Genomic DNA, 72,089 nt, shown 5'->3' with positions numbered 1-72,089 from the left:
ATGAACATAGTGGAGCACGTGTCTTTTTTATATGTTGGGGCATCTTTTGGGTATATGCCCAAAAGAGGTATACCTGGATCCTGAGGCAGTTCAACGTCCAATTTTCTGAGGAACCTCCAGACTGATTTCCAGAATGGTTGTACCAGTCTGCAATCCCACCAACAATGGAGGAGTGTTCCTCTTTCACCACATCCTCGCCAGCATTTGCTGCCACCTGAGTTTTTGACCTTAGCCATTCTCACTGGTGTGAGGTGAAATCTCAGGGTTGTTTTGATTTGCATTTCCCCTAGGACTAAAGATGTTGAACATTTCTTTAGGTGTTTCTCAGCCATTCGTCATTCCTCAGCTGTGAATTCTTTGTTTAGCTCTGAACCCCATTTTTTAATAGGGTTATTTGTCTCCCTGCGGTCTAACTTCTTGAGTTCTTTGTATATTTTGGATATAAGGCCTCTATCTGTTGTAGGATTGGTAAAGATCTTTTCACAATCTGTTGGTTGCTGTTTTGTCCTAACCACAGTGTCCTTTGCCTTACAGAACCTTTGCAGTTTTATGAGATCCCATTTGTCGACTCTCGATCTTAGAGCATAAGCCACTGGTGTTTTGTTCAGGAAATTTTTTCCAGTGCCCATGTGTTCCAGATGCTTCCCTAGTTTTTCTTCTATTAGTTTGAGTGTATGTGGTTTGATGCGGAGGTCCTTTATCCACTTGGACTTAAGCTTTGTACAGGGTGATAAGCATGGATTGATCTGCATTCTTCTACATGTTGACCTACAGTTGAACCAGCACCATTTGATGAAAATGCTATCTTTTTTCCATTGGATGGTTTTGGCTCCTTTGTCAAGAATCAAGTGTCCATAGGTGTGTGGGTTCATTTCTGGGTCTTCAATTCTGTTCCATTGGTCTATCTATCTGTCTCTGTACCAATACCATGCAGTTTTTATCACTATTGCTCTGTAATACTGCTTGAGTTCAGGGATAGTGATTCCCCCTGAAGTCCTTTTATTGCTGAGGATAATTTTAGCTATCTTGAGTTTTTTGTTATTCCAGATGAATTTGCAAATTGTTCTGTCTAACTCTTTGAAGAATTGGATTGCTATTTTGATGGGAATTGCATTGAATCTGTAGATCGCTTTTGGTAGAATGGCCATTTTTACTATATTAATCTTGCCAATCCATGAGCATGGGAGATCTTTCCATCTTCTGAGGTCTTCTTCAATTTCTTTCTTCAGAGTCTTGAAGTTCTTATTGTACAGATCTTTTACTTGCTTGGTTAAAGTCACACCGAGGTACTTTATATTATTTGGTTCTATTATGAAGGGTGTTGTTTCCCTAATTTCTTTCTCAGCTTGTTTCTCTTTTGTGTAGAGGAAGGCTACTGATTTATTTGAGTTAATTTTATACCCAGCCACTGTACTGAAGTTGTTTATCAACTTTAATAGTTCTCTGGTGGAACTTTTGGGATCACTTAAATATGCTATCATATCATCTGCAAATAGTGATATTTTGACTTCTTCTATTCTGATCTGTATCCCCTTGACCTCCTTTTGTTGTCTGATTGCTCTGGCTAGAACTTCAAGAACTATATTGAATAAGTAGGTAGAGAGTGGGCAGCCTGGTCTGTTCCTTATTTTAGTGGGATTGATTCAAGTTTCTCTCCATTTAGTTTAATGTTAGCAACTGGTTTACTGTATATGGCTTTTACTATGTTTAGGTATGGGCCTTGAATTCCTATTCTTTCCAGGACTTTTATCATGAAGGGGTGTTGAATTTTGTCAAATGCTTTCTCAGCATCTAATGAAATGATCATGTGGATCTGTTCTTTGAGTTTGTTTATATAATGGATCACGTTGATGGTTTTCCGTATATTAAACCATCCCTGCATGCCTGGGATGAAGCCTACTTGATCATAGTGGATGATTGTTTTGATGTGCTCTTGGATTCGGTTTGCCAGGATTTTATTGAGTATTTTTGCATCGATATTCATAAGGGAAATTGGTCTGAAGTTCTCTTTCTTTGTTGGGTCTTTGTGTGGTTTAGGTATAAGAGTAATTGTGGCTTCATAGAGGAATTCGGTAGTGCTCTATCTGTTTCAATTTTGTGGAATAGTTTGGATAATATTGGTATGAGGTCTTCTATGAAGGTCTGATAGAATTCTGCACTAAACCCGTCTGGACCTGGGCTCTTTTTGGTTGGGAGACCTTTAATGACTGCTTCTATTTCCTTCGGAGTTATGGGGTTGTTTAACTGGTTTATCTGTTCCTGATTTAACTTCGGTACCTGGTATCTGTCTAGGAAATTGTCCATTTCCTGAAGATTTTCAGGTTTTGTTGAATATAGGCTTTCATAGTAAGATCTGATGATTTTTTTGAATTTCCTCTGAATCTGTAGTCATGTTTCCCTTTTCATTTCTGATTTTGTTAATTTGGACACACACTCTACGTCCTCTCTTTAGTCTGGCTAATGGTTTATCTATCTTGTTGATTTTCTCAAAGAGCCAACTTTTGGTTCTGTTGATTCTTTCTATGGTCCTTTTTGTTTCTACTTGGTTGATTTCAGCTCTGAGTTTGATTATTTCCTGCCTTCTACTCCTCCTGGGTGTATTTGCTTCTTTTTCTTCTAGAGCTTTTAGGTGTGTTGTCAAGCTGGTGACATATGCTCTTTCCTGTTTCTTTCTGCTGGCACTCAGCGCTATGAGTTTTCCTCTTAGCACAGCTTTCATTGTGTCCCATAAGTTTGGGTATGCTGTATCTTCATTTTCATTAAATTCTAAAAAGTTTTTAATTTCTTTCTTTATTTCTTCCTTGACCAGGTTATCATTGAGTAGAGCACTGTTCAATTTCCACGTATATGTGTGCATTCTTCCCTTATTTTTTTATTGAAGACCAGCTTAAGGCCGTGGTGGTCTGATAGCACGCATGAGATTATTTCTATCTTTCTGTACCTGTTGAGGCCTGTTTTTTGACCAATTATATGGTCAATTTTGGAGAAAGTACCATGAGGAGCTGAGAAGAAGGTATATCCTTTTGCTTTAGGATAGAATGTTCTATAAATATCTGTTAAGTCCATTTGGCTCATGACTTCTCTTAGTCTGTCTACATCTCTGTTTAATTTCTGTTTCCATGATCTGTCCATTGATGAGAGGGGGTGTTGAAGTCTCCTACTATTATTGTGTGAGGTGCAATGTGTGTTTTGAGCTTTAGTAAGGTTTTCTTTTTATGTGTAGGTGCCCTTGTATTTGGGGCATAGATATTTAGGATTGAGAGTTCATCTTGGTGGATTTTTCCTTTGATGAATATGAAGTGTCCTTCCTTATTTTTTGATGAATTTTAGTTGAAAATTGATTTTATTTGATATTAGAATGGCTACTCCAGCTTGCTTCTTCCGACCATTTGCTTGGAAAGTTGTTTTCCAGTCTTTCACTCTGAGGTAGTGTCTGTCTTTGTCTCTGAGATGTGTTTCCTGTAGGCAGCAGAATGCAGGGTCCTCGTTGCGTATCCAGTTTGCTAATCTATGTCTTTTTATTGGGGAGTTGAGGCCATTGATGTTGAGAGATATTAAGGAATAGTGATTATTGCTTCCTGTTATATTCATATTTGGATATGAGGTATGTTTGTGTGCTTTTCTTTGTTTTGTTGCCAAGACGATTAGTTTCTTGCTTCTTCTAGGGTACAGCTTGCCTCCTTATGTTGGGCTTTACGATTTATTATCCTTTGTAGTGCTGGATTTGTAGACAGATATTGTGTAAATTTGGTTTTGTCATGGAATATCTTGGTTTCTCCATCTATGTTAATTGAGAGTTTTGCAGGATACAGTAACCTGGGCTGGCATTTGTGTTCTCTTAGGGTCTGTATTACATCTGTCCAGGATCTTCTGGCCTTCATAGTTTCTGGCGAAAAGTCTGGTGTGATTCTGATAGGTCTGCCTTTATATGTTACTTGACCATTTTCCCTTACTGCTTTTAATATTCTTTCTTTATTTTGTGCGTTTGGTGTTTTGATTATTATGTGACGGGATGTGTTTCTTTTCTGGTCCAATCTATTTGGAGTTCTGTAGGCTTCTTGTATGCTTATGGGTATCTCTTTCTTTAGGTTAGGGAAGTTTTCTTCTATGATTTTGTTGAAGATATTTACTGGTCCTTTGAGCTGGGAGTCTTCACTCTCTTCTATACCTATTATCTAGGTTTGATCTTCTCATTGAGTCCTGGATTTCCTCTATGTTTTGGACCAGTAGCTTTTTCCGCTTTACATTATCTTTGACAGTTGTGTCGATGATTTCTATGGAATCTTCTGCTCCTGAGATTCTCTCTTCCATCTCTTGTATTCTGTTGGTGAAGCTCGTATCTACAGCTCCTTCTCTCTTCTTTTGGTTTTCTATATCCAGGGTTGTTTCCATATGTTCTTTCTTGATTGCTTCTATTTCCATTTTTAATTCCTTCAACTGTTTGATTGTGTTTTCCTGGAATTTTTCAGGGATTTTTGTAACTTTTCTCTATGGGCTTCTACTTGTTTATTTATGTTTTCCTGGAATTCTTTTAGGGATTTTTGTGATTCCTCTCTGTAGGCTTCTACTTGTTCTCTAAGGGAGTTATTCACGTCTTTCTTGAAGTCCTCCAGCATCATGATCAAATATGATTTTGAAACTAGATCTTGCTTTTCTGGTGTGTTTGGATATTCTGTGTTTGCTTTGGTGGGAGAATTGGGTCTGATGATGCCATGTAGTCTTGGTTTCTGTTGCTTGGGTTCCTGGCGCTTGCCTCTACCATCAGATTATCTCTAGTGTTACTTTTGTTCTGCTATTTCTGACAGTGGCTAGACTGTCCTATAAGCCTGTGTTTCAGGAGTGCTGTAGACCTGTTTTCCTGTTTTCTTTCAGCCAGTTATGGGGACAGAGTGTTCTGCTTTCGGGCGTGTAGTTTTTCCTCTCTACAGGCCTTCAGCTCTTCCTGTGGGCCTGTGTCTTGAGTTCACAGGCAGGTCACTTGCAGCTGAAAAGTTGGTCTTACCTGTGGTCCCGAGGCTCAAGTTTGCTCGTGGGGTGTTGCTTTTGTGCTCTCCGTGAGGGCGGTAAACAGGAGGGCGGTAAACAGGAGGGCCTGTGCTGCCTTTTCCTAGGGCCCCTGTGCCCCAGGGTTCCAGATGGTGTTTGGTGTTTTCCTCTGTAATCAGTAATGTGTGCAGCGTGCAGTCTCTTCTGGTTTCCCAGGCGTGTCTGCCTCTCTGAAGGTTTTGCTCTCCCTCCCACAGGATTTGGGTGCAGAGAACTGTTTATCTGGTTGGTCCCTTCAAGTTCCGGCGGTGTCTCAGATGCAGTGGACCTGCTGCTCCTGGGCCCTCCTCTGCGGGAATCCAGAGGCCGTATACAGTTTCTTTTTGTGCCAGGGATGTGGGCAGCGGTGGGCAGTGTTGGTGGTTTCTTCCGCTCTGCAGCCTTAGGAGTACCCACCTGACCAGGAGGTGAGGGCTCTCTCCCACGGGGTTTGGGAGCAGAGAGCTGCTGCGGGCAGGGATCCACCAATTTGGGACTCCCACTAAATACTGGAAGTGTCCGGACCTAGAGGAATTTTGCCTCTGTGTATTCTGAGTTCACCAGGCAGGTCGCTTGCAGCAGAAAAGTTGGTCTTACCTGTGGTCCCGAGGCTCAAGTTTGCTCGTGGGGTGTTCCTTATGAGCTCTCAGCTGCGGCAGCAACCAGGAAGATCTGCGCCACTGTTTCCGGGAGCTTCCATGCACCAGGGTTCCAGATGGCGTTTGGTGTTTTCCTCTGGCGTCCGAGATGTGTGCAGAGTGCAGTCTCTTCTGGTTTCCCAGGCGTGTCTGCCTCTCTGAAGGTTTAGCTCTCCCTCCCACGGGATTTGGGTGCAGAGAACTGTTTATCCGGTAGATCCCTTCAGGTTCTGGCAGTGTCTCAGTCGCAGCGGTCCTGCTGCTCTTGGGCCCTCCTCCACAGGAGCCCAGAGGCCTTATACAGTTTCCTCTTGGGCCAGGGATGTGGGCAGGGGTGGGCAGTGTTGGTGGTCTCTTCTGCTCTGCAGCCTCAGGAGTGCCCACCTGACCAGGCGGTGAGGGCTTTCTCCCATGGGGTTTGAGAGCAGAAGCTGCTGCGGGCAGGGATCCGCCGGTTTGGGACTCCCGCTAAATACCCACTTCCTGATATTTTTGATAGATTTGAAATTATGCTTGTGTACTTCTCTTCCTTTGGACTTTTTGTGAGAAGATTAGTTTCTTGCTTTTCTTGGGCAATGTTTCCCTCCCTGTGTTGGAGTTTTCATTCTATTATCCTCTGTTGGGCTGTACTGTTGGAAAGATATCATCTTCATGGAATACCTTGGTTTATCCTTCTATGATAATTGCTGGTTTTGCTGGGTATAGTGGCCTGGACTGTCATTTTTGGTCTCCTAGTGTGTTATGACAACTGCCCAAGATCTTCTGGCTTTTAAAATCTCTGTTGAGAAGTCTGGTTTAATTCTGATTGGTCCACTTTATAAGTTACTTGACCTTTCCCTTTACTACTTTCTATATTCTTTTTTGCTCTGTGAATTTACTGTTTTTATTATCATGTGACTGGAGGAGTTTGTTTTCTAGCCCCATGTGTTAGGTGCTCTGTAGGATTCTTGCATGTTTATGAGCTTCTCTTTCTTTAGGTAAGGAAAGTTTTCTTCTATAATTTTTTTGAAGTTGTTTGCTGGCCCTTTGATTTGGGGATCTTTACTCTCTTCTATACCTATTATACTTAGGTTCCATCTTTTTATTGTGTCCTGGATTTCTTGAATGTTTTCAGTTGGTAGCTTTTTGCTTTTTGTATTTTCTTTAACTCTTGTGTCATTGTCTTCTATGGTATCTTCTACACCTGACATTCTCTCTTCTATCTCTTCTATCCTTTTGCTGATGCTTGTATTTCTGACTCCTGATCTCTTTCCTAAGTTTTCCACCTCCAGTGTTTCCTCTATTTGTGTTTAAATTAATGTTTCAATTTCCATTTTTAGATCCTAGATGGTTTTGTTCAATTCCTTCATCTGTTTGACTATGTTTTCCTATATTTCTTCAAGAGATTTATGTGTTTCCTCTTCAAGTACTTATACATTTTACCTGTGTTCTTCTGTTTTTCTTTTTCTTTTTCTCCTGTTTTTCTTCAAGGAAGTTATTTGTGTCCTTCTTAAAGTCTTCTATCATATTCATGAGATGAGATTTTTTTATCTGAATCTTAATTTGAGTATTCAGGGCTTGGTTTCATGGGAGAATTAGGTTCTGATATTTTCAAGCAGCATTGGTTTCTGTTGCTTATGATCTTGCACTTGCGTCTCCTTCTCCCCACTTCCACATGCCCATGGCCAGCCACCTTTCCGATCTTCTACTCTTCTCTCACTAAACTTCTCCATGTGGAACCATGGTGTCTGGGTGTGTTCTCTCTGGGCACTTCCAAGATTTAAAACCTAACAAGAGGCAGCAAGAAAAGTTAGCACTAGAAAAGGAGAAAGGGACAAGAGCAGCCAAGAACAAAGAGCTAGAGGGGGTAAGAGAGGGTAAGAGGAAGAGAAGGGGGTAAGCAGCCCCTTATATAGTCAGGCACAGCTGGCTGTTGCCAGGCAACTGTGGGGCAGAGTATATCTGGCTATTCCTAGGTATCTGTGGGGATGGAGCTTAGACTGAATACCAACACCTCTGAATGTAACCTGCCCCTCCTGTGAGCCTAGTTGTGTCAGAAATCCTGGGAGTCCAGCTGTCTCTGTAATTCTGTGGTTCTGGGATATCGTGAGCCTGAGATCCTGTGTGTAGCAGAGCTCCTGGGACTCAAGCTGTCTCTGGGATCTTATATCCTTTTGTGTCAGAGCTCCAGGGAGTCAAGCTTTTTCCAGGTGGTGCAGGAGTGGGTGGGGAGCCAGAGTCCTGAGTCCAATCCAAGCACAGGTGCAAGCTAGAAGAAATGTATGGCTGAGAGTTATGCCAGTGTTGGAGCAGATGGTGTGGCCTCAACTGTGATCTTGTGTGTGTCAGAGCTCCTGGGAGTCAAGCTTCCTCTGAGTGTTGTAGGATTCTTTAAATTTGTTGGGGAGACAACATCCTAGTCTTCTCTGGGCACAGGTACAAACAGGGAAGAACCTGTGTCTCTGGCTGGGCAGAAGTCCCTGAGTCCCTGAGTCCTTGACCTGGGGCTCCAGGTCAAGCTGAGTGTTAGGGCAGATGTTGTAGCCTCACCTGTGATTCTGGGTGTGTCAGAGGTCCTGAGAGTGGAGCTTACTCTGGGTGTTGTGGGAGTGGGTGGGAAGAGCATGACCAGGTCCACTCCAGGCTTCATTTGTTTCTTAAATAAGAAGTGCTAAGAGTCAGTGAATGTGGAACAGAAATATAAGTACACCAAGCCAACAAAGCTCATCAACAGAGTAAGAAGATGTAGAAAGGGGATAATATCATAGAGAAGAACAGGCCTTGTGTAAATGCTTCACCCTTATGAAGGCATCTCTGCAAGCATTTTGGCAGGCATTAATAAATGTGAGAGTTTATTGTAGAAAGAAATTGCTCATGGGCCATAGGCAAATGGAGAAAAAAAGCTATGAGTCCCAGAAACATCACTGACTCCTCTGTTGCAGGTAATGTAGACAGGCTATACCCACATGACTAAAAGATAAAATGGGCTGAATTAGCAAGTTGCCTCAGAGGGAAGATGGAAGGGATAGAATGCTTATGGTTTCAAGATTTTCCCAGAGAATATTTGGTTCTTCCGAATTTTGGGTTAAAATTACTGTAGATCAATTTCTACTCTTGTGAGTATCCTGAAGGACAATTGTGTGTGTGTGTGTGTGTGTGTGTGTGTGTGTGTGTGTGTGTGTGTGTCTAGCATAGCCATTCATAAAACCAAACTTTAAGACATGTGGGACCAAGAACAGTATTTTGTGCAGGATTTTAAAAAATGTGCTTTCTCTCATGTCCGGTGTTGATTTTTGTCTGGGAGTTCATCTTGGAGCTTATCTGTAAACATTCACTTCATTGACTTCTATATCTGTAGATGAAACCCATTCTATATTTCCTGATGTCTCAGTCTTTCCCTCCCACCCAGGTTTCAGTTCTGGAATTAGATGTTATATTAATCCTTTTATGGATAAAAGAGGATATGAGAATTCAGTGACTACAATTGACCACTGGGTCACACCCATACTAACTGACTACATGGTATATATTCACTCAGTGGATTCAACAAAAAGCCTGTCCAAGTCTTGATTTATTCTGGATCTTACGTTCCTCTGTACTTTCAAGATCTATTCTTATATTTTGAAATTATTCCTACATTTTATTTTTAAGTGAAAAATTAATAATATTTTCTGGGATACAGAGTTGTTGTATTACAGATATATATTGTGCAATGAATAATTCAAGATAATTAATATTTTTCTCAACACATATAAATCATTACTGAGAGCTAAGAACAGTGTTCCTGTTAAAGGAGTTAAAGAAAGGTTTGAAGGTGCTGAAGGGGCTTTCAACCCCATAAGAACAACAACAACCAACTAGAGCTCCCAGGGACTAAACTACTACCCAAAGACTGCACATGGACAGACCCATGGCTCCAGCTGCATATGTAGCAAAGGATGATCTTGTTGGGCATCAGTGGAAGGAGAAGCTCTTGGTTCTGCCAAGGCTGGACGCCCCCCCCCGGTGTAGGAGAATGTCAGGGTGGGAAGATGTGGGTGGTTGGGGAGGGGGAATACCCTCATAGAAGAAGGGGGAGGTGGGGTGAGATAGGGGGTTTATGGACTGGAAACTGAGAAAGGGAATAACATTTGAAATATAAATAAAAAATATCAAATAAAAATTATATTTCTGTCTGGGAGTTTATCTTGGAGCTCATCTGTAAACATTCACTTCATTGACTTCTATGTATGTAGATGAAACCCATTCTATATTTCCTGGTGTCTTAGTTTCTCCTACCCACCCAGGTTTCAGTTATGGAATTAGATGTTTTATTAATCCTTTTATGCATATATATATTAGCATAGAGGACTGCTTTTATTAAGATTTAAAGCACCACCAAGCCTCTGGAAAATTAAGCTCCAAATGAGTCACAACCCAACATACGTATTTGTATACAAAGAGGAGCCAATGAAACATATGCAAAATGTACATAGGGAACAGACTGAAACTATGATTCAAGTGAACAGGCAATGCCAAATATAAATTATACCACAAAAGTCACTGTATGACATTGTTTCAGTCAAAGAGAGACATGACAGTCATCCATCATTCCAAATTTTTATTTTTATGATTTTAGTTCCAAAGAGCTAAAATCCATAGGAAATACTATGAATAAATAATTCCCAAATTCATAGAGAAAGGATGACTGTACAGATATTACCAAAACAAGAAAGTGCCTTTTAGAAAGCCTCAGTGAAATATGTGACCATTGCTAAGACATTTATGCTACAACAAATGGCCACATGCTCATGCCCATATGAACAGCACTCACAGACCTTACTGGGTGATGAAAAAATAGGTGAAGTTGCAAATGGACTTGGTGTTGTACAGCACTGACCTCTCAGGCATCATTAGTCACCTACATCCATTCATCTGTGTCTTTCTGTAAAAAGCATATATTACCTACATTTGTTGACTATTGATATTCCCTCATACAAGGAAATGGTGGGCAACTTGTGTGCCTATACATTCACTCTTCTCAGCCACTTGTACAAAATTCTGCCTTAAATGTAGGTGTCCATGGGGTATCTAGAGGACTGGGTGCAGATGTTGGGAAAATTGGGAAAGTTGGAAAAGACTAGAAAGAGGGACTTCCCTCTGAGTGACCACAGAAAAGCCTTCCTCAATGAAAGATCACAACTTTCCTGTGAGGATGCTTTTGGGTGACCATGTCTTTTGTTGGCAAACCCTTACCAGGTCACTGTATGCAAACTCAATAAATTCATGGATTTTTCAGGGGCAATTTTGATGGGATTAAGCCTTGGTTTGTTGAATCCAAAAAGACTTCTCAGTGGTTAAGGGCACCAGCTACTGTTTCAGAGGACTTGGTTTCAATACCCAGATCCACATAACATCTCATACCATCTATGACTCTAACCCAGAAGATATTATTCTCCTTTTTATTCTGTGTTGATAATTAACCCATATGGTACAGAGACATTCATTCAGGCAAATACACATAGACATAAGATAAAAATAAAACAAAATGTCAAGGATCAGTGTTGTTTGTTTGCTACAGAGGACTGGTAGATATTGCTTAGCTCCACCTAACCTAGGGGAAATTCTTGCAAAAGGGTAACATAAATAAGTGACTTTGAAGGGGGAAATTAGATATCATTCTATTTTTATAAATGTGTGTGAAATTTTCAAGAATACACTTAAGTTGAAGAAAAGGCCTCTGTGAGCAGAATATGATAGGGGAAGAAAAATACAGTTTTCAATTACAAATCTGAAAAAGATAAGGGGACAAATGTAACACATTTGTGACTATTGAAATGTGTATGTGAAAACTGAGCACAAGTGCAATATTGACTCTTTCTAAAAGTATCTGAACAAAACTCAATGGTTGATATCTGTAGAATGTCATACAGGTGAAGGCAGGTACAAGATAGAATGAGGCCTGTTATTGGACAAAAAGAAGGATGGATGGGACACAAGTTTGAGGGAAGAGGAGGAGACTGGAACAGAAGGAGACTGGGGAGGAGAAGCCGCTGAGAGAACATGGAGGCTGATGTTAAGTGTATACTCTACACTTTTACAGGATGCTATGAATGTTCTTAAGGGATGAATGTGTATGGGGCTTTGTATGTTTAGGTGGGCAATTATATCTCATCAATTGGATCAGAGGTTGTTGTGTTGTGTGTTCATTCATGTGGCAATTTAGTTTAAGAGAATATGTGGTGGCTGGGACACTAAGCTGCCACAGAATTGGGATGTGTATTTACTAAGTGCTATGTTTAACTGTTAAAGTGTTGGACTGGGGGTTAGATATATTTTATGTTTTTAATACTTCTGGCATAGTGGCAGCCTGCCTTGGGAACTTGATGGGTAGAGAGATTGTTCCTAGGCTCAGAGAGAGGCCATCAGCAGTGTGATATGGGATGGAGCAAAGCAGATGAGAGGCTTTGCTTTCTGAAATTAAGATATCTATCCGATATCTTTGGGCACTGCAGTGCCTGGATCTAATTGGGTTAAATTACAGCATGTTTTTCTATAATTTTACAACAGTAGATGGCGAACCAACATGATGGGCAAGAATCCACTAGTAATCCTAACAGTTGAGAGAAAGGGGTTTTTTTTGTTTGTTTGTTTTTTCCATTTTTCGGAGCTGGGGACCAAACCCAGGGCCTTGTGTTTGCTAGGCAAGCACTCTACCACTGAGCTAAATCCCCAACCCGAAAGTTTATTTTTTTAAGTAAGAGGGGGCTAGGGCCATGTTGAATCACATAATGGCCCAAACACGGGAGCCTTAAACAAGGGCTTGCAGGCTATATGTCCCCTACTGTGTGTTAAGTAGTATCAGCTCAGAGAGTTAGAGACTAAAGCTGATTTTAAAGAAAGTTATGTAAAAGTATTTCAGGATATTCATATTCCTTCTAATGTGGGCTCCATGGGAATTTTGGATTGAAATCCTAGTTAGACAAGTTATTTCTTAATGACAGGTATTATTAGAAAGTGATTTAAATTTGTTTTTAAGAAAAGAGATGGTCCTTCTGTGGGTATTGACAGTCGGCCTGTTTACAAACCCAGACCCTTAGGTCGGCTGTTGGACCATCACACATTGTGGAGCTGCAGGACAGAGCGTTGGTTATGAGAGTGGAATTCTGTTCAAGGGTTATTAAGATGTTGCTCTTTTGTTAGGAGCTTTGCGGAATCTGTACCGAGTCACGTTTGGCTTCAATCCTTACTTAGATAGGGACTGTAGTTTAAGGTCTCTGGAGACCAAGCACTGAATGCTGTGGTGTGTCAACATTTTGGCCTCTTCCTATGTAGGGCTTAGTGATTGTGAGTTGGTAGATGTTAGCACAGGGAGTATAGGGTTCTATTTTTGCCTTCTGCTTAACCTACAAATGAAGTTATGAGGGTTTTACCAGCATGCGTGGTACTGGCTTTGGAATCGGTGTAGAGCTGGTGTCTGGTGCTGCTGTGCATGTGAGTGGCAAATGTGGAGTTCCAAAGTTTGGAATTAGCCCTGTAAACCAAATTGGCAAAGAGCTCACTGTGGTCTTCTCTTCGTGTGCCATATAACCAAGGTCAAGAGATATCAGGCGAAACAAGAAAAAAGAGATTCTGCATATACTCTTGACTTGATTAGTGCTGATACAGAGGTCACAAAGACAGAAAAGTTCAGTAAATGTTCATCAGCAATTTCAGAAAAATATGATGCAGGCCCAGTACAGACACCGTCTGGACCTGAAGGGACCGGGTCAACAGTTTTCTGAACCCAAATCCCGTGGGAGAGAGAGCTAAACCTTCAGAAGGACAGACACGCCTGTAAAGCCAGAAAAGACTACACTCGGCCCACATTTCTCACTCCAGAGGAAAACACCTAACACCATCTGGGACCCCAGTGCACAGGGGCTCTGGGGCAAAAGCAGCGCAGGCCCTCCTGGTTGCTGCCCGCACAGAGAGCTCAAAAGAAGCTGCCCACAAGAAACTTGAGCCACGGGACCACAGATAAGACAAATTTTCTGCTCCAAGCCACCTGCCTGGTGGACTCAGGACACACAGAGGCAAAATTCCTCTGGGACCGGACACTTCCGGTTTTTAGCTGGAGCCCCAAACTCTCTAATCCCGGCCCACAGCTCACTGCTCCCAAACCCCTTGGGAGAAAGAGCTCACCTCCAAGACAGGTGGGCACTCCTGAGACTGCAGAGAGGGAGAGACCACCAATACTGCCCACCCCTGCCCACAACCCTGGCACAAGAGGAAACTGTATAGGGCCTCTGGGAACAGGAAGATAGGGGCACTGGAGCGGCAAGTCCCCTGCAGTCCAGACACTGCCCGGACCTGAAGGGACCCGGTCAACAGATCCCTGCACCCAAATCTGGTCGGGGGGAGAGCTAAACCTTCAGAAGGGCAGACATGCCTGGGAAGCCAGAAGAGACTACACTCTGCCCACATTTCTGAATCCAGAGGAAAACACCTAACACCATCTGGGACCCCGGTGCCTGGGGGCTCCGGAAAAGGCGGGTCAGGCCCTCCTGGTTGCCGCCCTCATGGAGAACTCAAAAGCAGCTCTCCACAAGCAACTTCAGCTGCAGGACCACAGGTAGGACCAACTTCTCTGCTACAAGCAACCTGCCTGGTGAACTCAGGACACACACCCACAGGAACAGCTGAAGACCTGTAGACAGGAAAGACTACACCTGAAAGCAGAACACTCTGTTCCCATAACTTGCTGAAAGAAAACAGGAAAACAGGTCTACAGCACTCCTGACACACAGGCCTATAGGATGGTCTAGCCACTGTCAGAAATAGCAGAACAAGTTAATACCAGAGACAACCTGATGGCAAGAGGCAAGCACAGGAACCCAAGCAACAGAAACCAAGATTACATGGCATCACCAGAGTCCAATTCTCCCACCAAACCAAACACACCAGAAAAGCAAGATCTAGATTTAAAAGCACATTTGATCATGATACTGGAGGGCTTCAAGAAAGACATGAAGAATTCCCTTAGAGAAAAGGAGGAAAACATAAATAAACGAGTAGAAGCCTATAGAGAGGAAATATAAAAATCCCTGAAAGAATTCCAGAAAAACACAATCAAACAGGTGAAGGAATTAAAAATGGAAATAGAAGCAATAAAGAAAGCACAAAGGGAAACAACCCTGGATATAGGAAACCAAAGGAAGAGACAAGGAGCTGTAGATACAAGCATCACCAACAGAATACAAGAGCTAGAAGAGAGACTCTCAGGAACAAAAGATTCCATAGACATCATTGACACAATGGTCAAAGATAATGTAAAATGCAAAAAGCTACTGATCGAAAACATACAGGAAATCCAGGACTCAATGAGAAGATCAAACACAAGGATAATAAGTATAGAAAACAGTGAAGACTCTCAGCTCAAAGTACCAGTAAATATCTTCAACAAAATCATAGAAGAAAACTTCCCTAACCTAAAGGAAGAGATGCCCATAAACATACAAGAAGTCTACAGAACTCCAAATAAATATGACCAGAAAAGAAAATCCTCCCATCACATAATAGTCAAAACACCAAATGCACAAAACAAAGAAAGGATATTAAAAGCAATAAGGGGAAAATGTCAAGTAACATATAAAGGCAGACCTACCAGAATCACACCAGATTTCTCACCAGAGACTATGAAGGCCAGAAGATCCTCAACAGTTGTCATATAGACCCTAAGAGAACACAAATGCCAGCCCAGGTTACTGTATCAAGCAAAACTCTCAGTTAACATAGATGGAGAAACCAAGATATTCCATGACAAAACCAAATTTACACAATATCTTTCTACAAATCCAGCACTACAAAGGATAATAAATGGTAAATCCCAACATAAGGAGGCAAGCTACACCCTAGGAAAAGCAAGAAACTAATCGTCTTGGCAACAAAACAAAGAGAAGAAAAGCACACAAACATAATCTCACATCCAAATATGAATATAACAGGAAGGAATAATCACTATTCCTTAATATCTCTCAATGTCAATGGTCTCAACTACCCAATAAAAAGACATAGATTAACAACCTGGATACACAATGAGCACCCTGCATTCTGCTGCCTAGAGGAAACACACCTCAGATACAAAGAGAGGCACTACCTCAGAGTGAAAGGCTGGAAAACAACTTTCCAAGCAAACGGTCGGAAGAAGCAAGCTGGAGTAGCCATTCTAATATTGAATAAAATCGATTTTCAACTGTCATCAAAAAAGATAAGGAAGGACAGTTAACATTCATCAAAGGAAAAATCCACCAAGATGAACTCTCAATCCTAAATATCTCAATGCTCCATATACAAGGGCACCTACATACATAAAAGAAACCTTACTAAAGCTCAAAGCACACATTGCACCTCACACAATAATAGTAGGAGATTTCAACACCCCACTCTCATCAATGGACAGATCATGGAAACAGAAATTAAACAGAGACATAGACAGACCAATAGAAGTCATGAACCAAATGGACTTAACAGATATTTATAGAGCATTCTATCCTAAAACAAAAGGATATACCTTTTTAGCACCACCTCATCATACTTTCTCCAAAATTGATCATATAATTGGTCATAAAACAGGCCTCAACAGACACAGAAAGATAGAAATAATCCCATGCGTCCTATCAGACCACCATGGGCTAAAGTTGGTCTTCAATAACAATAAGGGAAGAATGCCCACATATACATGGAAGTTGAACAATGCTCTACTCAATGATAACCTGGTCAAGGAAGAAATAAAGAAAAATATTAAAGACTTCTTAGAATTTAATGGAAATGAAGGTACAACATACCCAAACTTATGGGACACAATGAAAGCTCTGCTAAGAGGAAAACTCATAGCTCTGAGTGCCTGCAGAAAGAAACAAGAAAGAGCATATGTCACCAGCTTGACAACACACCTAAAAGTTCTAGAAGAAAAAGAAGCAAATACACCCAGGAGGAGTAGAAGGCAGGAAATAATCAAACTCAGAGCTGAAATCAACCAAGTAGAAAAAAAAGGACCATAGAAAGAATCAACAGAACCAAAAGTTGGTTCTTTGAGAAAATCAGCAAGATAGACAAACCCTTAGCCAGACTAATGAGAGGACACAGAGACTGTGTCCAAATTAACAAAAGCAGAAATGAAAAGGGAGACATAACTACAGAATCAGAGGAAATTCAAAAAATCATCACATCCTACTACAAAAGCCTATATTCAACAAAACTTGAAAATTTGCAGGAAATGGGCAATTTCCTAGACTGATACCAGGTACCAAAGTTAAATCAGGAACAGATAAACCATTTAAGCAACCCCATAACTCCTAGAAAATAGAAGCAGTCATTAAAGGTCTCACAACCAAAAAGAGCCCAGGTCCAGATGGGTTCAGTGCAGAATTCTATCAGACCTTCATAGAAGACTTCATACCAATACTATCCAAAATACTCCACAAAATTCAAACAGATGGTGTGCTACCGAATTCCTTCTATGAAGCCACATTTACTCTTATACCTAAACCACACAAAGACCCAACAAAGAAAGAGAACTTCAGACCAATTTCCCTTATAAATATCGACGCAAGAAAAGAGATGACCGGAATCACCTGGGGATTTTCACCCACAGTTTGGAACTTAGGGAGAATTAGCCACTGACTCCAAGTAGAGAATTGTGATATTTACAAGTTATTAAGGTTAACTAAAGATGTGAGGCTCCGTGTAGAGAGCTTGACAGAATAATATATTTGGGGCTAACGTCCTGCTTTGATATGTTGCTTATTGGTATTAGAATTAATAGAAGGTGTTTAATTTGTTTTATGAATTATCACACTAAAGGCCATATGACTCACTGATGCCAGCTACCGAGGGTTTGTGGTTACTTTTGTTATTTACCACAACAGGAAGCTCAGATTCTCTTAGTGTGGGCTCCACGGAAATTTTGGGTTAATTTCAAGATAGTAAGATAATTAACAGACAACAGTCCATATTACCTTATATAGGTAGATGGTTTTCAAAAATGTCAGAAATCCACAAAATATGAGATTTAAAGGTATTTATCTTTGGTTGAGACATATGCTCCTAACAGTTCCCCTTTGTCAGATTTAATGAAGAAAATGAGCATCTCTACCTCCAAGTGAGGCAATACTTCCTGGCTAGACAGCCGCTGGACAAAAACTGCCTGTTTCATCTGCAGACTAATACTCTTCAAAAAGGGACACCTTATGCAGAATAGTTGTTGATTGGTAATCTCTACCATGCCGGAATTATCAGTCCTTTGAGGTTTCTGCATTTCAAGAGTCTGTCAGTCGATTTTGAGCCAGAAGTCTGAAGACTTGGGCTCACATGTTGCTAACAGAGGACTGTGCTAGTGGAGACTTGTCTCTACAACCTCTCAGTTCTGGAAGCCGTGCTAGGCTTTATATGTTTATAGATAATCGTTCATTCTCAGATTTCTAATGAGGTTGAATGCTGATTATAGTCTCATAGCCAATCAGGCTGTTTACTCTAAAAATAGATATTTTATTAGACAGTTATCAGATAGTATACAAGCTAGTGAGGATATAACACAGACTTTAAGCCTTCCTTAAGCTGGAATGGATACCTAATTGTTATGTTTAACTGTTAAAGTGTGGGACGGGGATTAGATATATTTTATGCTTTTAATTACAAAATGATAATGCTTGTGTTCAGCCTATATTTGAGAGGAAAGTTTTTTTAATTAGACAAAAAAGGTGAAATATAGGAAGTCATGAAGGTGAAGGCACGTACAAGATAGAATGAGGCCTGTCATTGGATGAGAAAGAAGGATGGGTGGGACACAAGTTTGAGGGAAGAGGAGGAGACTGGAACAGGAGACTGGGGAGGAGAAGCCGGTGAGAGAACATACAGACTGATGTTAAGAAGCCACAATTACTCTTATACCTAAACTACACAAAGACACAACAAAGAAAGAGAACTTCAGACCACTTTCCCTTATGAATATCGACGCAAAAATACTCAATAAAATCCTGGCAAAGCGAATCCAAGAGCACATCAAAACAATCATCCACCATGATCAAGTAGGCTTCATCCCAGGCATGCAGGGATGGTTTAATATACGGAACACCATCAACGTGATCCATTATATAAACAAACTGAAAGAACAAAGCCACATGATCATTTCATTAGATGCTGAGAAAGCATTTGACAAAATTCAACACCCCTTCATGATAAAAGTCCTGGAAAGAATAGGAATTCAAGGCCCATACCTAAACATAGTAAAAGCCATATACAGCAAACCAGTTGCTAACATTAAACTAAATGGAGAGAAACTTGAATCAATCCCACTAAAATCAGGAACTAGACAAGGCTGCCCACTCTCTCCCTACTTATTCAATATAGTTCTTGAAGTTCTAGCCAGAGCAATCAGACAACAAAAGGAGGTCAAGGGGATACAGATCAGAAAAGAAGAAGTCAAAATATCACTATTTGCAGATGATATGATAGTATATTTAAGTGATCCCAAAAGTTCGACCAGAGAACTACGAAAGCTGATAGACAACTTCAGCAAAGTGGCTGGGTATAAAATTAACTCAAATAAATCAGTAGCCTTCATCTACACAAAAGAGAAACAAGCCGAGAAAGAAATTAGGGAAATAACACCCTTCATAATAGACCTAAACAATATAAAGTACCTCGGTGTGACTTTAACCAAGCAAGTAAAAGATTTGTACAATAAGAACTTCAAGACTCTGAAGAAAGAAATTGAAGAAGACCTCAGAAGACGGAAAGATCTCCCATGCTCATGGATTGGCAGGATTAATATAGTAAAAATGGCCATTTTACCAAAAGCGATCTACAGATTCAATGCAATCCCCATCAAAATAGCAATCCAATTCTTCAAAGAGTTAGACAGAACAATTTGCAAATTCATCTGGAATAACAAAAAACCCAGGATAGCTAAAACTATCCTCAACAATAAAAGGACTTCAGGGGGAATCACTATCCCTGAACTCAAGCAGTATTACAGAGCAATAGTGATAAAAACTGCATGGTATTGGCACAGAGACAGACAGATAGACCAATGGAACAGAACTGAAGACCCAGAAATGAACCCACACACCTATGGGCACTTGATTTTTGACAAAGGAGCCAAAACCATCCAATAGAAAAAAGATAGCATTTTCAGCAAATTGTGCTGGTTCAACTGGAGGTCAACATGTAGAAGAATGCACATCGATCCATGCTTATCACCCTGTACAAAGCTTAAGTCCAAGTGGATCGAGGACCTCCAGATCAAACCAGATACACTCAAAGTAATAGAAGAAAAACTAGGGCAGCATCTGGAACACATGGGCACTGGAAAAAATTTCCTGAACAAAACACCAATGGCTTATGCTCTAATATCAAGAATCGACAAATGGGATCTCATAAAACTGCAAAGCTTCAGGCAAAGGACACTGTGGTTAGGACAAAACGGCAACCAACAGACTGGGAAAAGATCTTTACCAATCCTACAACAGATAGAGGCCTTATATCCAAAATATACAAAGAACTCAAGAAGTTAGACCGCAGGGAGACAAATAAACCTATTAAAAAATGGGGTTCAGAACTAAACAAAGAATTCACAGCTGAGGAATGTCGTATGGCTGAGAAACACCTAAAGAAATGTTCAACATCTTTAGTCCTAGGGGAAATGCAAATCAAAACAACCCTGAGATTTCACCTCACACCAGTGAGAATGGCTAAGATAAAAAACTCAGGTGACAGCAGATGCTGGCGAGGATGCGGAGATAGAGGAACACTCCTCCATTGTTGGTGGGATTGCAGACTGGTACACCCATTCTGGAAATCAGTCTGGACATTCCTCAGAAAATTGGACATTGAACTACCTGAGGATCCAGCTATACCTCTCTTGGGCATATACCCAAAAGGTGCCCCAACTTATAAAAATTCATGTGCTCCACTATGTTCATAGCAGCCTTATTTATAATAGCCAGAAGCTGGAAAGAACCCAGATGCCCTTCAACAGAGGAATGGATACAGAAAATGTGGTACATCTACACAATGGAATGTTACTCAGCTATCAAAAATAATGAGTTTATAAAATTCGTAGGCAAATGGTTGGAACTGGAAAATATCATCCTGAGTGAGGTAACCCAATCACAGAAAAACACACGTGGTATGCACTCATTGATAAGTGGCTATTAGCCCAAATGCTTGAATTACCCTAGATGCCTCAGGACCACAGGTAAGACCTGTGGGGCTTTACCATTTATTATCCTTTGTAGTGCTGGATTTGTAGAAAGATATTGTGTAAATTTGGTTTTGTCATGGAATATCTTGGTTTCTCCATCTATGTTAATTGAGAGTTTTGCAGGATACAGTAACCTGGGCTGGCATTTGTGTTCTCTTTAGGGTCTGTATGACAGCAGTCCAGGATCTTCTGGCCTTCATAGTTTCTGGCTTAAAAGTCTGGTGTGATTCTGATAGGTCTGCCTTTATATGTTACTTGACCTTTTTCCTTACTGCTTTTAATATTCTTTTCTTTATTTTGTGCGTTGGTGTTTTGACTATTATGTGACGGAGGTGTTTCTTTTCTGGTCCAATCTATTTGGAGTTCTGTAGGCTTCTATGCCTATGGGCATCTCTTTTTTGGTTAGGTAGTTTTCTTCTATGATTTTGTTGAAGATATTTACTGGTCCTTTGAGCTGGGAGTCTTCACTCTCTTCTATACCTATTATCCTTAGGTTTGATCTTCTCATTGAATCCTGGATTTCCTGTATGTTTTGGACCAGTAGCTTTTTCTGCTTTACATTATCTTTGACAGTTGAGTCAATGGTTTCTATGGAATCTTCTGCTCCTGAGATTCTCTCTTCCATCTCTTGTATTCTGTTGGTGAAGCTTGTATCTACAGCTCCTTGTCTCTTCTTTTGGTTTTCTATATCCAGGGTTGTTTCCATGTGTTCTTTCTTGATTGCTTCTATTTCCATTTTTAATTCCTTCAACTGTTTGATTGTGTTTTCCTGGAATTCTTTCAGGGATTTTTTCGATTCCTCTCTGTAGCCTTCTACTTGTTTATTAATGTTTTCCTGTGTTTCTCTAAGGGAGTTCTTCACGTCTTTCTTGAAGTCCTCCAGCATCATGATCAAATATGATTTTGAAACTAGATCTTGCTTTTCTGGTGTGTTTAGATATTCCATGTTTGTTTTGGTGGGAGAATTGGGCTCCGATGATGCCATGTAGTCCTGGTTTCTGTTGCTTGGGTTCCTGTGCTTGCCTCTCGCCATCAGATTATCTCTAGTGTTACTTTATTCTGCTATTTCTGACAGTGGCTAGACTGTCCTATATGCCTGTGTGTCAGGAGTGCTGTAGACCTGTTTTCCTGTTTTCTTTCAGCCAGTTATGGGGACAGAGTGTTCTGCTTTCGGGCGTGTAGTTTTTCCTTTCTACAGGCCTTCAGCTGTTCCTGTGGGCCTGTGTCTTGAGTTCACCAGGCAGGTCGCTTGCAGCAGAAAAGTTGGTCTTACCTGTGGTCCCGAGGCTCAAGTTTGCTCGTGGGGCGTTGCTTATGAGCTCTCTGCGGCGGCAGCAACCAGGAAGATCTGCGCCACTGTTTCCGGGAGCTTCCATGCACCAGGGTTCCAGATGGCGTTTGGTGTTTTCCTCTGGCGTCCGAGATGTGTGCAGAGTGCAATCTCTTCTGGTTTCCCAGGCGTGTCTGCCTCTCTGAAGGTTTAGCTCTCCCTCCCACGGGATTTGGGTGCAGAGAACTGTTTATCCGGTAGATCCCTTCAGGTTCTGGCGGTGTCTCAGTCGCTGCGGTCCTGCTGCTCTTGGGCCCTCCTCCACGGGAGCCCAGAGGCCTTATACAGTTTCCTCTTGGGCCAGGGATGTGGGCAGGGGTGGGCAGTGTTGGTGGTCTCTTCTGCTCTGCAGCCTCAGGAGTGCCCACCTGACCAGGCGGTGAGGTCTCTCTCCCACGGGGTTTGGGAGCAGAGAGCTGCTGCAGGCCGGGATCCATGGGTTTGGGACTCCCGGTAAACACAGGAAGTGCCCGGTCCTAGAGGAATTCTGCCTCTGTGTGTCCCGAGTTCACCAGGCAGGTCGCTTGCAGCAGAAAAGTTGGTCTTACCTGTGGTCCCAAGGCTCAAGTTCGCTAGCGGGGTGCTGCCCACGAGCTCTCAGCGGCGGCAGCCTTCTTCAAGTTCTTAAATGCTGAGGCCCTCCAAATTCCAATTTTATGTCAAAAACACGTTGAATCTTCTGGTCTTTGAAACTTCTAGATTTTGAATAGAATTGGACCCTTCAGTGTCTTAACCTTCTTGAGTTCTGTAGTTTGTATCTTGGATATTCTGTACTTCTTTGGCTAACATCGACTTATTAGTGAGTATATATCATGCATGTCCTTTCCTTCTGAGTTCATGATCATTATGATCATTTCTAGTTCCATCCATTTGCCTTGGGAACTTTCCAGTGCTGCCCTGACTGCAAGAAGTTCTGATCTCAGGAGGTCTCTGTACGGGCCACCACTTGTCACACCCAACCTCGACCAGCAAGGAAGACACGACCAGCAAAGATCTTCTTCAAGCAGTTTTACTCAGGAACCTAGATACAATCTTCTGACCGACCATCAATTTGAAGTGAGATTTTCCTCTGCTTGTTAATGGATTTTTGGGTCTTTTGTTTGTTTTGTTGGGTTTTTTTTGGTTGTCTGTTTGTTTACAGAATACAAGTTTCTTGGAAATGAATTATTATTCCAGGAGAAATAATTCCATATTAATATCTGGATTATGAATATTCTTTAGGAAGATATAGCACTGTAAGCTTCCTTATTTCTTTAATCTTTATTGTGCTTTATACTCTTCCAGCCATTTAAATTTTCCTCACCCTCTTTTTATGCTTCCTCATGGCAGCTGTATCCTACTGTCTTGTCTAGAGTTTCACTGTTAAGGTTTGGTCTTTGTTGTAATTCTACATTCTGTCCTCAAGACTTGATTGTAACAGAAATAAGAGATTTCCCACATAATCTCAACAGATACTATGTGATCTTTCCCCCTAGTTAATTGTGATTGGTAAAGATGCAGATAGCCAATAATGATGCAGAAGGGATAATGTCAGGGTTTAGGGTTTTTGTGCTTGGGGATTCAGAGGAGAACCACAATGGAAAGAAGATGAGGAGGAGTAGAAAGTCCCCATGGCCTAGGAGTCAGAAAGCATGGCCCTGAGGAATGGATAATTGTATTTAGTAATACCCCAGAGAAAACATAGTAAGCAAAAACTTGGGGGTTATGGATAAGAAAGTAGATTATAATTGCATGGATTGTAGATATCTGCCCAGATCTTGTGCTGTTTAAGGCTTATTGGAAATATAAAGGTTCTTTTTGTCTTTTATCTGTAAACTAAATGGTCAAAGGCAAGGTAGAAATGCCAGATTGGCATTAAAAGTTTCACTAACACTCTACCAGTTTCCTCCCCAAGCTGCTTTTATCTTTTTCAGGCTACTTCAGTTCTGTGAAGATATATTCAAATCTAAAGCTAGATGTAGGGTTCACAAATAAGAAAGAATACAGGGCATTTGATTTTAGGAGACTTCATTAGTTCACTTACTATCATTTTCAACATTTAAGTCAGGAAACTGCAAATATCTGACATGTATGGTCATAAGCAGCAGCTATAATCATACACACTATTTTTGGAGTCATCTAACACCTCAATCTCTTATGACCATCCCTTCCCCACTTTCTGCAATGATTCTTATGACCTGTTAGAGGGACAGTGTGTCATAAGCCCCATTTAGTCCTGAGCATTTGATGGTGTCATAAGGCTTACATATTTGACCAGTTGTGAAATGGCTTTCATCTGCTCCGGACAGGTCTAATCAATTGCTGTAATGGTAAGTTATGGAAGATGGTTCATTACTGTGAGTATTTAGCAGAGTTATGGTACTATGTTTAATTCTATGGTGCATAATATGTCTAGTTACAAGTTCTTGACCCCAATACTGGTACCAGGTATGGATATAACTTGTTGAACGAGACTTATTGCCAAATGGATTGTGATTACTTGATGCCACATTATTTGTTTATTTTGTTTGTTATATTGTGCCAGTTGGTATGGATTTCCAGGCCAGGCATATCTTAGCTCTCAGTGTTCACAGGCAGCTAAAACAGATGATTGCTTTTTTTATCCATCTTTTCCTTTTAATACACTAAAAGCCAAGCAATAGAGATGAGGCTTTCCGAAGATATCCTGACTCTGGGACATTTATTTCTTATCCTGTGGTGTCTAGTATGGGGTTGTTACCCTTTAATGATAGCTCCAATTAAATGCTCAATAAATATCAATGTGTATATTTGAGGAAATTTGCATATGATAATTTTGAAATCCCTTTATGTCTACACACACACACACACACACACACACACACTTTTCCAAGTTCCACTCTATCTTTACACATACCCTGACATTAATCTTTGCTGTAACTTAATTTCTCTTCTTTCCATAGTGATAGTTTGTTGTATCCACCATCCCTTTAAGTTCTACTTGCATGACCCATGACTAATTACTAATCTCCATGGTTATTCTAAATGAAGTGTAAACATGATGTTTCAAGGCTAGTACCTGCAAATGAGAGAAAACATATGATTCTTTTACTTACGGGTATAGGTCTGGTCATTCAGAACAAGAATTTCAAGCTCCATCCATTTATCTATAAGGTATACCATTTTCTCCACTATTTTTTGATGAGATCAAATGGGAGAGAAGCTGGTGATTTTGTTTCAGCATTGAGAAAAATGCAAATTTTTCCTTTATGTCTGCAGAATTCCAAAAACATATTCTGAAATGTACTTACATAAATGCTGATGGACGTAGCTTATTTAATATATATAGAGAGAGACAGATTGTTTTGAGAACATAGTGTTTGATTGGATGCACAATTAGTTTGGGCAATTTCATTTGAGGACAAAACATTCTAATATCCCCCACACACACATAAGGCCATACTGGCAGAAACAAATAATTTTTTCCAAATGTGGTGTGGAGAACCAATGACTGTAATTGTGATTACACAACCAAAATATGTTTGGAAGGCTGCTTACATGAACTTGGGAAATTTTTTAAAACCTATGTCACCAAAACACCCTCTCACCCTTTTTCTTTCATCTTTCTGCTTCAAGAAAGAATAATAGCATAAGGACTAACATTGTCAAAAACCTCCCATCTCCCATAATAAAGTACTTATATGTCCAGTCCACGAAAAATATATGTTGACATTACAACTACTAAAATTAGAAAAGGGAAGCACCATTTTTCTTTCATGTCCTCCTCAAAGGTTAAATTTCCACAATGCATAGGCATGTGCAGGACATGGTTTTATTATTATGCCTCTGGCCTAATAGAAGCCAGTCACCAAATTTCAGGTAAAAGAATGGAAAATTTTCAGTACTAAACTGAATAATAAATTCAAAGGTGCCTTCATTTTCATACCCAGAATCTAAACTTAAACCTCTGGAACCTGAAAGTACTTAAGTTAAAGATCTTGGAGGACTTAAGCCTTGTGATCTCAACAGAATAAAAACATCTTGATGATGCAAACTTGTGGATAAAGGGGTGAAACAAGTGAAAAGTGAGAAGAGACTTTGGTAAAATAGTGGACCATGTGTGCAGTGGATCAGGTCCATTTGGTCAAAGTTGTAAACAACCACTGGAGCTTAGTCAGAAATGAGAAGAGACCTGCTATGAAACATACCTTATCTAACTTGACTCAGTTTGCCTCCTTGGGATTGTGTCCTCCAATTGAAAGAGCATGAGTGAGTCTTGACTTAGAACACTGTACAGGTTTTGACCAACATCACATTTCTTAACCTGGATCTACAATTTTTCTAGTTTAAAATAAAATACTATTACAAATGAATGTACTCTGGCTTGGAAAACAGAGGGATAGCTAAAAACCTGTGAGGAATAGAGAAAAACTTTCTCTAAAAGCAGTTCAGAGACCTGAGTATTTACATAGTCATCTGTACTGGGGAAAATACAGAAGTTTCCTTCCCATAATAGAAATGATGTAGAAAACCCATGACAGGAAGGACCTGCCCAGAATATGACAGATGCATATTGGCTGATGTTACAGAACATGGTCAGACTGTCCCAGGAACACAGCTACAAACATTACCAGGAGTCATCATGATCTCCATGCTCACCATGCTGCTGTACCTTGGTGAGATATGAAAAGGGGGGGGTGGACACTTAAATCTGTAAGGGAACCTACTCAATAGCCAATTTAATTTCACATGGACACCCCAGGGAATCCATTCTGGTTCTAAATGTGAAAAAGCTCTGAGGAAAACTTTTTTTCCAGGTCTCATTTTGGAACACAGGACTAAAATACAGGCAGGTAAGTGACTCCAGCCATCCCAGTATTTGATTCTTCGCTCTGAGGAGTAAACCTTTATTTCACTTTCTAATGAGTCAGTTCCTCACAATAGTAATAAAAAAGAAAATATTTAAGGGCTAATGTCTTGTTCCCTGGGAGTGTTCTGTGCAAAGAGCTATTGTCTGAAGGATTGTGTACTCGGATTCAGCCTTTGATTTCTTTGCAGGACACCTTCCAAGGCCCATCATCTGGGCTGAGCCAGGCTCTATGATTGCCATTTATACATCTGTGACTATCTGGTGTCAGGGGTCTTGGGAGGCCCAGAAGTATCATCTGTATAAAGAGGGAAATGTAGATCCTTGGGACATTCAACTCCCTCTGGAAACCAGGAATAAGGCTAAGTTCAACATTCGATACATGACAACCACTTATGCAGACACATATAAGTGTTACTATGAGAGTGCTGCTGGTTTTTCAGAGCACAGCGATGCCATGGAGCTGGTGATGACAGGTAAGAGGACACTCAGGGGACCCAGTACGGCTCTATCATAAGAAAATCTATTCTCCATGAGCACTTTCCTCAGAGTCGAATCCTGGAGGACAATATGGGTAGCTCTAGTTCATTTCACATACTTCTCCTTGTATCCTAGGAGCCTATACAAATCCCAGCCTGTCAGTCTGGCCCAGTTCTGATGTGATCTCTGGAGTTTCCATAGCCTTTAAGTGTAGCTCATCCATGGGATTTGGCAGATTCATTCTGATCCAGGACGGAAAAGACAGCTTTCCATGGACCCTGGACTCACAACGACATGACAACCAATCATTCCATGCTACTTTTGTTCTGGACACTGTTACTCCCAACCACAATGGAACATTCAGATGCTATGGCTCTTTTAGAAATGAACCACATTTGTGGTCGAAATCAAGTGATCCCCTTATCCTCATGGTATCAGGTAAGCAACACACACACACACACACACACACACACACACACACACCTATCAACTTTAGTTTATTGGGTCACTTGGGTCTTTTTCCTAATATGATCTGTAGCCTTGAATATGAGGGAGAAAACCCTGAGGTTAAAAATCTGTCTGGTTTAAAAGACATTCACCACCACCACCCCAATACAGGGATGCAGTCAGAATTCCCTTATTCATGTGGCTTCCTCTATGACTCATTGTAATTTAGCAGTGGCAGTTGAGAATGATCAACAATTGATGAAATGATCATATAATGTCTCTGTCCTAATCTTCTTCCTATTTTGTAGTAAAACACCATGATCTCAATAAAGCAACTCAGTGAGAAAGGGGTTTATTCCATCTTATTTTGTATGGAGCTCCCTGAAAGCAATTAGATGTAGGCATGCAAGTAAGAACTGAATTAGGGATCACAGCTCACATGTTTACTTGCCAATGGCTTACAGTATTGCTTTCTTACACCATCCAGGTCTAATCACTCATGATTAGACTCAACCACAGTGTTCTGGGATCTCCTACATCAATAAATTAGAAAAATCTTTCCACTGACATGCCTTTAGTCCAATATGATAGATTAATTTTATCTATTGCAGTTGCCTCTTTCCAGATTAATCTAGCTTATATTAAGTTAGCAAAACCTAATAAGAACCTTCTTCAGTGGCAGACACTCTCCTTCATTATCCTAAGACCATGTGCCCAGATTCATGTTAATAGTTGGACAACAGAGGCTTTTGGTACAGGTATTGCACAGATTCAGTTGGGCAGTTCTAAGTCCCTTGTAGTCTCTATCCTTCCCATATATTCAATGATAAGAGCTTTGTATTGCATTGGTGAGCTGAACTGTGCTGTTCACAGAAATATAAGAACCCAGAGACACAAAATATTGTCTGCAATAGAGTAATATCCTTCTGAAATTAGTATCCTGTTGAAGTAGAAAAAACAACATAGTAAAGTGTTATGAACTCTAATGTTCATCTCTCCATCAATTTCTGGCAGAAACCAAGAACCAGTCTCCTACACACACTGAAGATGGTAAGTGAAATCTCTCCTGGGAGGTGGTTATAGCAACTTACAGAAGTTAAGAAAGTAGGAGATCTGAATTTGTGACTTAGATAATATGTTCTTTCCACAGTTTAGGGTTCAATTTCTCTCAACATGAATTTCAGACCTTCCTTTAGCGGAACTTCTGATCACTTAGGTTACTGAAATTTCTGACAAAGATTCTTCCTATGCTCTAGCTCCATGGCCTAATTTTATTGAATAATATTGGAAAATTAAAATGTTCTTTTGAGATTCAGACATGAGGGAAAAGTCACTTTCGCTGAGTTTTTCTTGATTTCTGCTAATATAAAGGAACAAGTTTGCCCATACCTTTAATTTACTCCTAATGCTTTTCTTGACTGTGACATCCTGGGTAAGGAGGAGGCTCATCCACCAAATCCCAGTTCTGAAATCACTATGTCCCCTTTGCCACAAATATGGTGGCACAGCATACTGGAGCAGACTCAGAGCTGGTGCTAGATATTTACTATTGAGTTCAAGCCCCAGCTTTTTATATTCATTCTAAATGACATGGGTCAAATAAAATGGTCTCTGTGAACCATAATATTCTCACCTATAACTGACTGTATAGAGACTATATTTCCATGTTGAATAGTTACCATATTGGAGGCCCTGAGTGGCCTAGTCATGTAATAGGTACTTGAGTACAACATCATTCTGTCATGTATGATGTCAATTGTGCCTAAGGACTGACAACATACCAGAAGATTTTGACTGGAGTCTTGGTGTCATTCCTCCTACTTTTATTACTCCTGCTTCTTCTCATCCTCATTCGATACCGGTATAGTTGCAAAAAGAAGGCTAGTAAGTATAGTGTGAGTGCCTTGGATGTCTGCAGGTGGTGGGCAGAGAAAACATAATCTCAAGACGTGTACAAATTTCAAAGATATTGCAATATTTTCCACCTCCCTTTGTATTGGTATGGTCATAGCAAGGGATTTAACAGTCCCTTTTTTCCTCCAAAAATTTCTATTGGTGGAGCCTTCCTAGCTGATGCTTTTTCAATTCATGCAGCTCAAAGAGATGCCAACTTACAAGTGACTTCAGGGGTTCCAGAAACAACATACAGAGATAGACTCCACCAGAAGAGGTAATTTCTGTCCATAGATTAAAGCCTCCTATCTGCCATATACCTCATTTCTACCTGATTGTCACTGTCTTCACAGCTCCAGCCCAGATGCTACCATCAATGAAAAACACCTATGTGAGAATATCAGAGATCTGGGGAAGGGGATTATTTAGACCTCAGAATCAGAGAACTGATGGGGAGGGTTTTGGATCAGCACTTGGAGAGAAAGAACTTTCACAATGGATCTAGAAATGTCACCACATTCCCTGATTCTCTCTCTCCTTATGGGACAAGGACATGGGTCTGAGTCAAAGAGATACCAGACCCTGTAGCTAAGAATTGACTCCTTTCTTCTGACATGACAGATGATTCTGTGAAAAACACACATTCTGAGGACAATGGAGAGCTGGACAGTTGGGTGAGACTCCTGCCCCATTCACATTGATAAGAATGTTTGGCCTAATAGTACTTTGTGCAAGTAAGAACTACATAGGACCCCTCCATTTTGGAAGAGTTTGACTCTGTGAACTATATCTCCTTGCTTTCCCTATGACTGTGTGAACCTCCTCTACAGCCTCTTTTCTGGATGTATGTCATCTGTCTGTTGCTTAGCATCAGGTGCTTCATCTCTTAGAAGGACAGTTGTGTCAATGAGCCCTTGCCACTGCCACCACACCAATCCACATATATTCACTCACCCTGTTATCCACAGAGAATTTCTTTTTTATAAGTTTGAGGAAATTTTATTAGGCTTTAAAAGAAAAAAAGAACAGGCATTTGGTTAATCTTAGCAGCTGCCTGGTGGAGAAAGAGGAAATGAAGAAAATAAATTGGGGGGAAACCACACTGTTTGGGTAGAGCTAGGATGAAGACAAACTATGTGGTCGGATGAACCCACAAAGCAGGGAGATTAGCTTTAAAGAAAAAGTAAGGAATCACAAAGTGTTGGGAAAGTGTTTTTAGAACATATATACAAAAATAATTAAAGTTATGAAATAACTCAGAATAGTAGTCATATTTACAAAAATGTGTGGAACTATAAGCTACAGCTGAGATCATTTTTTCTTCTGGATCTTCATAGAGTCTGTGAACAAAGAAAAGAACAGAGCTCCTCGTCCACTCTAAGCTTACCTCAAGGCTAGAAAATGAGAGGTGTATAACTGAAGAATGTTAGTGGTGTAGAAAATGAAACAGAAGATATAGAGTGTGTGAGTCACACAGGGTCAGTGTGAATCATAAAAGAAAATTCTGACTAGGTTTATTCTGAGTTTAACCCTGAATGAAGAAGTCCTTATGCACTGGCACACATAGGCAGAAAATGCAGTAGATGCAAAGGACTTCAGACATGAAGATATAGCTGGAGCTGAGGAAACAGGAGTCTGTGTAAGAATAAAAGGCTGGAACTATGGGAAGGAAGTTTCCAGACTCTCCAAGTTCTGGGGGAAGCATCTGAAGGCCCCATCAAGAATGATAGAATGTGACTTAAATTTCTAAAGCGTCTCCTGGCTACAGGAGATACTGGATGGAACCAGGAGTCACTTTATCCACTTTATTGTCTCCTTGCTGCAGAGCCCATCTGATAAAGACCCCCATGGAATTGTGTATGCCCAGGTGAAACCCTCCAGACTTCGGAAGGTAGAAATGTCCCACTGTCAGGAACCTTTTCCTCAGGAACCTTTTCCCTCAGGTTCATCCCAACCCAATAAGTTATTAACACTAAACACATGCCTTCTTCCAACTCTATCCCACTCCAGGATACTACATCCTGGAGACCCAAAGAGACCCAGGTTGTAACCTATGCCCAGTTTTGCAGCAGGACTCAGGAATATGACAACCACTGAGACCAGCAAGCAGCCAATGCAAGAAGAAGACCCAGACCCAACATTCCATGAATGAAAACTAGAAATTTTCTAAGACAGTATTTGTTTCCAGTGGACTCTGTTTAATTAATGCCAGCCATCATGAATCATGGGTCATCAGAAACTTCTTAGAATTTTGGGAATACACTTTATTCTTTGTTCAGAGATAACAAATATCCTTATATTTTGTAAATAAAGCTAAATCTTTCTCAATAAACAATTCATAAAATGAGAAACAAATGAAGTGAAATGTTGTGAATTGAATGACAATGTAACCAGGGCACACTGATCAATGAAACTGGAATTTTCAGATCCATGAATAAATGCACAAGCAAACAAAATGTCTTCAAAATCAATGGCCTTGTTTGTCTATTATAATGAGAATATAGAATTAAAAGAAATACAACTATCCCAGATGAGGAAATGGTGATGTAAGACAAGCCACTGGCTCTGTCTGGTAACTAGCTGGAAGTTTGTGATGGAGGAGGATCTGAGGAGTCTATAGAAGTGACCATAGCTGAGATTCTTACAAGAGGAGGACATAGAGACTTAAGGGGCTACCTCCTACAACCAAGCAGGACTTCCAGAGGAGGCACGGGGACATCAAGCAAGCCAAAAAAAACTTTCAACCCATTTTGTCTTGCCTACAAAATGTGTAGGAATAAAATGGAGCACAGCCAATCAATGATTGCCCCAACCAGAGTTCCATCCCATGGGAAAAAGCCACCTCCTGCCACTATCAATCATACTTTGCTATACTTATAGACATGAACCTGGCATAACTATCTTCTGAGAGGATTCATTCAGCAGCAGATGGAGACAGATGTAGAGACCTACAGCCAAACACAAGGTGGAGCTTGGGGAGCCTTGGGAAAGAGTGTAGGTTAGAAGTGAGCAAGCCAAAGGGATCAAGTACACCACAAAACCTACAGAATCAACTGACCTGGAACTATGGTGGCTCTGGGGCACCTACTGTGGAGCATGCAGTAGCTGGACTTACACGCCCTACATATTAGCAGCAGGTGTGCAGCTTGGTATTCATGTGGGTCCCTTAACAAGTTGATCAGGTGCTGGCTCAATCAGTGTACCCTGCCTTTGGATCCCCTTTCCAACCTAGACTGCCTGGTTGGGCCTCAGTAAAAGAGGATGTGCATAGTCCTGCTGGGACTAGATGCCCCAGGATAGGGTGGTACCCAAGGAGCTTCACATTCTCTGAGAAGAAAGAAAGAGGGAAGGGATGGACAGGAATTTATAAGGGTGGGACAGGGAATAGAGGAGGGAGGAAGGCTCTGATCAGGATGTAAAGTGAATAAAAAGTAATAAATTATTGGAAAAACAAATGAATAAAATAAGGATTCAGATACAGCTTAATGACAGAGTTCTTATTTATCACTTGTAAAGCCCTGGACCTCATTCCTAGCAGTGGAATATGAATAGGAAAAGGGAGAGAAAAGGGGAGATGGATAGGAAGGAGAGGGAAAAGGGCAGGGAGAGGGACAGGGACAGACACAACAGGGAAAGCTAGCAAGTTAGTGGTACTTGCATGTATGGCCTTCAACTGGAGTAGGATCAACTTACCATGAGTCACATCCTTAAAGAAAACTGACTATCCCTCTCCCTGCAATTATCAGTTGCCAACAGGATGGAGACTTCATGCCCATCTCCTCTTTCTTTGCTGGTATTTGGTCTGGCTTGATATTGTGCGTGTGGGTTTAAAATCACAGCTATCCTGCTGTTTAAAAATTGCTATTTCCTTATAGTCATCTACTGTCTTACTTCTTTCTGTCTCCTATTTTGCAATGATCCCTGAGCTGTGGGTGGAAGCATATGACATTCCTTCCCCTAGCACGTATCAATTTCCAACAGGACTTGTGAGCCTCTTTCTTCTCCATGCTGTAGTCCTGAGTTGTTTCACCCTGTGTAGACCTTGTGCCAGTGACTCACAGCTACTATGAGTTAAGGGGTAAAATGTTCAAGTTATGTTCATAAGAAACTATTTCACAGCAACATTTAAACCCCTTATTTCTCACAATCCTTCCTTGTCTTCCACATTGTAGTCTGGGCCTTCCGAGGCAGAGCATGTGATGTTCTATATAGGAATAAGAGATGTTCTAAATAAGTCTAAGGACCACAAGTCACTTATTCTTTGCACTTTGACCAGTTGTGCATCTCTGTATTCACTATCATATGCTGCATAAAGGGTGTTTTGCTATGAGATATGAGAGTTGTACTCTTCTAAGTTTATAAGGATAAATATTTAGAAAGCAGTTTAATATTGTGTCTTTTTAATAAAATAATATTGAGACCAATGGCCTTTCAGACATAAGCTCTTGACCAAATTACAATATTAGGCTTAGGTTCTCCCCAGTGGAGCAGGCCTTAAGTCCAATTAGAATCTGTTGGTTAACCTCTTTAACTCTCAAGCCACTACTATACCAACAGTCATATTGTGTCAGACAAATCATTATTTTATTGATTTCTGTGATGGGTGAGGTTGCTTATGCCTCCTACAAACAACATTCACAGCACATCTTGGCCTTATGAAATGTGTCCATCAGAGAGAATGTTCCCTGGGAGATACCTGTTTGATGTCTCCATATTTTATAATCAAAGTACTTGGTGTCTTCAACAATAAGATCTTACAATTGGTTCTACAGTGTTATTAAAAATAATGGCAATAGTTTGTACAATTTGGGGTATGTCTTGTTCTCCCTGACCAGTAATGAGAAAGAGGGTATCTGACATCTGGCACTGGGATTTTCTGCTTAGTATTCTATGGCTTCTTACAGGAGAAGTATCTTTTTGCATAGAGTAACCAAGATTAAATTAAACTTCGTAGATTTGTCTGTGTGTGTGTGTGTGTGTGTGTGTGTGTGTGTGTGCTATAAAATAGGTTTCCATGTGGTTTATACTTTTTAAAATATAACTATATCATTTTTCCATTATCTTTATTCCCTACAAATTCTCCCATATATCCCTTCATCCTCTCTTTCAAATCATGCCTTTTTGTTCATTAGCTTTTATATCTTTTTGGATAGGGTCACCATGATTAAATTTCATAGATTTGTGTGTGTGTGTGTGTGTGTGTGTGTGTGTGTGTGTGTGTATAAAATAGGTTTCAATATGACCTTTTCTATTTTAATATAATTGTATCATTTCTCTATTCTCTTTCTTCCCTACAAATGTTCACATATATTTGTTCATCATCTTTCATATTCTTCTCTCTTTGCACAATAATTATTTTTGTATATATACATATATATACACTTACAGATATGCATATACATATATTCTGAAATGTAACCACATAATGGTACTTGTATGTATTTTTTCAAGATGACCATTAGGTATTAGATAAACTATTAAAGTAGTTTTCCTGGAGAAAATTATTTCTCTTGCTTTCAGCATTCCTGAGTTGCCTATAATTTTTTTAATCATAGGGTTGAGGCTTCATTAGCTTTTCTCTAACCACTTTGTCATGGGTATTGGTGATGTCCCTGTTTAGGTAATGTTTAGGAAGTAATGATGTTGAGATTTTATGGGTATAGTTTCTGACATTACTAGGAAGCACAATGTCACAGTAAACTCACTGATCTTCTCCATCCCTGCATTCTGCAATACTCCATGAAACTTAGGTGTACATAAAAGAATCAAAAATTAAAGTGTTTCATTACCTTTGGTTTTGTGACTACTGGTAACTTCACCAGGATCAAATCCAATAATAATACAGATAGTCCTGGTTAAATTAAGTTCATCACAACAAAGTCAAAAGTGATGATCTGGAAAGGGACTGAAGGATGATGAGGGTTTATAGGATAGTAAAGAAGAGGAGATAGACCCACCCACAACCACATTCCATGGGCAAGTGTAAGATACCCAGAGGTACACCCTATGATTGGCCTGGATGCAGCAGGAGCCACTAAATATGCAAGTATGGGAGAGAAAGAGAAGCAGATCTATGAAGAAGCTCAAAACTGGAGAGGTGAGGATAGAAAAGAATAGCCTGATGTGCAGTAGCCTGCCCTCCCATCTGAGGCCATGGTGAAGTCCTGGCCATGCGGTCACTGAAAGACATATCTGAATCCATGGCTATGCAACAGCAGGGGTCTCTGTCAATGTCTGTGGCTCATATTATCACAAAAGACCATGCAGACCTCCCAGATCTGGGCTGCTACCTGAGATAATGTGGATGTCCAAGGGCTGTAAAGAGCTAACCCTGCCCTTCACTGTCTGGGGCACTCAGGATACCTAACTCCACACCTGGATAACACAGTAGAGCTGTTCTTGGTAGATGAGGCCTGAGTGAGGTGTCCCAAGAGCATGAATGAGGGAGAGTTGGCCCTGCCAGTCCTCTGTGGATCATTGTATATGGGAGAGAAACTTCCCTGCCTTGCTCCTCACTGCCTGCAGAATGTGGGGAAATCCTGAACTGAGATCAGAGATCATGAGAGGAGAAGAGCTTGTCCTGTCCCTTATTTGCTGTATCACTCAGGAGTGTGGCTTCTGCATCTCACCTGAGTAGCACAGTAGTATTTGCCCTGGTAGTGAAGGCATAGGTTAGCTGTTCCCAAGGACAGAAGAGTACAAGAGCTTGCTCTGCCACTTCATTGGCATGGCATTGGGTAAGCTAGCTTTTTCAGTGTGGAAGAGCTGGTGGTGTGGGAATGAGAGAGATGGCAGGTGTTCCAACTTCGCTAGGAAAACTCATAGCTCTGAGTGTCTGCAGAAATAAACAGAAGAGAGGATATATCAGCAGCTTGACAGCACAACTAAAAACTCTAGAACAAAAAAAGCAAATACACCCAGGAGGAGTAGAAGGCAAGAAATAATCAAACTCAAAACTGAAATCAACCAAGTAGAAACAAAAAGGACCATACAAAAAATCAACAGAACCAAAAATTGGTTCTTTGAGAAAATAAACAAGATAGAAAAACCCTTAGCCAGACTAACGAAACAACAAAGAGAGTCTGTCCAAATTAACAAAATCAGAAATGAAAAGGGAGACATAACTACAGAATCAGAGGAAATTCAAAAAATCAACAGATCCTACTACAAAAGGCTATATTCAACAAAACTTGAAAATTTGCAGGAAATGGACAATTTCTTACACAGATACCAGGTACCGAAGTTAAATTAGGAACAGATAAGCCATTTAAACAACCCCATAACTCCTAATGAAATACAAGTCTCATTAAAGATCTTCTAACCAAAAAGAGCCCAGGTACAGATGGGTTCAGTGCAGAATTCTATCAGAACTTCATAGAGGACCTCATACCAATACTATCCATACTATTCCACAAAATTGAAACAGATGGAGTGCTACCGAATTCCTTCTATGAAGCCACAATTACTCTTATAACTAAACCACACAAAGACCCAAAAAAGAAAGAAAACTTCAGACCAAATTCCCTTATGAATATCGACGCAAAAATACTCAATAAAATCCTGGCAAACAGAATCCAAGAGCACATCAAAACAATCATCCACCATGATCAAGTAGGCTTCATTCCAGGCATGCAGGAAAGGTTTAATATATGGAAAACCATCAACGTGATCCATTATATAAACAAACTGAAAGATAGAAACCACATGATCATTTCATTAGATGCTGAGAAAACATTTGACAAAATTCAACACCCCTTCATGATAAAAGTCATGGAAAGAATAAGAATTCAAGGCCCATACCTAAACATAGTAAAAGCCATATACAGCAAACCAGTTGCTAACATTAAACTAAATGGAGAGAAACTCGAAGCAATCCCACTAAAATCAGGGACTAGACAAGGCTGCCCAGTTTCTCCCTACTTATTTAATACAGTTCTTGAAGTTCTAGCCAGAGCAATCAGACAACAAAAGGAGAACAAAGGGATACAGATTGGAAAATAAGAAGTCAAAATATCACTATTTGCAGATGATATGATAGTATATTTAAGTGATCCCAAAAGTTCCACCAGAGAACTACTAAACCTGATAAACACCTTCAGTAAAGTGACTGGATATAGAATTAAGTCAAATAAATCAGTAGCCTTCCTCTACAAAAAGAGAAACAAGCTGAGAAAGAAATTAGGGAAACGACACCCTTCACAACAGTCCCAAATAATATAAAATACCTCGGTGTAACTCTATCAAAGCAAGTGAAAGATCAGAATGATAAGAACTACAAGCCTCTGCTGAAAGAAATTGAAGAAGATCTCATAAGATGGAAAGATCTCCCATGCTCATGGATTGGCAGGATTAATATAGTAAAAATGGCCATTTTACCAAAAGCGATCTACAGATTCAATGCAATTGCCATCAAAATACCAATCCAGTTCTTCAGAGAGATAGACAGAACAATTTGCAAATTCATCTGGAATAACAAAAAACCCAGGATAGCTAAAACTATACTCAACAATAAAAGGACTTTGGGGAAATCACTATCCCTGAACTCAAGCAGTATTACGGAGCAATAGTGATAAAAACTGCATGGTATAGTTGCAGAGACAGACAGACCAGTGGAATAGAATTGAAGACCCAGAAATCAACCCATACTCTATGGTCACTTGATTTTTGACAAAGGAGCAAAAACCATCCAATGGAAGAAAGATAGCCTTTTCAGTAAATGGTGCTGTTTCTACTGGAGGTCAGCCTGTAGAAGAATGCAGATCGATCTGTGCTTGTCACCCTGTACAAAACCTAAGTCCAACTGGGCCAAGGACCTCCACTTCAAACCAGATACACTCAAACTAATAGAAGAAAAAAAGTGGGGAAGCATCTCAAACACATGGGCACTCGAGAAAATTGCCTGAACAAAACACCAATGGCTTTTGTTCTAAGATCAAGAATCTACAAATGGGATCTCATAAAACTGCAAAGCTTCTGTAAGGCAAGGACACTGTTGTTAGGACAAAACGATAACCAACAGATTTGGCAAAGATCTTTACCAATCCTACAATTGGGTAGAAGGCTTATATCCAAAATATACAAAGAAGTCAAAAGGTTAGACTGCAGGGAGACAAATAACCCTATTAAAAAATGGGGTTCAGAGCTAAACAAAGAATTCACAGCTGAGGAATGCCAAATAGCTGAGAAACACCTAAAGAAATGTTCAACATCTTTAGTCCTAGGGGAAATGCAAATCAAAACAACCCTGAGATTTCACCTCACACCAGTGAGAATGGCTAAGATCAAAAACTCAGGTGACCAAATTGTCCTGTGGACTGGCAGTAAGTAAGCCCAAGCTTGAGTTTGTAATAAAGATACTCTAATGGGATTATATTTAAAAAAAAAACCTCAGGTGACAGCAAATGCTGGCAAGGATGTGGAGAAAAAGGAACACTCCTCCATTGTTGGTGGGATTGCAGACTGGTACAACCATTCTGGAAATCAATCTGGAGGTTCCTCAGAAAATTGGACATTGAACTACCTGAGGACCCAGCTATACCTCTCTTGATATACCCAAAAAGATGCCCCAACATATAAAAAAGACACGTGCTCCACTATGTTCATAGCAGCCTTATTTATAATAGCCAGAAGCTGGAAAGAACCCAGATGTCCTTCAACAGAGGAAAGGATACAGAAAATGTGGTACATCTACACAATGGAATATTACTCAGCTATCAAAAACAATGACTTTATGAAATTCATAGGCAAATGGATGGAACTGGAAAATAACATCCTGAGTGAGGTAACCCAATCACAGAAAAACACACATGGTATGTATTCAATGATAAGTGGATATTAGTCCAAATGCTTGAATTACCCTAGGTGCACAGAGAACATGAAAATCAAGAAGTATGACCAAAATGCGAATGCTTCACTCCTTCTTTAAAAGGGGAACAAGAATACCCTTGGGATGGAATAGGGAGGCAAAGTTTAGAACAGAGGCAGAAGAAACACCCATTCAGAGCCTGCCCCACATGTGGCCCGTACATATACAGCCACCAAACTAGATAAGATGGATGAAGCAAAGAAGTTCAGGCTGACAGGAACCGGATGTAGATCTCTCCTGAGAGACACAGCCAGAATACAGCAAATACACAAGTGAATGCCATCATTTAACCACTGAACTGAGAACAGAACCCCCTCTCTGAAGGAATCAGAGAAAGGGCTTCAAGAGCTTGAAGGGGCTTGAGGCCCCATATGAACAACAATGCCAACATACCAGAGCTTCCAGGGACTAAGCCACTACCCAAAGACTATTTATGGACTGACCCTGGGCTCCAACTGCATAAGTAGCATTGAATAGTCTTGTAAGAGCACCAGCAGTAGTGGAAGCCCTTTTTCATGCCAAGACTGAACCCCCAGTTAATGTAATTGTTTAGGGGAGGGCATTAATGGGGGGAGGATGGAGAGGAGAACACTCATAGAGAAGGGGAGGGGTAGTGCTTAGGGGGATGTTGGCCAGGAAACCGGTTAAGGGAATAACAATCGTAATGTAAATGAGAAATACCCAAGTTAATAAAGATGGAAAGAAACAAAAGAAAGAAAGAAAGAGAGAAAGAAAGAAGAAAGAAAGAGAGAAAGAAAGAAAGAAAGAAAGAAAGAAAGAAATCCAGTGCAATGGAAACTCCCAGGAATCTATGAAGGTGACCTAAATTAAGACTCCTACTAATGGAGAACAAGTAGTCTGAAGTAGCTATCTCCTATAACCAGACAAGTCTTTCAGTGAAAAGGTTGGGGCACCAAGCCAGCCACAAAATTTCCAGTGTATAATTTGTCCTGCATACAAGATAAGGCCCAATAAAGGTGCAAAGATATCATGGGAGTGAGCAACCAATGAGTGGTCAAGCTTGAGACCCATGCCATGACAGGGAGCCCACCCTTGCCTCTGATAGTAATATTCTGCTGTACTTGAGGACAGTTACCTAGCATAACAGTCCTTAGAGTGGTTTAATCCAGTAATTGGTGGAAACAGATGCAGAGACACATAGCCAAATATTAAGTAGAGCTTGGAGAATCCTACAGAAGATCAGGAGGAAGGACTGTAGGAGCCAGAAAGTCAAAAACACCACAAGAAAACCAACAAAATCAACTAATCTGTGTTCATAGACTATCACAGAGACTGAATCAACATTCAGTGAATGCACATAGGACTGAACTAAGCCCTGTACATATATGTTACAATTGTTAGGTTTAGACTTCTTATTGTATTCCTCTAAGAGTGGGATCAGGGGCTATGTCTGAATCTTTTGCCTACCTTTGGGACTCTTTCCTCCTAACAAATGGATTGCCTCATCTAGCCTGAATAGAAGAGGTGCATGATCTTCCTGCAACTTTAGGTATCATGGCTGGTTAATATCCATGGGAATACTGCCCCTTTACTGAGCAGAAATTCATGGAGAATGGATTGTGGTAAAGGAACACTGAAAGAAAAGGACAGAGTGGAAACTGCAATGAGGATGTAAAATGAATAAATCAATTAATTTTTAAAAGATTGGTGTTATTGAAATAAGGAGACTTGTTTCTCCATATTTTGGGAAATTGTAAATGTTTTTTAACATTTATTTTTCTGCTACTGTGATTTTTAATTTTAAATGTAAGTTTACCACAACCTAGAATAACTTCAAAACAGTCTGACAAAGTGTTATGAAGATCATAGAATTAGCCTATGGACATATTTGGGGGTAACAATTAGATTAATTGTTATGAGAAAACATATCTAGTATTGAGGAAAGGGCAAAATTCCCTAAGAAAGTTATTCTGGACTTTAATAGAGAACAAAGCTAGCTAAGCATAACCATGCATTCTATTGATAACTCTTAAACTTTGGTTCAATGTGACCAAATGTCTCTCTCTGGTCACTGTCTCTGGGATTCACACATAACAATAGAACTGGAAGTCAAATAAACTTTTCTACCTTAAAAATGAAAATAAAAATGTTTAAAGACAAGTTTGGAAGTCAGTATGCACATGTATTTCCAGACTTAGCAGGCAGAAGGAAAAGGAACTCAGTTTGATTATACTCTGTCCCTTGTAAGTGAGTTCTTCAATAAACTGGGCTGAATAATGAATGCTGTTAATAAAAATAAAGGAAATTTAGGTGAATAGAGAGGTAACAATGTGAGCACCACTAGATATTCTTTGAAGAAAACCCTCCATTCACTTTCAGACTATAAAAAGTGTTATTTCTTCTAAGAGTCCTCGAGCAACAAAGAATAAAGCATTTCAGAAAGCTGCTAGGTTGCTTTTGGTCCAGAAATATAAGTGAGTGGTCAAAAACTTAGACCTCCCATTTCCTATGGGTCATAGTCTACCATAAAATCTGTGGTTATGAACACTCATGGACAGGAAGCTGACTGGACTAAAGCTATTTCAACATCATGGCCCCAGATGACACACTTTCATGTGTCTTGTTAAGTCTTGAAATGAAAATATGTTAATGAGGAAGATAGGTTTCCCAGAAAAGCTAAACTTTCTCTTAACATGAAGACTGGCTTATTTTGGTGGTGGGCAAAGTGCTCTAATCTCCTTAGACTTATGCTGAGTTGTCTGTAACAAGGTCTTGAATGTGGGCCTTAGTTACATCTATTCAAATACTGTCTGAATTTCATGGTGACTTTTGGCCTTTTGAGTGACTTCTAGAATTTGACACTGATGGACTGAAACATAATGAGGATACTTAAGACTTGTTTATTTTAGAAAATATGGTATTGATATACTGACATACATATGTTAGCTAGAGAGATTTGATAGAAATAACAGGCAGTCAGATAGACAAACATAAAAATAGATGATTGATAGAAGAAAGATAGGTGATAAATAGAAGGGTTAATCAGTAGGGTTGACATATAGATTAATAAATCAAAAATAAATAAGTGAGGCCAGGTGCTGATGACTCATGCCTTTAATCTCAGAATTTGGGAGGCAGAAGCTGTCAAATAATGAGAGTTCAAGTCTAGCCTAGTCTACAGAAATAATCCCAGGATAGCCATGGCTACACAGAGAAACCCTCTCTTGAAAAAGAAATACATAGGTGATTGACAGATTAGTTGATTGGTAGATTCAAGAGGATAGATAAAAGATGACTAATTAATTGATAGATAATAGTTATGTATGTATGACAGATAAGTGATAGAAAAATAAATGAAAGATTAGGTAGATGGTAGAAAGATACATAAAAGTAAAATAGTAAATAGATAGGTAACAGATGATATAGAGATAAATGTGACTATAAATGACAGTGATACATAATAGGCATAACCAAACTCATGAGACACAGTGAAGGTATTCATAGCACTAAGTATACAAATAAGTATTTTGTAGGGATCTAATACAAGGAACTTAATAGCACACTTGAAAGCTCTAGAACAAAAATAAGAATTCATACCCAAAAGGAGTAGAAGGCAAGAAATAATCGAACATATGACTGACCTTAATACAATAGAAACAAAATAAATATAAAGAAACAATGAATCAAGAAATTCATTCATTAAACTGTTATACAAATTAATGAGAGAGAGAGAGAGAGAGAGAGAGAGAGAGAGAAACTCCAAATTAACAAATGAGAAATGAACATAGGTATGTAAACAAACTGGGTAAATACAGAGACTCAGAAGGACCTACTTTAAAAACCTGTACTCTAACAAATCAGAAAAATCTAAAAAAAAAAAAAAGAATAATTTTCTTGGCACATACTACTTACAAAAGTTAAAACCAGTCATTACAAAGCCCCCAATGCTCGCAATGTAGAAGTAGCATAAGACAGATTTAGCAGAATTGAAACAGAATTATAAACAGTTAACATAAATATTCTACAAGTTATTCTACAAACTATAAACAAACAATATTTCTCAGTTCCATTTTGATTGCACAGTTACCGTGATATCCAAACAACATAAAAACCCAAGAAAAAAAGAAAACTGCAGAAAAATTTCTCTCATGAAAATATTGTGCAAAAATATTCAAAATATATTTGTAAACTGAATCCAAGAATACATTATAAAACATCCACTATGATCATGTAGTTTCAGTCACAGAGATGCAAGGATGCTTTTACATATGTAGAGTGATAAATGTGATACACCATATTGAAGTGGAATTTTCTGGTTCTGCCATGTCATGCAGATTCACATGGTGATTTGCTTAGGCAGACTCACATGATGTTTTGCTGAAGCAAGACCTGGGGAAGGACATGTGATGTTTGGAGAGAGTATAAGTGAAATTCAACAAACTGAGAGTGGTCTCTTGCATGGGTAGCTGTGCAGCTCTTCATTGGTCTTGCTTCTTCACTGACCTTCACTTTGTTGAGAGAGATATGGCAGAAAACTCCTGGAATTCCAGCTGGTTTTGGCTGTGTCTACTGACTCATGCCAATTCAGTGAGAGGCCTAAAAGTTTCTACTAGATTGTGCTATCATTACTGATTTGTGTTTGGTGATACTTTTAAACTGGACTGATGGTATCCTGATACTGTATTTCCTGTTCATGAATGTGAACCCCAAAAGACCACCAAGAAACTGATTAAATAAAATTATTTTTTGAATTAAATGGACACACTAGGGTCTTTTTTATTAAAACTCCAGCTTGGGCTCATTGCCAGTCCTGAAATAGCTGGATGGGAGGGTAAAGTCCTGAGCCCAGTTTCAAGCAATCATTTACTGAGGCAAACAAACAAGGGGATTTTTCATTTTAGCACATTTCTGATGGGGAGGGGCTATTTTTGCCCTTTAAAATGATTGTCTAGTGCTGGTAGCCAAACCACAAAGTTAACTTCTGCTTTCCTCCTGCTTGGTGGTTGTTAGGTAGTGACATGGAAACTAGTGCTAGGTACATACTTGTTGGAGAATAATCTGGAAACTAGTGCTATGTGTAGACTTACTGGTTAACTTGAGTTCAACCTTAGGTCAAGTTCACTAAGATGGAGCTGGAGTCCAAGATGGAGTTGGCCTGGTCTCTGAACACTTCTAAACTAGGCTGCTGGTATCCTGACAAACACAGATTAAAATTGCTCCCCCAAACTACTTCTAAACAGGTCCACATCCCCTTCTCTTATTCACCATCTTTTCTCTCCTACCTTTGGACAGTAGGCTAGAAGGAGGATCAAAGCATTTAAAACCCCTTATCAAAGTAGGTTTTAAAAATTTAAGCCTATACCAGATGATCAAAAATGAAAGTTATATGATCATATCATTAGTTGCAGAAGAGGCACTTGGATAAATCAAATACATGTCACAAAAAAGTCCTGGAGAGTTTGGAGATACAAAATTACATTAAACAAGATAAAGAGACATTTTACAGCAAGCCATAGACAACATCAACTTTTATTGGGGGAAAAATGCAAACCAATTCCAGTAAAATTAGGAAAAAGACAAACATGTCTACTCTCTCCATATCTGTTCAATATAGAAGGCAATACCTTAAATCACTAAAACAAGTGGAAATCAAGAGGATAAAAGTTGAAGATAAAGATCAAGGCATATTTATTGGCACATGGTAGGATAGGATAGGATAGGATAGGATAGGATAGGATAGGATAGGATAGGATAGGATAAAATAGGATACACAAGTAACCCAAATATTCTACAGGGAAATGACAACTTTTAATCTGAGTGCTTCAACCTGTCCAGTGTCCCCCTTGAGGGCTGTCAAAGAGAAGGCACAGAATCAATGACACAAATGCCATCAGCAGGTGAGAATGCAGAGGCAAGCTAATTTATTGCAGCTTGGGGGAGGGATTGGGACCACCACTCTAGCCCCATTGGTTCCTATCAGATGTCTTCTCTGTGTGGTGTCCTGTCATTCATCATTGCTCCAACCATCAGTTGTTACTACAGGCTCAGGCAAATTTCCAGGCTGGCCATATGCAGAAATCATCACTGAAACAGTGTGGCCCCATTTTGTTTTTGTTTTGTTTTGTTTTAATGTTCGTTTATTTGTTCATTTATTGTTTGTTTGTTGCATAGCCTTGTGGAAGCAGTCACTGCCATGGCAGTGGAGTCTTTATGTTCCTCCTACAGCAACTGTTAAACATTATCAGCAAAGTAACTGGATACAAGATTCACAAAAAATAGAAACCCTCTTACATACAAACAACACATGGAAGGAGAAAGAAATGAGGGACAATGCCTTTCAAAAGAGCCTCAATAATATAAAAAAAACATGTGACTATTTCTAGCATAGCAAATGAAAGATGATAAAAAACATCAAATCATTAAAGAAAGAAATGAAAGAAATATCAAAAGATGAAAAGATCAGTAGTAGTAACAGCAAAAAAATGAACATCCTACTAAAAGTAATCTACACACTCAATCCAATCCCCATTCAAATTCCATTACAGCCTGCACAGATCATAAAAAGGCAATTTTTAGTTTCATGTGAAAACAGAGAAAATAAAAAACAGAATAGCTAAAACCATCCAGACTGATGGAGGTTTCAACATTCCCAATTTCAAGTTTTCTTTCTGTTTTGGCGTATTTCACTTACAATGATTTTTCTAGTTCCAACTTTTTGCCTGTATATATTGTGATGACACTTCCTAGTGGCCTAATAATACTTTACTGTATAAATAATCCATGTTTTCTTTTCCATTCTTCTGTTAAGAAACATATGTTTTGTTTCCAAATTCCAGCTATGATGAATAGAACAGTACTGAATATAAGTGTGCTAGTGGATCTGTGGTAGGATGAATTGTCCTTTTGGTATATGCTCAAGAAAGATATAAATATATCTTTTACTATATTGATTCCCATATTCCAGATGAATAATACACTAATTTGCATAATTGCTATGCAAGTTTTCACTCCCACCAGCAAGAGATGAGCATTTTCTTCTTTTTGGTTTGTTGCCAGAATGAACTGTCAATAGTTTTATTGACCTATAGCTCTAGTACATAGTTTTAGTAATAAGCACAGCATAGTATTGATACAAATATAGATAGGTTGCAATCAAATTTAAAACACAGGCATGAGTCCAAAAACCTATGTACATCTGGTCTTTGATAATGAATCCAGAAAGACATACTTGAAAGATACCATCTTTAACAAATAGTGCTGGTCAAACTGGATAGCTTCATGGTATAAAAGATGGCTTTCTGAACAGAGCATCATTATTGTAGGCACTAATATCAACAATTAATAAATGAGATCTCATGAAACTGAGAAGCCTCAGCAAAGCGAAGAGCACTAACATTCACACAATGTTGCATCCTGAAAAATTGGAGGAAAAATTACCATCTTCACATAGACCAGGCATATAAAGAATTCATGAACATAGATATGAAGAAAACAAATAAACCTACTATAATGGTTTGCAAACATAAACAGAATGCTCAAGGGAGTTAATTCAAAAAGCTAAGAAAAAAACATGTTTAACATACTTAGCAATTGTGGAAATGCAAATCAAAGTTACTTTAAGATTTCCTCTTAGAAGTATCACAATGGCTAAAATCAATAAAAGAAGTGATAATTCATTCTATCCTCACATTGAAGTGAATATAAGAAAACATTCATCTATTTCTGGTGGGAGTGAAAACTTGGATAGCCACTATGGAAATTAGTATGTCATTGCTCAGGAAGATGGGAGTGAGTATACAACAAAATACAATTATATCACTCCTGGGATATACCCAAAGGATACATCATCCTACCACAGAGATAATACCACAAACATATTTGCTGCTGCTCTATTCATCCATAGCTACAATTTGGAAATAATATATGTATTCCTCTACAGAAGAGTGGATTAAGAAAATATTTACACAATGAAATACTGCTAGACCATTAGAAAGGGGGCATCGATCCCCTGGGGAAGAGAGCTGAACACCCAAAAGTGAAGACATCTAAAGACTGCGGGACAGACTGCCACTTCTGTGCACCTTGGCCCACAACCCTAGTCCAAGGAGAAACTGAACAGTGCCTCTGGACACAGAAACTATCAGCAGCTGGTACCTGCAGTTCTGGTCTGTGCCCAGGACTGAATTGGACTGGCCAAACAGCTACCTGCACCAAAATCCCGGTGGGGAGAGAGGTGAACACTCAGAAGTGTGGACACTCCAGAGAAATCAGAGGGGACTACCCTCTGCTCACATTCAAGAACCAAGAGGGAGTCACCTATTGTGCCCCCTGGGTGCAAGGACTTAGGAGCAATCAAGGACAGGACCCTTTGATTCCTGCCCACGCCTAGAGCAGAAAGACAGTCACCAGGAGCATGTACACACCTGAAATCAGAGCACATATTTCAGAAAAGGCTGAAAGAAAACAGGAAAAAAGTTCTACAGAAGTGCTGATGCAGAGGCCTACAGGAGGGTTAAGTCACTCTCAGAAAAAGCAAGACAAGCAAACATCAAAGGCAACCCAATGGCTAGAGGGAAGCACATGAATCTAAGCAAGAGAAACTAAAACTACTTGGCATCATCAGAGCCCAGTTCTCTGAACAAAGAAAATAATGATTATCCAAACACATCAGAAAAGCAATATTTGGACTTAAAATCACATTTTATGATAATAATGGAGGACTTTAAGAAAGAAATAACTCCCTTAAAGAAATGCAGAACAACACAAGTAAACAAGTAGAAACACTTAAAGAAAAAACACAAAAATCCCTGAAAGAATTTCAGGGAAACACAACCAAACAAGTGAAGGTTTTGAACAAAACTGTCCAGGATTTTAAAATGGAATTACCCTAGATGCACAGAACACATGAAACTCAAGAAGGATGACCAAAATGTGAATGTTTCACTCCTTCTTTAAAAGGGGAACAAGAATACCCTTGGGAGGGAATAGGGAGGCAAAGTTTAGAACAGAGGCAGAAGAAACACCCATTCAGAGCCTGCCCCAAATGTGGCCCATATATATACAGCCGCCAAACTAGATAAGATGGATGAAGCAAAGAAGTGCAGGCTGACAGGAACCGGATGTAGATCTCTCCTGAGAGACACAGCCAGAATACAGCAAATACAGAGGCGAATGCCAGCAGCAAACCGTTGAAGGAATCTTAGAAAGGACTAAAAGAGCTAAAAGAGGCTTGAGACCCTATATGAACAACAATGCCAACCAACCAGAGCTTCCAGGGACTAAGCCACTACCCAAAGACTATACATGGAATGACCCTGGGCTCCAACCTCATAGGTAGCGATGAATAGCCTAGTAAGAGCACCAGTGGAAGGGCAAGCCCTTGGTCCTGCCAAGACTGAACCCCCAGTGAATGTGATTGTTGTGGGGAGGGTGGTAATGGGGGGAGGATGGGGAGGGGAACACCCACAGAGAAGGGGAGGGTGAGGGGTTAGGGGCATGTTGGCCCGGAAACCGGGAAGGGAAATAACAATCGAAATGTAAATAAGAAATACTCAAGTTCTCAAGTTAATAAAGATGAAAAAAAAGAATTAATGTAGTGAAGAGGAAATGATGAAGCTATTTTAGAAGTCTGGACCATTATCTTCCTCCTGGATCAAAGACTGTGGTATAGGTATCCAATTAATGAAAGATTTCTGATTAAGAATGTGGGATTTTTTTTACCAATCATCTTAAATCTGTATGTTTAATTTTAAACATATTGCCCTTTTATTCTCTTCAGTATTTGGCCTCAACATTGACAGAGCTTGGCTTTAGGACATATGAGATTTACTTATGTGAAGCACCTAACTGGTCCAAGATCAATTCACTGGAGACCCCTGTCTTCCCATTACTTCTCTCTCCATCTGCCATGTCTGTTTAAATTTGCTGGCCTTTTGCAAAAACAAAAACAACAACAACAGCAAAGCAAAAGGAATCCCTATATATTGAGAACAGATTGTCCACTCTTCTTGGGAAAATAGCCCTGTACCTGTCTAAAAAATAAGCAGGCAGGACAATAGCATCAATAGCATGTCAACAGCATCAATAGCATGTCATCAGCACCAGCTCTTGGAACTAAGTGGGGAAATGGCTGAGAGTGAAGTAGGACACACTGTGGTTCAGCAAACAGTGACCAATGTGAATCTTCCCAGTAGATCTGTGGCTCAGGCCAGTGGTTCATTGCAGCCTAAATGCCAGAGATGCAAAGACATCTCCAGTAGTCAGGCTTAGAACTAAAGTAAGTGAATTAAGTAAGCCTTGAATAAACATTCACCAAGTACTTATGACTATAACATGACAGTGGGATCAGAGGGAAAGATTAGGAGATAAAGCAAAAATAAAAAATAAATATTCAACACAGAAAGAAACACAATTTTTAGAGTGTTATATTTGATGAGAAGAAGTACAATAACTAAAATAACATGAGATAAAAGCAAGGCAGGGCATCTGCTTTATCTCAGGAGGTCAGGTGCAACTTTTCAGGAAGAGAAGTGTCAGGACACCTCGAAGGTAATAGTAAACTAACTCTGAAAAGTACTGGTCAATGGCAGTCCACTAGGAGGGGTCAGGAGGACCAAAGGTCCCAATGCACCAAAGGGCTAAAGAAGTAGAAAACAGGAAAGTGTGCTGAAAGCGATGTGAGGTGAAAAGCGCCAGCTAGATGCTTAGACTGGATTCTACAGTGACTTGTAGGACATTTGTATGGCCCAAAGCCTGTGTGTTGTATTAGGACTCCTTAAACGTCATCCCTTTAACATTTTTACAGTGTATTTATGGAACCAGGAGTGGTTAGGTTTGAATCTTTGCTCCCTCCTGCACAAGATGGAAAACCCCATCTGCCTTCCCTCCACCACCACAAAGAAAACTCTCCTGCCCCTTAGAAAACTCCCCAGTGAACTAGACTATGGGGGGAGGGCGGCAATGGGGGAGGTTGGGAGAACACCCATGGGGAAGGGAGGGGAGGGGGATGTTTGCCCGAAACCAGGAAAGGGAATGGCACTTTCGAAATGTATATAAGAAATACTCAAGTTAATAAAAAAAAAAAAAACAATTCAATTTTGATTATACAAAAAAAAAGTAAATGCAAAAGATTGGTACACATTAATTTAAAACAAGATATATTGAAGTCCATTTTGATGTTTTAAAAATATACGTATTGCATTATAGTTCAATGAATTAAACATTTCAATCTTCTCAAATTATTGTCTCTTTGTAAAGGAAAACTTTAAAACATATCTTTTTAAATTATCTACAATTTTATTATTATTTTTCAATTCAATATTGAATAATATTAATTTCTTACACCTGTCTAGATAAAACATATAAATTATGTCTTATTTATAATAAATGTTATATATATATATATATATATATATATATATATATATATATATATAAAGAATACTCTAGGCTAACATGCCACCTCTCCTTAGCTCCACGTTTCCAGCAACCCACCGAAGAGTGCTTGTCCAGGGGCTCCATTTTTGAACACATATGGGCACAATCCCAGCTCCCAGCTGACATGTCACCATTTCTCACCTAAGCTCTATAACCACCCCTACCCCAACCCACCCCACAAAAAAAAAAAAAAAGAAAAAAGAAAAGGAAAAGAACGCACAAAGGGAGACAACCCTGGAGATAAAAAACCTAAAGAGGAGACAAGATCACCAATAGATACAAGCATCTCCAACAGAATAGAAGAGATAGAAGAGAGAATCTTAGAGGCAGAGGATACCATAGAAAACATCAACAAAAACATCAAAGATGTAAAACACAAAAAGCTCCTAGCCCAAAACATACAGGAAATCCAAGACATAATGAGAAGATCAAACCTAAGGATAATAGGTATGGAAGAGAGTGAAGACTCCTAACCTAAAGGGCCAGTAAATATTTACAAAATTATAGAAGAAAACTTCCCTAACCTAAAGAAAGAGAGACCCATAAACATACAAGAAGCCTACAGAACTCCAAGTAGATTGGAAAAGAAGAGAAATTCCTTCTGTCACATAATAGTTAAAACACCAAATGCATAAAACAAAGAAAGAATATTAAAAGCAGTAAGGGGAAAAGGTCAAGTGACATATAAAGGCAGACCTATAAGAATTACACCAGACTTCTCGACAGAGACTATGAAAGCCATAAGATCCTGGACAGATGTCATACAGACCCTAAGAGAACACAAATGCCAGCCTAGGCTCCTCTAGGCAGAAAAACTCTCAATTAACATAGATGGAGAAACCAAGATATTCCATGACAAAACAAAATTTACACAATAGCTTACTACAAATCCAGCCCTATAAAGGATAATAGATGGAAAACTCCAACACAAGGAGAGAAGCTACACTGTACAGAAAGCAAGAATATAAACTCCTTGCAAGGAAACCAAAAGAGAGACACATAAACATATTCCACTTCTAACAACGAAAACAACAGGAAGCAATAATCACTATTCCTTAATATCTCGCAACATCAACAGACTCAATCCCCCAATAGAAAGGCATACTCTAACAAACTGGATTCAAAAAGAGGACCCAGCATTTTGCTTTATGCAGGAAACACACCTCAGAGGCAAAGACAGACACTACCTCAGAATACATGGCTGAAAAACAACGTTCCAAGCAAATGTCCCAAAGAAACAAGCTTGAGTTGCCATTCTAATATCGAATAAAATTGATTTTCAACTAAAAGTCAACAAAAAAGATAAAGAAGGACACTTTATATTCATCAAAGGAAAAATCCACCAAGATGAACTCTCAATCCTAAATATCTATACTCCAAATGCAAGGGCACCTACATCCATAAAAGAAACTTCATTAGAGTTAAAGCACACATTATACCTCACACAATAATAGAAGATTACAACACCCCACTCTCATCAATGGAAAGAGAAATTAAACAGCGACATAGAGAAACTAATAGAAGTTATGAACCAAATAGATTTAACAAATATTTATAGGTCATTCCATCTTAAAACAAAAGGATATACCTTCTTCTCAGCACATCATGTCACCTTCTACAAAATTGACCTTAGAATCGGTCACAAAACAGGCCTCAATATATACAGGAAGATAGAAATAACCCCATACATCCTATAGGATGACCAGGGACTAAGGCATGACTTCAATACTAACAATAATCACAAACAGCCCACATATACATGTAAGTTGAACAATGCTCTACTCAATGACAACTTGATTAATTAAGAAATAAAGAAATATATTAAAGATTACTTAGAATTTAATAAAAAATGAAGATACAACATACCCAAACTTAAGAGACACAATGAAAGTGATGCTATGAGGAAAACTCACAGCACTCGGTGCCTGAAAAAAAGAAACAGGAGAGAGCATATGTTAGGAGCTTGACTGCAAACCTAAAAGCTCTAGAACAAAAAGAAATAAATAAACCCAAGAGGAGTAGAAGGCAGGAAATAATCAAACTCAGGGCCAAAATCAATCAAGTTGGAAAAAAAAGACTATAAAAGAATCAACAAAACCAGGAGCTGGTTCTTTGAGAAAATCAACAAGATAGATAAACCCTTAGCCAGAATAACCAGAGGTCAGAGAGAGTGCATCCAAATTAGCAAAATTAGAAACTAAAAGGGAGACATAACAACAGAATCTGAGAAAATTCAAAAAATTATAAGATCCTACTTCAAAAGCCTATATTCAATAAAACCGGAAAATCTGGAGAAAAGGGACAATTTTCTAGACAGATAACAGGTACCAAAGACAAATCAGGAAGAAATAAACCATTTAAACAACCCCTTGGCTCCGAAAGAAATAGAAGCAGTTATTAAAAGTCTCCCAACCAAAAAGAGCCCAGGATCAGATGGGTTTAATGCAGAATTTTATCAGACTACATAGAAGACCTCATACCAATACTGTCCAAACTATTCTACAAAATAAAAACAAATGGAGCACTACCAAATTCATTCTAAGAAGCCACAATTACTCTTATACTGATACCACACAAAACCCAACAAAGAAAGGGGACTTCAGAACAATTTCCCTTAAGAATATTGACACAAAAATATTCAATAAAATTCTTGCAAACCAAACCCAGGAACACATCAAAACGGTCATCCAGAATGATCAATTCGGCTTCATCTCAGGGATGCAGGGATGGTTTAATATACATAAATCCATCAAGCCCACTATATAAACAAACTCAAGATAAGAAACACATGATCATTTTGTTACATACTGAGAAAGCATTTGACAAAATTAAACACCCCTTCATGATAAAAGTCCTGGAATGATCAGGAATTCAAGGCCCATACCTAAACATAGTAAAAGCAATATACAGCAAAGGAGTAGTCAACATCAAACTAAATGGAGCGAAACTTCAAGCATTTCCACTACAATCAGCGACTAAACTAGGCTGCCCACTCTCTCCCTACTTAATCAATATAGCACTCTAAGTCCTAGCCAGAGCAATCAAACAAAGAAAGGACGTCAAAGGGATACATATTGGAAGGGAAGAAGTCAAAATATCACTATTTGCAGATGATAAGATAGTATAGTTAAGTGACCCCAAAAGCTCCTCCAGAGAACTACTTAACATGATAAACAACTTCAGCAAAGTATGGGGGTATAAAATTAACTCAAACAAATCAATAGCCTTGTTCTCTCAAAGGAAAAACAGGCTGAGAAAGAAATTAGGGAAATGACACCCTTCAAAATAGTCCCAAGTAATATAAAATATCTTTGTGTGACTTTAACCAAGCAAGTGCAAGATCTGTATAACAAGAATGTCAAGTCTCTGAAGAAATGAATTGAAGAAGATCTCAAAGATGGAAAGATCTCCCATGCTCATGGATTGGCAGGAACAATAAAGAAAAAATGGCCATTTTGACAAAGGCAATCTACACATTCAATGCAATCCTCATCAAAATTCCTACTCAATTCTTTATAGAGATAGAGCAATTTGCAAATTTATTTGGAATAACAAAAAACCCAGGATAGTGACAACTCAAATCAACAATAAAAGAACTTCTGCGGGAATCACTATCCCTGACCTCATACACTATTGCAGAGCAATAGTCATAAAAACTCTATGGTATTGGTACAGAGAAAGGCAGATAGATGAGTCGAAAAGAATTGAAGACCCAAAAATGAATCCACACACCTATGGTCACTTTATCTTTGACAAAGGAGCTAAAACCATCCAATGGAAGAAAGATAGCATTTTCAATAAATGGTGCTGATTCAACTGTCAGCATATAGAAGAATGCAAATTGATACATTCTTATCACCCTGTACAAAGCTTAAGTCTGAGTGGATCAAGGACCTCCACATAAAACAAGATACAATCAAGCTATTAGAAGCAAAAATTGGGGAAGAGTCTCGAACAATATGCACTGGGGAAAATTTCCTGAACAAAACACCATTGGCTTATGCTCTAAGATCAAGAATTGCCAAATGGGACCTCATAAAACTGAAAAGCTTTTGTAAGGCAAAAGACACACTCATTAGGACAAAACGGCGACCAAGGGATTGGGAAAAGATCTTTACCAATCCTACATCTGATAGGGGACTGATATCCAAAATATACAAAGGACTCAAGAAGTTAGACTCTAACGAGCCAAATAACCCTATTGAAAATGGGGTACAGAGTTAAACAAAACACTCTCACCTGAGGAATATAGAATGGTCAAAAAGAACCTAAAGAAATGTTCAACATCCTTAGTCATCAGAGAAATGCAAATCAAAACAACCCTGAGATTCCACCTCACACCAGTCAGAATGGCTAAGGTAAAAACTCATGTGGCAGCAGATGCTGTCAAGGATGTGGAGAAAGAGGAACATTCCTCCATTGTTGGTGGGATTGCAAACTGGTACAACCACTCTGGAAATCAGTCTGGAGGTTCCTCAGAAAATTGGACATTGCACTACCTGAGGACACAGCTATACCACTCCTGGGCATATACCCAAAAGATGCTACAACATACAACAAAGACACATACTCTGCTATGTTCATAGCAGCCTTATTTATAATAGCCAGAAGCTGAATAGAACCCAGATGCCCTTCAACAGAGAAGTGGATTCAAAAAAATGTGGTACATCTACATAGTTGGAGTACTACTCAGCTATCAAAAACAATGACTTCATGAAATTCATAGTCAAGTGAAATAAACTGGAAAATATCCTGGGTGAGGTAACACAATACCAGAGAAAAACACTTGGTATGCACTCACTGTTAAGTGTTTATTAGCCCAAAAACTCAAATTACCCAAGAAGCAATCCATGGACCACAAGAGACTCAAGAAGAAGGATGACCAAAATGCGGATGCTCCCACCCCTTCTTAAAAGGGTAAAAAAAATCCATAGAAAGGGATATGGAGGCAAAGTTTAGAGCAGAGACTGAAGGAATGGCCATTCAGAGACTGCTCCACATGTGGCCCATATATATACAGCCACCAAAACTAGATAAAATTGATGAAGCTAAAAAGTATATGCTGATAGGGACTTGAGAGTATATATATGCATATATCCTGAGAGACACATGCAGAACATGTCAAATACCATGTCCAGTGCTAGCAACAAACCACTGAACTGAGAGCTGGACCCCCTTTGGGAGAGTTTGAGGAAGGATTGAAAGAGATGAAGGGGTTTTCAACCCCATAACAGCAACAAGGCCAACCAACCAGAGCTTCCAGGGTCTAAACCACTACCCAAAGAGTACATGGACTGACCCAGGGCTCCAACTGCATATGTAGCAGAGTATGGCCTTGCTGGGGCACCAGTGGACAGGGAAGTCCTTGGTCCTGCCATGGTTGGACTCCCAGTGCAGGGGAAAGTCAGGGAGGAGATAAGGGGAGTAGATGAGGGGGAACACCTGTGTGGGGAGGGGGAGGAGGAGATACATGAAAAAATAAAATCTCAAAAAAAAGGAAGGAGGCATCATAAAATATACATGTAAATGGATGGAAATATAATAAAATCATTGTTAGTGATACAGTCCAGACCCAGAAAGACAAATGATATGCATTTACTTGTATGTGGACATTAGCTGTTTAATAAATGATACAAAACTACAATTCATGAAGCCACAGATGTTAGGTATTGACTAGAAGAGTAGTAGTAGAAATATATCTTTTTATGCACAATAAATAGAATAAAACATTTGGATAAATGGAGGAGCTAGACCAGGAGGATCAAGTTTGGATGGAGATGGAAGGGAAAATAAATAAAGGAATATGGAGAGAGATAGCTAAAAATAAGGGCCATTTGAGAGGCAGTATGAAAAACTAAAGAAGTAGAATCTTCCTAAAATATATAATATGTGAAGGTAATATAAATAAAATGACCAAATAATGGCAGAGACAGATTTCTAACATGATATCTTTTCTCATAAAACTAAGTTTCCAGTCCTAGGGTTGGGTTACATCTTAACTGAGATGGTGTCCAAATGGGTCCGATAGGAAACTCTGAACAACTCATGCTGCTACCGAATCTATATGTTGCTCTCCACAAACTGACAGCATGGTACTATTGCTAGTGACAACTCAATACCTTGAAAATGAAAAACTTTGATCTGCTGACTATAAAGAGCAGTCACACCTGTGCACTAGCATCTTTGATACAAGAAGGTACTGCCGATCTCCACCTGTACTCAGAGGTGGGGCTGTCCCATAGCCACACAGAGTTGGTCTGTGAAGAGCACTCTTACTCCTAAGCCCACAGGTGGGACCGCACTTTCTCTCCACTGACTATTCAAAGAAAGACCCACTGGAAGTGTGCAGGCCATGGGAACCACAGAGCAGCCTGGGACGAAATACATCCTGTCTCCATCTGCACCCAGAGCTAAGGCTGTCCCACAGTCTTTCAGACCCATAACCTGCCCAAGACATCTGGTCTACCAGTATTGCTCTCACTCTTAGGATCACAGGCTTACAGACCCAAAGAAGAACAAGTGCCAGTCAGAGACAGCAGACAAACTAACATAACAGAAAATCAGATGGTTAGAGGAAAGCACAAGAAGCTAAGCAACAGAAACCAAGCCTACTTGGCATCGTCAGAACCCAGTTCTCCCACCACAGCAATTACTGAATTTCCAAACACAAGGAGAAGCAAGATTTGGATTTAAAACCACATCTCATGATGATGACAGAAGACTTTAAGAAAGATTTAAATAAATCCCTTAAAGAAAGACAGGAGAGCAAAGGTAAATAAGTAGAAGTCCTAAGATCTAAAATTGGAAACAGAAAGAATAAAGAAATCACTAAAGGAGACAACACTCAAGATAGAAAATCTAGGAAAGAGATCAGGAGTCATGGATGCAAGCATCACCAATAGAATACAAGAAATTGAAGAGATAATCTCAGGGACAGAAGATATGGTAAAAAATATTGGCATGTTAGTCAAAGAAAATGCAAAACCAGAAAGCTAACCCAGAATGTCCAGTAAATACAGGACACAAAGACAAGACTAAACCTAAGGATAATAGGTATAGAAGAGAATGAAGATTGCCAACTGAAAGGGCCAGTAAATATCTTCAACAAAAATTAACTCAAATAAATCAGTAGGCTTACTATACTCAAAGGAAAACCGGGTAGAGAAAGAAATTGGGGAAATGATAGTCACAAAAAATATAAAATACCTTGATGTGACTCTAACCAAGCAAGTGAAGGATTTGTATGACAAGAATTTCAAGTCTCTGAAGAAAGAAATCGAAGGTCTTAAAAGATGGAAAAATTTCCCATGTTCATAGACTGGCAGGAATAATATTAAAAAATGGACATTTTGCAAAAAGCAATCTACAGATTCAATGCAATCCCCATCAAAATTCCAACTCAATTCTTCATAGAGTTGGAAAAAGCAACTTGAAAATTCATTTGGAATAACAAAAAGCCCAGCATAGCTAAAACTATCCTCAACAATAAAAGAACTTCTGGGGTAATCATGATCTCCAAACTCAAGCTGTATTATAGAGTAATTGTGATTAAAAAGAGTATGGTATAGGCACAGAGACAGGCAGGTAGATCAACGGAATAGAATTGAAGACCTAGAAATGAAACCACATACCTATGGTCACTTGATCTTTGACAAAGAAGCTAAAACCATCCAGTGGAAAAATATACAGCATTTTCAACAAATGGTGCTGGTTCAACTTGAAGTCAGTATGTAGAAGAATACAAATTGATCCATTCTTATCAAACTGCCCAAAGCTCAAGTTCAAGTGTTTCATGGACCTCCACATAAAACCCAATACACTGAAACTAATAGAAGAAAAAGTGGGGAAGAATCTCGAACACATAGGCACATGGGAAAATTTCCTGAACATAACAGCAATAGCATATGCTCTAAAATCAAGAATTGACAAATGGGACCTCATAAGATTTTTTTGCCTATAAGGCAAAAGACTTTGTCAATGGGAAAAATGGAACCAACAAATTGGAAGATCTTTACCAATCCTACTTCTGATAGAGTATTAATATCCAATATATGCAAAGAACTCAAGAAATTTGACCCATAGACTCAAATAAACCTATCAAAAATGGGGTACAGAGCTAAACAAAGAATTCTCAGATGAGGAATATCGAATGTCTGAGAAATACCTAAAGAAATGTTCAACAATTTTAGTCTTCAGGGAAATGCATATCAAAACAACCCTAAGATTACACCACACAACAGTCAGAATGGCTAAGATCAAAGACTCAGGTGACAACAGTTGCTGGTGAGGATATGGAGAAAGAAGAACCCTCCTCCACTTTTGGTTGGACTGCAAGCTGGTACAACCACTCTGGAAATCAGTCTGGAGGTTCCTCTGAAAATTGGATATTGTACCACCTGAGAACACAGCTATACCACTCCTAGGCATATACCCAAATGATGCTCCAACATACAACAAAGACACATGCCCCATATGTTAAAAAATGTATTGTCACAGGATATTTACAAACCTCTTCTTGAAGCAACAACGGAGCTATTTGTGCTCTACATAATTTTTTATTTATTATTAATGGGGGGTACTATGAGAGGGGGTTTGTTAGGGGTTAGGTGCTTGCCACAACTTAGGTATGTAGGTTAGTGGACCATTTTCTGCAGTTGGTATTTATCCTCCTCCAGCTTTAAGTCAGTTCCTGTAATAGATCTTCAATCACAAGCCTCTCATGGCAAAGTTTTCAGTCACTAAGTCATCTCCCCAATAGCAAGTTATTATTTTAAAACTAAACATTAGAGACACATTGAATCATTTATCTTCAGAAAACATTACCAAAAATTTATTGCTGATGCTTAAGCGTTTCTGAAGATAAACAGTTAAGGTCTGTGAGTCTCGTAGTTACCAGCACACACAATAAGCCTGAGAGTGCAATAGTGGCACCCATATCTTAGTGGTAGACAATATCTCTCTAATTGGACTTAAGATCTGCTCAACTTCAAGGAAATATTTCCTAGTTCTGGAAATTTATCCAACTATTCAGGGGTAGTGAAATCATTGTTTTTGTAGAAAGCTACATCTGTGAGCTTACAAAATAATAATAATAGCCAATTTCATTACAAATATCAGAAGATTTATATTTGTACTCATAGATAAGTATAAACACTATGCCCATAAAAAAAGAAAAATGGAAAACAACATTCTATTTACCTCAAACCAACAGTATTACTAAAACTGAAACCTGTAAAAGTAAAGAGAATAGTAATTGTGTGATGCTCAAATCCAGCTGACCCATCTGTTTCTAAAACTCTTTTGCAACTAAGACTCAGAGCTCATCATGCAATAAGTAGAAGTAGGATTCTAAGAACCAAAGGAACAGGAAGTGTGGTGTGAGATTGCATCTGCTAGAAATGTGGTCAGCTCTAAAATTACATACATATAAATAATATACGGATAAAACAGACTGCATTTATATATTTAGGAATATATAGCTAGATATATAGACTTGTATATATGCCTTCAGGCCTGAAGTGGGTACCATATCTCATTACAAATGGATGTGAATCTCCACGTGGTTGCTGGGAATTTAACACAGGACCTCTGGGAGAGGAGCCATCTCTCCAGCCCCTAGGTATATAGACTTAATTAAAAGTAAAAGTGAATGTGAGACCAAACAAAACAACTATATGCAGAGATTGAGATAAGTAAAGGCAAAGAGAAATGTTATAATTATTATGTAGTTGAAAAATGTATTAGTACAAATTTTAAGTTTAAAAATGTAGATTCTCACTAAACAAAATGAATGCCAGCCAGCACAAGATACTACACCCAGCAAAAATTTCAATCAACATTGACAAAAAAATGATTTGAAATGAAGAACCAAATGAAGGGAAACACACACACACATACACATACACATACACTATCACCACCAACATCAAAATAATAGGAATTTACAATTGTTGAACATTAGAATCTCTGAAAATCAATGGAATAAATTCCCCAATAAAAAGACACAGATTAATGGAATGGATGCAAAAATAGAATCCATCTTTCTGAATACAAGAAATACACCTCAACATGAAGGATAAACATTACCCCAGAGTAAAAGGCTGGAAAGAGATTTATTCAAATAGCAAGGTCAAGTATCCATTCTAATATCTAATAAATTGACTTTTAACCATAATTAATAAAAAAGACCAGGAAGGACACTTCATATTCTTCAAGGAAAAAAATCCACTGAAATAATGTCTCGATTCTAAACATCTATGCCCCAAACACAAGGTCACACACATTTGCAAAAGAAATATCTCTAAAGCTTAAACCATACACTGAATACTATATATTAATAGTGGGAGACTATTACACCCCACTCTCACCAATGAACAGGTCATCCAGACAGAACTTAAACAGAGAAATAATGAAACTAACAGACATTATTAATAAAATGGACCTAACATATCTACAGAACATCTTACCCACACACAAAATAATATACCTTTTCCTCAGCACCCCAGGAAACCTTCTCCTAAATTGGCCATATACATGCTCACAAAGCAAGCCTTAATAGATACAAGAAATTTTTTAAAAAACTACATGTTATTAGACTACCATGAATTAAAGCTGGACTTCAACAATAACAGAACAATAAAAAGTGGAAAAATGGAAACTGAACAAATCTCCACTCAATGATCTCTTCATTAAGGAAGAAATAAAGAAAGGAATTAAAGACTTTGTAAAATTCAATGAAACGAAGACACAACATATCTAAACATATGGGTCACAATGAAAAACAGTGCTAAGAAGAAAATTTCTAGCAATAAGTGTCTTCATAGAGAAATTCAAGAGATCTCATATTTCAACTTAAAAGCACACCAGAAAGCTCCAGAAGAAAAGACACCTAAGTGGAGTAGATGATAGGAAACAATCAAACTTGACTCTGAAGTTGGAGAAACTAAAACCAATAAAAATTTAAAAGAAGGGATAGTTCTTTGAGAAAAATCAACAAAACATAAAAATGTTCGCCAAACTAAAAGATAGAAAGAATATCCAAATTAACAAAATCAGAAATGAAAAGTTGGACCTAAGTATCATTAACAAGTGTTGCTGGTCTAGCTGAATGTCTGCATGTAGAAGAATACACATAGATTCATGTATATCACCCTGAACAGAACTCAAGTCCAAGTGTATCAAAGACCTCAACATAAAACTGGACACACTAAATTTACTACAAGAAAAAGTGGGGGATGTCCTTGAAGGCACAGATTACAAGAGACAACTTCCTGAAAACACCAACATTTCAAGGACTAAGATCAGCAATTAATATATGGAACCTCGTGAGTCCAAAAAGCTTTTGTAAAGCAAAGAACATTGTCAAACAGACAAAACAGCAACCTACAGAATGGAAAAAGATCTTCACAAACTCTATATCTGACAGGAGACAGGTATTTAAAATACATAAAGAATTTTAAAAAGTAGACATCAATAAACTAAATAACCCAGTTAAAAATAAGTACAGTTCTAAACAGAGTTTTCAACAGGAATTTCTACTGTCCAGTTAACACTTAAAGAAATGTTCAGAATTCTTAGTCACTTGGGAAATGCAAGCCAAAATGACTCTGAACAGGTGGCAGATGTAAAAAAATTCATGCTGGCAAGGATGCAGAAAAAGAGAAAAACTCCTCCATTGCTGCCAGGGATGCAAATGTGTACAACCACTTTTTTTTCCACTTTTTTTTTTATTAACTTGAGTATTTCTTATATACATTTCGAGTGTTATTCCCTTTCCCAGTTTCCGGGCAAACATCCCCCTCCCCCCTCCCCTTCCTTATGGGTGTTCCTCTCCCCACCCTCCCCCCATTGCCGCCCTCCCCCCGACAGTCTAGTTCACTGGGGGTTCAGTCTTAGCAGGACCCAGGGCTTCCCCTTCCACTGGTGCTCTTACTAGGATATTCATTGCTACCTATGAGGTCAGAGTCCAGGGTCAGTCCATGTATAGTCTTTAGGTAGTGGCTTACTCCCTGGAAGCTCTGGTTGCTTGGCATTGTTGTACATATGGGGTCTCGAGCCCCTTCAAGCTCTTCCAGTTCTTTCTCTGATTCCTTCAATGGGGCACTTTTTATGTCAATATGGTGGTATCTCAGAAATGTGAGAATCTATCTACCTCAAAAACCAGCTACACTGCTCTTCTGCATATATCCAAAGGACATTCTACCATGTCACAAGGACACTTGCTTATCTTTGTTCATAGCAACTTTATTCAACCAAAAATTGGGAAAAAAATAAAACCTAGGTGTCCCTCAACCACAGAATGGATGGAGAAAATATGGTACATTTACACAATGGAATATTACTCGGGTATTTAAAAATGACATGATGAAATTTGCAGGCAAATAAATGAAACAAAAAACATTATCTTGAGTGAGATAACTAACCCAGACCTAGAAAACAAACATGGTACATACTCATCTATAAGTGTAAATTAGCCATAAAAAAAGAATAAACGTGCTACAATTCACAGGCCCAATGGAGCTAAGTAACCAGAGGGCCCAAGTGAGGATGCTTGAATCTCACTGAGAGGAGGAAGTAGAATAAATATTGAGGGTTAATGGATGGAAGGAACTAGGTGGGAGAGGGTGGAGAAAGATACAGAAGTGACCAAATGTGGGATAGAAGGAGGGAGGAAGAACTGGGGAAAAACAACTGGAATCGGTAGGCAGGCATCTCTGGAACAGGCTAGAAACTCAGAACAATAGAAACTTCCAGGAATCTATGAGGGTGAACATAGATAAGACTCCTATTACTTGATGATATTGAATCTGAAAATTTCCACCTCTAACGAGGCAAGAATACCAATGGAGGGATGGGGATACCACCCCAGCCACAATACCTTCAAACCACAATTTGTGCCAGCTAAAAAATATGCAGGAATGAAGATGAAGCAAATATTGAGTGAATTGCTAACCAATGACTGGCCCAGGCAGAGAGAGAACCCACTCCTAACATTACTGATGATATTTTGCTATACTTGCAGACAGGTGTCTACTATAATTGTCATCTGAAAGGCTTCACCCAGAAACTGATGGAAACAGATGCAGAGTTCCACAGCCAAACATTAAGTAGTGGTTTGGAGAATCCTGTGGAAGAGGAAGAGAAATGGTATTAGGAGCCAGTGAAGTCAAGGACATAACAACAAAGCTTACATAATCAACTAACCTGAGCTTATAGGTGCTCACAGAGACTGAACCACCAAATAGAGAACAGGAATGGGATGTACATAAGCCCTCTACATATATGCATCAGATGAGCAGCTGGTATCCATATGGGATCCCTAAAAAAGGAACAGGGGCTGCCTCTGATTCTGTTGTCTGTCTTTGGACCCTTTTCCCCAAACTGGAGTGCCATGTCTAGCCTCAATAAGAAAAGATACATCTATTCCTACTTGCAACACTAGGGAAGGTTGATATCCATGGAAGGGCTACTTTTCTCAGAGGAAGAAGGGAGACGAGATGGGGGAGGGTAGAAAAGAGGAAGAGACTTCGCTGAGAGGACAGAGGGGAAGCTGTGACCCACATATAAAGTATACAAATAAATTATTTAATAAAATTTAGAATAATATATGATACAAAGACAAAAATATTTGCTAAATAATGAATATTACATATGCATATTTCATTTGCAGTGTTTCTGTGGCCAATTGTTGTTGAAACTGTAGTCCGGTTTCAAATGTTCCCATTTTTTTACACTGTCTTACAGATTCTTGCCCTCTGACATACTCTTCTAGAAATATGACTTAACACTGATGTTTCTTAACCGGGCTTGTTTGTTTAATATGTTCTACTGGAATAAAGAAAAAGAGAAATAGAGGTCAGGAACTAGTAAAAATGTCTGGAAAACGCAAAAACGACTTGTAATACATATTAGACATGCTCATATATGACAAACATTCATGAACGAAGTGGAAAACAGAATACAATAAATTTATGGCTAAGGAATTTGTAAAGATTGGTAAGCATCAATGGCTGGACAGATCCTTTAGAAAGTAAGATTGTGTTCTGTACTTGCAGAGCACCAACTTCAGATGCAAAATCCCACACTAGTGGGATCACAGCTGCCAAGACTCCTGCACCAGGGCATCTAATGAACACCCTCTTCTGGCATGACCAAATACCAGCACTAACATACAAATGCACACGGATATACGCACATAATTTTAAAATAAAAGGTTTTACACAATTTGAACGTTAGGTTATAAAACAATTGAATTAAAGCTAAAATCCACTTGTTTTGTTTCTTTGACTTTTAAACAGAAGTGAAAGTTTATTATTCTAAATAAGTACATAATTAACCACTTAGGAAATTACATGATTGTAACTTGAAACTGGAATAAGTGTAGCATAATCATTTTGATTGACATATTAGGATTGCTTTTATAACATGAATAATATTCATTGAACACATTACACATAGAACCACAGGAGCCATTGACATTCAGATTTAAAAAGCAACAAAATGCATCAAAAGTTTTAGTATGAATCATTTAGACTAAGAGGGTTTGGTCCAAGATGAAACTCAGATGTGGTCATGGTAAATGTTGTGTCTGGAGAACTAAAGTCTGAAAATTTTCAGGAAGCTATGGTCTTCCTAGGCCACTGGAAATCAGTAGATCCCACTTGAAGCCAGAGACAGGAACATGCCCCATTAATCCAAGCTCTTGGGAGGCAAAGTCAGGTGGATCTTTGAGTTCGAGGCAAGTATTTTCTACAAAGTGTAGGACAGTCAGGACTACACAGAAAACCTGTCTCAAAAAGAATTACTTTGGTGTTGACTGTGAATGTGGTCTGTTGGTAAGCTTTGCTTCCTGTGGCCAAGTATGTACTCTGGGCCTCTCAAGACATCCTGTAAACTTTCTTCTTGCTCTGCTTCTTTCCAGCCAAAGCAAAACCATGATGTTCGAGTTCCTAAGCCTACTGTGTTCTGGTGAGTTCTGTTGAGAGTGAAAAGTGTGAAATAACAGTGTAGAAATATCATCTTGGGAGGTTGAAATTGTCCCACACAGAAATACTGAGTTCCATAGAAAAATATTAGTACATAAGTTCATATTAACAATGTGGGCTCTGGTTCTAATGTTTAGAGGCCAAAAAGAAACTTGAGGTGTCAGAGTTTGGCTATTGGAAGGTGATAGATCTTTCATCATGAGTTTTTCTTTCCAGGTTTCTTCCTAGTCCAGAGGATGTCAGCCTACATGGGTGAGTCCATCCTTAAAACATTGAGTTACCATCTATCCCAATAGATGGGTTTTATTCTAACAGAAGAGTAGGCAATGTGTATTTTGAGGGGTGGGGGCCAGTGTGTGTAATTGGTGGTGAGTCTTTTGAACAACAAAGTTAAGTCTCTGGAAACCTGCCTCTCAGTTCTGTCCTAAATACTCCCAAATACTGTACCTGGTAGACTTGGTAATTAACGTTGATTGGGTAAACAAAAATACTGTGGTACAAGGGGGACAGTGTTTCACTGTGTAGTCCTGGATATACTACAACTCATTTAGTAGACCAGGCTAGCCATGAACTCAGATATTCACCTGCCTTTGCTTCCCAAGTGCTAAAATTAAAATCATGTTCCACAACACCAAGAAGATATTAAGCTGTTTTAAATCTAAAAAAAATAATAATCTTCTGTTTTCTGTACTATGACCCCAAAACCCACACATATTTGGGTTTAGATATTTTAATTTATTATCAATCGTATATATGAGTTGCTTGTCAAATCATTGAGGATATTAATTTAGTCTTTAGACATTCATTCTATAAAAAGGATTTGTGCACCTTATTGTAACATCACAATATTGTAACATCTTTCCTGGTCTTACTTTCAATGAATCATTTCACTTTTTCTACATGAAGATGTATTCATGTAACTCATTGCCAGCCCTTTATTTCAACTTGAAGAATTCCACAACATTTTCTGTAATTTTTGATGAGGAATTCTGTCTGCTAGAGATTTTCTGACTAAAGTTCTTTTTTAACTGTCTCATTTTAAACTGTCTTTTTATATTATTGGATATTTTTATTTACATTTCAAATGTTATTCCATTTCTCAGTTTCCCATCTATAAAGCTCCATCCCATACCATCTCTCCCTTCTTCTATAAGGGTGTTCGCCCTCCCCAACCACCCACCATTTCCTGGGTCCCTGCCTTGACTATCCCCTACACTGGGGTTCAGCCTTGACAGGACCAAGAGCTTCTCCTCCCCTTGGTGCCCAAAAAGGCTATCCTCTGCTAAATATGCAGAGGAGTCATGGGTTTGGCCTTGAGTAGTAGTTTACTCCCAGGGAGCTCTGGTTGGTTGATTTGTTGTTCTTATGGTCTTGCAAGCCCCTTCAGCTCTTAGATACTTTCTCTAATTCCTCTGACAGTGACCCCATCTCAGTTCAATGGTTGGCTGCTAGAATTCACCTCTGTATTTGTCAGAATCTGGCAAAGCAGCTCAGGAAACAGCTATATCAGGCTCTGTTAGCATGCACTTCTTGGCATCACCAATATTTTCTGGGTTTGGTGACTGTATGTAAATGAGCTGGATCCCCAGGTGGGTCAGGCTCTGAATGGCCATTCCTTCACTCTGGTTCAAACTTTGTCTCCGTATCTCCTTCTGTGAATATTTCTGTTCCTCCTTTAGGAAGAACTGAAGCATCCACACTTTGGTCTTCCTTCTTCTTGAGCATCACATGGTCTATGGATTGAATCTTGGGTAATTCGAGCTTTTAGTGAGTGACTCACTTATTAGTGAGTGCATACCATGTGTGGTTTTTGTGATTGGGTTATCTCACTCAGTATATTTTCTAGTTTCATCCATTTGAGTATGAATTTCATGAAGTCATTGTTTTTGATAGCTGAATAGTACTCCATTGTATAAATATACCACATTTTCTGTATCCATTTCTCTGTTAAGGGACATCTGGGTTCTTTCTAGCTTCTGGTTATTATAGATTAAGCTGCTATGAACATACAGGGGCATATGTCCTTGTTATGTGTTGGAGCATCATTTGGATATATGCCCACGAGTAGTATAGCTGGGTCCTCAGGTAGTACTATTTCCAATTTTCTGAGGAACCTCCAGATTGATTTCCAACCAACCAGCTTGCAATCCAACGAACAGTGGAGGAGTGTACCTCTTCCTCCACATGCCCAACAGCATCTGTTGCCACCTGAGTTTTTGCTCTTAGCCATTCTGACTGATATGAGGTGGAGTCTAAGGGTTGTTTCAATTGGCATTTCCCTGAAGACTAAAATTGTTGAACATTTCCTTAGGTACTTCTCAGCCATTCAATATTCCTCAGCTGAGAATTCTTTGTTTAGATCTGTACCTCATATTCTAATACAGTGCTTTGACTCTCTGAAGTCTAACTTGTTGAGTTCTTTGTATATATTGGATCATAGCCCTCTATCAGATGTAGGATTGGGAAAGATCTTTTCCCAATTTGTTGGATGCAATTTTGTCCTTATGAAAGTGTCCTTTGACTTACAGAAGCTTTACAATTTTATGAGGTTGCATTGGTCAATTCGTGATCTTAGTGCATAAGCCTTTGGTGTACTCTTCAGAAAATTATTCCCAGTGCCCATGTTTTCGAGACTTTCCACAATTTTTATTAGTTTCAGTGTATCTGGTTTTCTATGGAGGTCCTTTATCCACTTGTACTTGAGCTTCATACAGGGTGATAATAATGGATCTATTTGCCTTCTTCTACATGCTGACCTCCAGTAAATGAGCACCATCTGTTGACAATGCTATCTTTTTTCCACTGGATAGTTTTAGCTCCTTTGTCAAAGATCATGTGACCGTAGGTTTGTGGGTTCATTTCTGCATCTTCAATTCTATTCCACTGATCTACCTGCATATCTCTGTACCAATACCATAGAGGTTTTATCACTACTTTTCTGTAGTACAGCTTGAGGTCAGGGATGGTGATTCCCCAAGATTTCTTTTATTGTTGAAGATAGTTTCTGCTGTCCTGGGGTTTTTGTTATTACAAAAGATTTTGCAAATTGCTCTTTCTAACTCTATGACAAATTGAGTTAGAATTTTGATAGGGATTGCACTGAATCTGCAGATTGCTTTTGGCAAAATGGCCATTTTTCTATATTAATCCTCCCAATTCATGAGCATGGGAGGTCTTTCCATCTTCTGAGATCTTCTTCAATTTCTTTCTTCAGAAACTTGAAGTTCTTGTTATACAGATCTTTCACTTGCTTGGTTAGAGTCACACCAAGGTATTTTATATTATTTGTGACTACTGTGAAGGGTGTCATTTACCTAATTTCTTTCTCTATTTGTTCATCCTTTGAGTAGAGGAAGGCTATTGATTTGTTTGAGTTAATTTTATACCCAGCCACATTGCTGAAGTTGTTTATCAGGCTTAGTAGTTCTCTGGTGGGGCTTTTCAGGTCATTTTGGTATGCTATCATTTCATCTGCAAATAGTGATATTTTAACTTGTTTCTTTCCAAGTTCCATCCCTTTGATGTGCTCTTGTTGTCTGATTGTTCCAGATAGAACTGTGAGTACTATACTGAATAAGTAGGGAGAGAGTGGGCAGCCTTGTCTCGTCCACAATTTTAGTGAGATTGCTTCAAGTTTCTCTCCTTTTAGTTTGATGTTGGCTACTGGTTTGCTGTATATTGCTTTTAATGTTTAGGTATGGACCTTGAATTCCTGATCTTTCCAAGACTTTTAACATGAATGTGTATTGAATTTTGTCAAATGCTTTCTCAGCATGTAATAAGATGATCCTGTGAATTTTTTCTTCGATTTTGTTTATATAGTGGATTACATTGATAGATTTCCATATATGAAACCATCCCTGTCTCCCTGGGATGAAGCCTACTTGGTTAAAATGGGTGATCATTTTCTGTGTTCTTTGATTTGGTTTGAGAAAATTTTACTGAGTATTTTTGCATTGATATTCATAAGGAAAATTGGTCTGAAGTTCTCTTTTTCGCTGGGTCTTTGTGTGATATCGGTATAAGTGTAATTGTGGCTTCATAGAAGGAACTGAGTAGTGTTCTTTCAATTTCTATTTTGTGGAATAGCTTTGAGCTTTAGTAAGGTTTCTTTTGTGAATGTAGGTGCCTTTGCACTTGGACCATAGATATTCAGGATTGAGAGTTCATCTTGGTGAATTTTTCCTTTAATGAATATGAAGTGTCCTTCCTTATCTTCTTTGATAATTTTTGATTGAGAGTTGATTTTATCGGATATTAGAATGTCTACTGCAACTTGATTTGTGGGACCATTTGCTTGGAAATTTGTTTTCTAGCCTGCCTTTTACTCTAAGGTAGTGTCTGTCTTTGTCTCGGAGGTGTGTTTCCCGTAGGCAGCAAAATGCCAGGTCCTCTTTACTTATCCAGTGTGTGAATATATGTCTTTTGGGAGGAATTGAATCCATTGATATTAAGAAATATTAAGGAATAGTGATTGTTGTTGTCTCTTATTTTTGTTGTTAGAGTTGGAATTATGTTTTTATGGCTCTCCTCTTTTGGGTTTGTTGCAAAAAGATTACTTTCCTGCTTTTTCTAGGATGTAGTTTCCCTTCTTTTGATGAAATGTTCCATCTACTATCCTTTGGTGGGCTGGATTTGTAGAAAGATGTTGTGTAAATTTGGATTTATCATGGAATATCTTGGTTTCTCCATCTATGGTAATTGAGAGTTTGCTAGGTATGATATCCTGGGCTGACATTTATGTTCTCTTAGGGTTTTATGACATCTTCCCAGGATCCTCTGGCTCTATTAGTCTCTGGTGAGAAATCTGATGTAATTCTGATAGGTCTGCCTTTATATGTTACTTGCTCTTTTTCCCTCACTGCATTTAATATTCTTTTTGTTTTGTGCATTTGGTGTTTTGAGTGTTATATGACAGGAGGAATTTCTTTTCTGTGCCAATATATTTGGAGTTCTGTAGGCTTCTTGTATGTTTATGCCCATCTCTTTCTTCAGGTTATGAAAGTTTTGTTGAAAATGTTTACTGGCCCTTTACGTTGGGAATTTTCACTTTCTTCTATACCTATTATCCTTATGTTTGACCTTCTCACTGTGTCCTGGATTTTCTGGATGTTTAGAGTAAGGAGCTTTTAGAATTTTACATTTTCTTTGACAGTTGTGGAAATGTTTTCTATGGTATCTTCTGCCCCTAAATTTCCCTCTTCTATATCTTGTATTCTGTGGGTACTACTTGCATCTATATTTTCTGATCTCTTTCCTAGGTTTTCTATCTCCAGGCTTGTCTCCCTTTGTGATTTCTTTATTGTTTCTATCTCCAATTTCAGATCCTGGATGGTTTTGTTAAATTCCTTTACCTTTTTGGTTGTGTTTTCCTATAATTTTTAAGGGATTGTTATTTTTCCTCTTTAAGGGCTTGTGTGTGTTTTCCTGTGTTGTCGTGTATTATTAAGGGAGTTTTTATATCCTTCTGAAAGTCCTTTATCATTATCATGAGATGTGTTTTTCTTTATTAACTTGAGGATTTCTTATATACATTTCGAGTGTTATTCCCTTTCCCAGTTTCCGGGCAAACATCCCCTTCCCTCCCCCTTCCTTATGGGTGTTCCCCCCACCCTCCCCATTGCCGCCCTCCCCGACAGTCTAGTTCACTGGGGTTCAGTCTTAGCAGGACCCAGGGCTTCCCCTTCCACTGGTGCTCTTACTAGGATATTCATTGCTACCTATGAGGTCAGAGTCCAGGGTCAGTCCATGTATAGTCTTTAGGTAGTGGCTTAGTCCCTGGAGGCTCTGGTTGCTTGGTATTGTTGTACATATGGGGTCTCAAGCCCCTTCAAGCTCTTCCAGTTCTTTCTCTGATTCCTTCAACGGGGGTCCCGTTCTCAGTTCAGTGGTTTGCTGCTGGCATTCGCCTCTGTATTTGCTGTATTCTGGCTGTGTCTCTCAGGAGAAATCTACATCCGGCTCCTGTCAGTCTGCACTTCTTTGCTTCATCCATCTTGTCTA

At 39.2% G+C, this 72,089-nt stretch overlaps 1 protein-coding gene across 3 annotated transcripts; it reads left to right on the top strand.

Annotated features, from left to right (window-relative positions):
* Positions 1–26,758: 26,758 nt before the first annotated feature.
* LOC116894538 (leukocyte immunoglobulin-like receptor subfamily B member 4) lies at positions 26,759–32,088 on the top strand. 3 transcript variants are annotated; one of them, XM_032896241.1, is made up of 11 exons: positions 26,759–26,829; positions 26,971–27,006; positions 27,212–27,496; positions 27,636–27,938; positions 28,962–28,997; positions 29,715–29,831; positions 30,042–30,117; positions 30,194–30,231; positions 30,462–30,514; positions 31,666–31,731; positions 31,851–32,088. In XM_032896241.1, the coding sequence occupies exons 1-11, from the start codon at positions 26,796–26,798 to the stop codon at positions 31,935–31,937; spliced, it is 1,131 nt and encodes a 376-aa protein (XP_032752132.1). In that variant the 5' UTR covers positions 26,759–26,795; the 3' UTR covers positions 31,938–32,088. The 3 variants fall into 3 exon arrangements, with proteins under 3 accessions (XP_032752132.1, XP_032752133.1, XP_032752134.1); XM_032896242.1 differs by lacking the exon at positions 29,715–29,831; XM_032896243.1 differs by lacking the exons at positions 30,042–30,117; positions 30,194–30,231.
* Positions 32,089–72,089: the final 40,001 nt, after the last annotated feature.

Source organism: Rattus rattus, chromosome 2, assembly GCF_011064425.1.
Source record: "Rattus rattus isolate New Zealand chromosome 2, Rrattus_CSIRO_v1, whole genome shotgun sequence".
NCBI classification, from domain to species: domain Eukaryota; kingdom Metazoa; phylum Chordata; class Mammalia; order Rodentia; family Muridae; genus Rattus; species Rattus rattus.
This window is presented reverse-complemented; position numbering and strand designations above follow the sequence as displayed.

What these genes read in the sequence shown, in the direction of transcription:
- LOC116894538 (XM_032896241.1), top strand. Translation starts at nt 26,796, where the DNA reads ATGATCTCCATGCTCACCATGCTGCTGTACCTTG. An exon ending in CATGGAGCTGGTGATGACAG is followed by an intron (nt 27,497 to 27,635) that starts GTAAGAGGACAC and finishes CTTGTATCCTAG; the next exon opens with GAGCCTATACAAATCCCAGC. An exon ending in CCTTATCCTCATGGTATCAG is followed by an intron (nt 27,939 to 28,961) that starts GTAAGCAACACA and finishes AATTTCTGGCAG; the next exon opens with AAACCAAGAACCAGTCTCCT.